Consider the following 72,089-nt stretch of genomic DNA (forward strand, 5'->3'; position numbering starts at 1 on the left):
AAACAGGAGCTCCCCACGGTGATGTGCTTGGTCGAATGAAACCACGCTCTAAAAGTTCTTGTAATTGGCTTTGCAGTTCTTTCATCTCGCTGGGTGCGAGTCTGTAAAGAGCACGAGCTATTGGTGTAGCTCCTGGTACAAGATCTATTTGAAATTCAACGGATCGATGTGGGGGTAATCCCGGTAATTCTTTCGGAAATACATCGGGAAATTCTTTTGCGACGGGAACATCATTGATGCTCTTTTCTTCAGTTTGTACTTTCTCAACGTGTGCTAGAACAGCATAGCAACCTTTTCTTATTAGTTTTTGTGCCTTCAAATTACTAATAAGATGTAGCTTCGTGTTGCCCTTTTCTCCGTACACCATTAAGGGTTTTCCTTTTTCTCGTATAATGCGAATTGCATTTTTGTAACAAACGATCTCTGCTTTCACTTCTTTCAACCAGTACATACCGATTATCACATCAAAACGCCCTAACTCTACTGGTATCAAGTCAATCTTAAGTGTTTCGCTAACCAGTTTAATTTCTCGATTCCGACATATATTATCTGCTGAAATTAATTTACCATTTGCTAATTCGAGTAAAAATTTACTATCCAAAGGCGTCAATGGACAACTTAATTTAGCACAAAAATCTCTACTCATATAGCTTCTATCCGCACCCGAATCAAATAAAACGTAAGCAGATTTATTGTCAATAAGAAACGTACCCGTAATAAGCTCCGGGTCTTCCTGTGCCTCTGCCGCATTAATATTGAAAACTCTTCCGCTGCCTTGTCCATTTGTGTTCTCCTGGTTCGGGCAATTTCAAATAATGTGGCCCAGTTTTCCACATTTATAACAAACTACATTGGCATAACTTGCTCCGACACTACTTGCTCCGCCATTACTCGTTCCGACACCATTTGTTCCTTTCGTTCTGTTAACCCCTGGTCCGTAGACCTCACACTTCGCCGCGCTATGACCATTTCTTTTATACTTGTTGCAAAATTTGGTGCAGAACCCCGAGTGATACTTTTCACACCTTTGGCATAGCTGCTTCTGATTGTTGTTGTTGTTGTTGCAGTTATTATTGTTGTTGGGATGATTGTTGTAGTTGCTGTTGTTGTTGTTGTTGTTGGGCCGTTTGTTATAGTTGCGATTGATGTTGCGATTGTTGGGATAGTTGTTGCGATTATTGTTGTAATTGTTGTTGTTGTTGTATTGGTGATTCTTATCACCATTTTCCTCCCACTTTCTTTTGACTTGCTTCACATTGGCCTCTTCAGCAGTCTGTTCTTTAATTCTTTCTTCAATCTGGTTCACTAGTTTGTGAGCCATTCTACATGCCTATTGTATGGAGGTGGGCTTGTGTGAACTTATATCTTCTTGGATTCTTTTCGGTAATCCTTTCACAAACGCGTCGATCTTCTCTTCCTCATCTTCGAATGCTCCCGGACACAATAGGCATAATTCTGTGAATCGTCTTTCGTACATGGTAATATCAAATCCTTGGGTTCGTAACCCTCTAAGTTCTGTCTTGAGCTTATTGACCTCGGTTCTGGGACGGTACTTCTCGTTCATCAAGTGCTTGAATGCTGACCACGGTAGTGCGTAAGCATCATCTTGTCCCACTTGCTCTAGATAGGTATTCCACCATGTTAACGCAGAACCTGTGAAGGTATGTGTAGCGTAATTCACTTTGTCCTCTTCAGTACACTTACTTATGGCAAACACCGATTCGACCTTCTCGGTCCACCGTTTCAATCCGATCGGTCCTTCGGTTCCATCAAATTCCAAAGGTTTGCAGACAGTGAATTCTTTATAGGTGCATCCTACACGATTTCCTGTACTGCTAGATCCAAGGTTATTGTTGGTATGTAGCGCAGCCTGTACTGCGGCTATGTTTGAAGCAAGAAAGGCACGAAATTCCTCTTCGCTCATATTCAAGGTGTGTCGAGTAGTCGGTGCCATTTCCTTCAAGATAGTCAAATGAAATGAGTTAATCATATAGAATATCAAGAGTAGTCAATAGTATTTCGTAGCGTAATATGAACTTATTTATAAAAGCTCTTTCTTCATATTAGCGTTTTATACTCTTTAATTCGGGTAGTACCTACCCGTTAAGTTCATACTTAGTAGCTAACATACCATATCAACTACTACAATTCTATATGAAAAACTAATCACAAAAAAAAATATATCATATTCAAACCTTTATACAATAACTTGCAAACTTACAATACCGCTTTTTTTTTTTACATATAGCATGAAATATAGCACATAAAACTTTGATACAAAGTAGTTGCGAAGATAATTCTATTTAATAAATAATGCGTTCAGCAAAGGCAATAAAGACACATAATTCATACGTCCAGAAACAAGTCATGCATTCTGGTTTTACTAATACCACTTCCCATCCTTGGGTTTGTGGAACATAACCGTTGTGACCGATAGTAAGACAATGTGTTGTAACGTCGTCAAAAGGATGAAGGTTACGTAATGACCAACAGTCTCTTAATAACCTAAAAACCTCATTTCTTACCCCAATTACCGACTCCGTCACTTGTGGGAACGTTTTGTTTAATAGTTGTAGCCCGATGTTCTTATTCTCACTTTGGTGAGAAGCGAACATTACTAACCCGTAAGCATAACATGCTTCTTTATGTTGCATGTTAGCCGCTTTTTCTAAATCACGAAGTCCTATATTCGGATATATTGAGTCAAAATAATTTCTTAACCCGTTGTGTAAAATAGCATTTGGGTTCCCCGCAATATATGCGTCAAAGTAAACACATCGTAACTTATGGATTTCCCAATGTGATATCCCCCATCTTTCGAACGAAAGCCTTTTATAAATCAAGACATTCTTGGAACGTTCTTCGAATGTCTTACAAACTGATCTCGCCTTAAATAGTTGTGCCGAGGAATTCTGACCGACTCTAGACAAGATTTCATCAATCATGTCTCCGGGTAGGTCTTTTAAAATATTGGGTTGTCTATCCATTTTGTGTTTTTATACTGTAAAATAGACAGGAGTTAGATTCATAAAAAAATACTTATTAATACAAGCAATTTTTACATATATCATAAAGCGTAAGCACACTATATTACATATATTACACCACACGAATACAACTATCTTATTCGGACTTGCTCGTTTCTTCTTCTTTGGTTTTGGTTCGTTTTGCCAAGTTTCTAGGGATATATGATGTTTCCCTAATACGAGCCGTCGTTTTCCACATTGGTTTAGAAAAACCCGATGGTTTAGAGGTTCCCGGGTTATTGTCACAACTTAAGAAATACGGGTGTTGACGATACATATAAAGTTCATCGGGTTTGGAATCAAATTTCTCTATTTTTATGCCCTTTCCCTTATTATTCTCTTTTGCCTTATTAAATTGTGTTGGGGTAATTTCTATAATATCATCGGAATCCTTGTCGGGATCCGATTCATCGGAGAATTGGTAATCCTCCCAATACTTTGCTTCCTTGGCGGAAACACCATTGACCATAATTAACTTTGGTCGGTTGGTTGAGGATTTTCTTCTACTTAACCGTTTTATTATTTCCCCCACTGGTTCTATTTCTTCTTTCGGTTCCGATTCTTCTTCCGGTTCCGATTCTTCTTTCGGTTCCGACTCTTGTTTCGGTTCCTCTTCGGGAACTTGTGAATCAGTCCACGAATCATTCCAATTTACATTTGACTCTTCATTATTATTAGGTGAGTCAATGGGACTTGTTCTAGAGGTAGACATCTATCACATAATATCAAACGCGTTAAGAGATTAATATATCACATAATATTCACATGTTAAAAATATATAGTTTCCAACAAAATTTGTTAAGCAATCATTTTTCAAGTAAACACGGTCGAAGTCCAGACTCACTAATGCATCCTAACAAACTCGATAAGACACACTAATGCAAAATTCTGGTTCTCTAAGACCATCGCTCGGATACCAACTGAAATGTCCTGTTCTTATTGATTAAAAACGTTCCATATTAATTGATTTCGTTGCGAGGTTTTGACCTCTATATGAGACGTTTTTCAAAGACTGCATTCATTTTAAAACAAACCATAACCTTTATTTCATCAATAAAGGTTTAAAAAGCTTTACGTAGATTATCAAATAATGATAATCTAAAATATCCTGTTTACACACGACCATTACATAATGGTTTACAATACAAATATGTTACAGCAAAATAAGTTTCTTGAATGCAGTTTTTACACAATATCATACATGCATGGACTCCAAATCTCGTCCTTATTTAAGTATGCGACAGCGGAAGCTCTTAATAATCACCTGAGAATAAACATGCTTAAAACCTCAACAAAAATGTTGGTGAGTTATAGGTTTAACCTATATAACCACAAGATTTCATATTTCAATACACATCCCATACATAGAGATAAAAATCATTCATATGGTGAACACCTGGTAACCGACATTAACAAGATGCATATATAAGAATATCCCCATCATTCCGGGACACCCTTCGGATATGATATAAATTTCGAAGTACTAAAGCATCCGGTACTTTGGATGGGGTTTGTTAGGCCCAATAGATCTATCTTTAGGATTCGCGTCAATTAGGGTGTCTGTTCCCTAATTCTTAGATTACCAGACTTAATAAAAAGGGGCATATTCGATTTCGATAATTCAACCATAGAATGTAGTTTCACGTACTTGTGTCTATTTTGTAAATTATTTATAAAACCTGCATGTATTCTCATCCCAAAAATATTAGATTTTAAAAGTGGGACTATAACTCACTTTCACAGATTTTTACTTCGTCGGGAAGTAAGACTTGGCCACTAGTCGATTCACGAGCCTATAACAAATATGTACATATATATCAAAGTATATTCAAAATATATTTACAACACTTTTAATACATTTTGATGTTTTAAGTTTATTAAGTCAGTTGTCCTCGTTAGTAACCTACAACTAGTTGTCCAACGTTAGATGTACAAAAAAAAATTGATATATATTATCTTGAATCAATCCACGACTCAGTGTATACACGTCTCAGGCTAGATCACAACTCAAAGTATATATATTTTTGGAATCAACCTCAACCCTGTATAGCTAACTCCCACATTACTGCATATAGAGTGTCTATGGTTGTTCCAAATAATATATACACATGGGTCGATATGATATGTCAAAACATTTGCATACGTGTCGATGGTATCCCAAGATTACATAATATATTAGAATACATGTATAATACAATATAAGTTAGCTAGGATATGATTAATATAGATTTGTTACCAATTTTCACGTAGCTACAATAAGAAAAATTATCCAATCTTGTTTTACCCATAACTTCTTCGTTTTAAATCCGTTTTGAGTGAATCAAATTGCTATGGTTTCGTATTGAACTCTATTTTATGAATCTAAACAGAAAATTATAGGTTTATAGTCGAAAATATAAGTTACAAGTCGTTTTTGTAAGAGGTAGTCATTTCAGTCGAAAGAACGACGTCTTGATGACCATTTTGAAAAACATACTTCCACTTTGAGTTTAACCATGATTTTTGGATATAGTTTCATGTTCATAAGAAAAATCATTTTCCAGAAGAACAACTTTTAAATCAAAGTTTATCATAGTTTTTAATTAACTAACCCAAAACAGCCCGCGGTGTTACTACGACGGCGTAAATCCGGTTTTACGGTGTTTTTCGTGTTTCCAGGTTTTAAATCATTAAGTTAGCATATCATATAGATATAGAACATGTGTTTAGTTGATTTTAAAAGTCAAGTTAGAAGGATTAACTTTTGTTTGCGAACAAGTTTAGAATTAACTAAACTATGTTCTAGTGATTACAAGTTTAAACCTTCGAATAAGATAGCTTTATATGTATGAATCGAATTATGTTATGAACATCATTACTACCTCAAGTTTTCTGGATGAAGCTACTGAAAATGAGAAAAATAGATCTAGCTTCAAAGGATCCTTGGATGGCTTGAAAGTTCTTGAAGCAGAATCATGACACGAAAACAGTTCAAGTAAGATTTTCACTCGAAATAAGATTGTTATAGTTATAGAAATTGAATCAAAGTTTGAATATGAGTATTACCTTGTATTAGAAAGATATCTTACTGTAAATAAGAAAGATTTCTTGAGGTTGGATGATCACTCTACAAGATTGGAAGTAAGCTAGCAAACTTGGAAGTATTCTTGATTTTATGAAACTAGAACTTGTAGAATTTATGAAGAACACTTAGAACTTGAAGATAGAACTTGAGAGAGATCAATTAGATGAATAAAATTGAAGAATGAAAGTGTTTGTAGGTGTTTTTGGTCGTTGGTGTATGGATTAGATATAAAGGATATGTAATTTTGTTTTCATGTAAATAAGTCATGAATGATTACTCATATTTTTGTAATTTTATGAGATATTTCATGCTAGTTGCCAAATGATGGTTCCTACATGTGTTAGGTGACTCACATGGGCTGCTAATAGCTGATCATTGGAGTGTATATACCAATAGTACATACATCTAAAAGCTGTGTATTGTACGAGTACGAATACGGGTGCATACGAGTAGAATTGTTGATGAAACTGAACGAGGATGTAATTGTAAGCATTTTTGTTAATTAGAAGTATTTTGATAAGTGTCTTGAAGTCTTTCAAAAGTGTATGAATACATATTAAAACACTACATGTATATACATTTTAACTGAGTCGTTAAATCATCGTTAGTCGTTACATGTAAGTGTTGTTTTGAAACCTTTAGGTTAACGATCTTGTTAAATGTTGTTAACCCAATGTTTATAATATCAAATGAGATTTTAAATTATTATATTATCATGATATTATGATGTTCGAATATCTCTTAATATGATATATATACATTAAATGTCGTTACAACGATAATCGTTACATATATGTCTCGTTTCAAAATCATTAAGTTAGTAGTCTTGTTTTTACATATGTAGTTCATTATTAATATACTTATTAATATGTTTACTTATCATAATATCATGTTAACTATATATATAACCATATATATGTCATCATATAGTTTTTACAAGTTTTAACGTTCGTGAATCATCGGTCAACTTGGGTGGTCAATTGTCTATATGAAACCTATTTCAATTAATCAAGTCTTAACAAGTTTGATTGCTTAATATGTTGGAAACACTTAATCATGTAAATAACAATTTCATTTAATATATATATATATATAAACATGGAAAAGTTCGGGTCACTACACAAGAGACCTATACGTGGTCTCTTCCCCACTGATACAGAGAAGGAGTGTCAAAGGTGGATTGATAGTGACGCGTTATTTCTTGGAACTTTAGTTGAACAGGAGATCCAGCAAGAAGAAACCCCAATAATTCCAGAAACTGTAGAGGAGACACAGACACAGACACAGACACCAACACATCAAAATACCGAGGTACAAGAATTACATCGTGTGGTAGCGTTGTTGACCGAGCGGGTATCCAAAACTGAAAAAGAATTTAAAGAGCGGTTGGAGAAAGTTGAAAATGAATTAAGTGAATGTAAAAGGAAATAGTCGGAATACGAAGAAAACCCTTTTCCAGAGCAAGAGTATCCGGTATATTAAAATTTATTAATTATTTTTATTTTTTGCATTTGAATATTTGTTCTCAATGAATTTATATAATTTTTGTTTTTTTATTTGTTATTTGCTTAGGACGATACGTATTATGAGAAATCATTATCTGACAATGAGATTGTCAACCCTTCTCCGATGCAAATACGACGTGGAATAAGAGAAAGACGACCCACGCGTGCATTAAGGTCCCCGTTTACTTCACCTGGATATAGAAAACCAATTGAGAAGGTAAATTGCTGCATTATAATATTTTAATTGTGTTTTTTTTATAAAAAAAATGCATAAATATTTGTTGTTCTTGATTCACTGATGTGGACGCAAGGTTATTCTTGCGTCCTTGCGCTTGGTGGACGCAAAGTTTGTCTTGCGTCCTTGCGCTTTGTGGACGCAAAGTTAGTATTGCGTCCTTGCGTTTGTTGTTTTTATTAACCATATTTCCTGTTTTGCACATCTGTCCAGACATGTCATTGAGAAGGTGGAAAACATGAATGCGATCATCCTAGATACAGAAGAGCAATGTGTGGATGAGCAAATGGTTGATTAAAAAGCTGTTGATGGACAACCTGAGGCTATGGTAGTTGATAATGTTACCCCTGGTGAAACAGAAGGACCAAAGAATGTAAGTGGTAAGGATGTGAAGGTGACTTTTAAGAGAAAAAGGAAGGAAAAGGACTGGGCTAGTGAAGAAGAAATCTTTGCCATGATCGACAGACTTATCAATGATCAAGGTTGTCTTAAACCACCACCCACTAGAGCATGGAGAGATCAGAGAAAGCATGCACCCCCTGCAAAAGATCCCACGACAATTATACAGAGCAAGCAAGAGACCCGTTGCATGTTCATCTTTCAAAGTGATCAGTTCATTTACCTTGGTCCGGAGTTTTGGATTCGCTTGCTGGGGTTAGGAGAGGCAGGATATTTGGAGAACTTGGTGAGTGATCTTCTTAATGTTTTGTTTATGACATGAATTATTGTGTTAATATCTTAACATGTCTTCTTAATTTGTAGCACATTGATGGCTGGGCTACATTTCTTTTAAGATATCGTCAGAGATTTCTCCCCAGAGCAAGCCAGATGTTTAACACTCCTGAGTTTCCACATGAGGTGGTTAAAGCAAGTTCTCGATGGACAATTATGCCATCTGGATTTCTGGCTCAGCTTGCAAACTTTAAAGAATTTTGGGGATTAAGTCAGAAGGAGAAGGAGGAGAGGTTGAAGCAAAAGGAAGAGAAGTTGAAGCAGGCCAAGGCCAAAGATCCTAATTTCAAAGAGAATGAAGGAATCACTACCTTTAGGGTACCAAATTACACTTATATAATTGCTCTTGGGGATGGTAGTGATGAAAAGTATCCAGCTTGGTCTTCATGTGATCAGGTAAGCATTTTAATTATCAATCTGGTGTTGATTAAAATTAGTGATCAGTTGATGTTTTTTGTAAACTGGAACAGGCGCAAGGTCTATCTTGCGACCTTGCGTCTCGTTATTTACTTGGACGCAAGGTTTGTCTTGCGACCTTGCGTCTTTTATTTTGCTAAGGCGCAAGGTAAGTCTTGCGACCTTGCGTCTTCGTGTTATTTGGACGCAAGGTGAATTTTGCGTCCTTGCATATGGATTTTTTTCTGACTAAACGTTCTTTCTGTTTCAGATCTTGATCTCAGTACACTTTAGAGTCCCAGAACATTTCTTGCTGCTATCATTAAAGTTAGAAGAAATGAAAGTTTATGTGTACGACAGTTTACCCGGTCTTGCAAGTGAACAGCTACAACATGTTGTCAGAATGTTGTGTGAAAACTTGCCCGTCTACTTGCACGCGATTGACTACTATAACAAGACGCCAGAATCACAGCTTGAAGATTACTACCCAAACAATGAGAGTATGGAGTTGATGATTGAATCTGGGCGTAATGTGCCAGTGCAGGCAGGTGAAACCGGTGACTGTGGTGTTTGGGTGTGCATCCATATGGAGAGACTGGTGTTTGCACAGGAGGGGCTTGATGACATTGGAGATCCAAAAAAGGCTGCACAGGAATATAGGAACAGAATGGCAAGGACGTTCTTCCGTGCACGTTTTGATACACTACCACCACCACCAGAGGAAAAAGATGCGACAAGGGATGCTAAAAAGGCTGCACAGGTTGTTTGATTGTAACCTTGTTGATATGTATATGTGTTGTTTGAACTTGTTGTTTGTAATTATATGATTACAAGTACTTACTAGTAGGTCTATATAAATGTGACTCTGATGGGAAAGAATAGACTGTAAGAGTAGCAGTATGCAGAAAGATGGACTATCTTGTGATTTGACCAGGGTTTGGTAGAAAGATGGACTATATTGCGACCTTGCGTCTGTGTTAATGAGGTCGCAAGGTCTAACTTGCGACCTTGCGTATGTGCAAAAGGTCGCAAGGTCTATCTTGCGACCTTGCGTATGTGTCCATGATTAGACTCAAGGTTTAATGATAGCATACATAAACCAAAATATAGATTATTATTACACATAACATAGATAAACTTCTAGCATTTATTACAACGAGAAGATATGACATAAAAAACATACAATATGAAAATAAACCGAAACTTGGTGATTGGTTTACTAATTATCGCTCCCTAGATTGCATGTTGCATAAAACTGAGACTGATAAGCATGAAACGCTTCTTTATCAGTGAGTTTCTCCTTACCCTTCTTCGACTTTGAAGTTGAGGCCGATGTTTTTACTACCCTTTTCGTGGTTGGTTCACCAGTTCGATCAACTGAAGATTTGCACGTATCCCTACCATGACCTGGTTCTTTGCAACGAGTACATGTTCTTACTGTTTTTTCAGTGTCTTCACCCGTTGACGGATGACGTTTTGTTGATTTTGGGCGTTCGGGAGCTCTTTTCGGCTTAATGGGAGGGTTTACAATTGGTAGGACGTTGGGCCCCGGATCCGACCATTCAGACCGATGGGGCAAAGGAAGGATGTGTTCCATATACGTACTTATATAAGTTTCTGTCGTGAACCAATGAGATACAAATTGAGTAACATCAGCTACTCCAAACAGTCGTGCTGCTGTAATAACATGTCCGCAAGGTATGCCTGATCCCTGCCACTGCCCACACGAACAAACTTTATCTGCCAGATTAACGAGGCCATTTTTTCGTCCATCGCGCACTTCTACTAGATTGTTTGTCGATGGAATTGCTTGCCATCTTCCTGACTTTTTCGTCCTCTTGGCTAGTTTATGTTCAGCATATGGAGTAACAATTGAAGTAAGACTAACCGATTTGTTGCGATGTTTGAAATACCAATCTTGTACCGAAGCGCGAAAAAATTCCAATAACATGCAAACAGGTAGTTTTCGAGCATGTACGGATAGTGCATTAACAGACTCTCACTATTGCTAGTAAGGTATGAATACCTAACATGTTCCGCTCTACTTCTAGACCATTTGTGGAACCCGACATCACTTAAAATTTTGTAAGACGCTTTCAATCTTCTTCGAAATACATCAAGATGATCCTCAAAATCCGACGCACGATAAGCTTTGACCATTTTCCAATAATGCCATTCAAAATATTTGAATTTGTTCGATTTACTTTTAATGCTTGCAAACAAATGACGAGCGCAGAAACAGTGAAACGCTTCGGGGAACACGGTTGAAACACCATGTGTTATTGGAAAACCTCGATCCGAAATAAAAGTAAGCTCTGACATACGATCACCCATTCCCCAAGTCATCAAATGGTCTCGTAGGTTGCCCAAAAACCAATCCAAAGACTCGTTTGTCTCGCCGCCAGCGATTCCATAAGCCAATGGCAAAATTCCATTATTGCCATCCATCGCAACAGCAACTAAATTTGTACCCAAATATCCTGCCTTCAAATGCGCTCCATCGACGATGATTATCGGGCGACAATGTTGAACAAATGATTGAATGTGCAGGAATGAACAATGTTAAAACAAATATGTTTTTAATTTTTTAATCGATACGCAAGGAACGCAAAATTTAAAATATACATATTAAATGGTAATAGTGATACTTACAACTACGCCAAGGGAATAATAACACATCAGAAATCTATTTTCTTTGTCTGTGATCAAATTCGTTACGCTTCCGGGGTTGTGAATCTTAATGTTATGTAGGTAAATTGGAAGCATTTGGTACGACTCTTCACTACTCCCACGAAGCATCTGTAATATATGACATTTGGCCCTCCATGCTTGATTGTAAGATATGCTGACACCAAATCGGCTGCGTATATCCGCACGTATATCGTTTGCTTTATATTCCCGGTTTGCAGATTTGAATGAATCCACAAGCATACTACCCAACACCTTTTTGGTTGCATGTTTATTGTTTCCCATAATTAGTGTGCGTGAGCATGTGTGTAGTTTCTTTACCATAAAGTTTTCAGTGAATCGTATTCTGTAAGCACTACATTTTCACTCACAGTTTGGCAACACACCGAGATTTGTCTGACTTTACAGGCTTTATTTGGAAGTTTTTTTCAAGACATTTTGTAAATAGGGTGTTTATAAACTCTTCTTTGTTCAAGAAAGTTTGACGGACTTTAATTAAATCTGACACCCTATACGTGGTTGGTATTTCAGTCGTCTGTTCGCGCTCTTCCTCATGCTGACTCAAAAGAGTTGGCATATTCCAGAACGGATCTTGCTTTTCTTCTTCATATTGGAATTCTGCGTCTCCGTCTTTTCCTCCATCTGAATCACTATCTTCGACAAGAGGTACCTCAAACGGGTGGTCTAATTCTTTAATTTTACATACGTTTTCAAGACCATAGTTATGCAAATCAAACTCTTCTGTGTTAGGAAGTGGCAATTCAGGTTTTTCCGCTTCTAAATTGTTGCTTGCAAGGTTTTCTTCGGTATCATTTTGTAGTAATAATTGTTGTGGTTGGTGTTTTGGTGGTTTTGGGCGATTTTGGTTTTTTTGGTGTGGGTGTTTCTTGGTTTTGTTGTAGTAGTGGCTGGTTTGTCGAGAATTTTGTTTCTGGAATCCGTTGTGGCTGATGCATTATTACTCTATCGACAATATAAATATCAATAGGAGCATTTACAATTGCATATTGTAAAAACTCTAGAAAGTCTTCATCATCATCAGTAATATCAAAAACTTGATTATTAAAAACGTATCTCATTGAAACAGCTGCATTCGGTGGGAATTGAATCTTTTTAAGAACATTTTTTAATAATATTCTCCGATTCATTGGTTTTACGGGCGCAATTGGGAGTCTTAACCGAATTCTAAAACAATCTCGTGGCATATATATGGGTATGTTGTTAATGTACTCAAAAGAACCCCCACAACATATATTAACAACAAATTTATCATCATTAACACAATTCATAATGACAAAAATTAGTGAAAAAGTGGTTAAAATAGTACCTTAACGTGGGTATAAGCTCTGCATTGAAAAATTTTGAAATATTTATGAGACTGTGATTTCAAAGTCTCAGGGTCAATCTATATATAGGGACAAAATATTATCCGTAAAAATCTATGATATCTGACGAAATCTTATCCACAAAATCGTATTTCTGATCAGATAAGGTCGCAAATTCGCAAGACGCAAGGACGCAAGCTTGCGCCTTGCGAGGGCAACTCGCAAGTCACCTTGCGTCTTGCGAGGGCAACCTGACAATTGTTTTTTTTTTTGGGGCTCCAGCGCAAGAAACTACATGGGAATGGGCATTTTGGCTATAATCCCCAAAAAATATAGCACAAAGTATAAACATTTTAAAGCATTGAGGGTCCCACATGCATATAACACTCGCCAAATCCATGGTGAATGCGTATAACTAAAGCGGGTAACTAAGTGCTGCCTATGGTTAGTTATGGGTGGTGACGGATAACTAGCGGGTAACTACCTATAACTTATCCATAAGGAGTGCTCTAACAGCAATAACATTACTCAATCACACAAGACGTACGAAGATGTAAGCGTCTACCCTGGAATAAATGAAAGTAGTTCTTCATCCAAAGGAATGGGCAATTATTAGCGTAAACCGAAATGGTTAGTGTCACACAAACATTTTTGGCATGTTTTAAACTTTTTACTAAATTAATTAATGCATTAAACATGATTACAAAAATTAACATTTTACAACAATAATGAAATGTACATTTTACCATAATCACTTTTAGCAATTTCACATGAAGAGATTCTTCCAAGCATTCCTGATTGTAAGATTGGCAGCAATGTTAACAAAAAAAATCTCTTGAAATGCTCACCCTATTAACTCAGACCACTTTAAATTTAAAGTTGTACAAACCTCATTCTTCTAAAGATGGTGAGTTTTCATACTGGAAAACATTAACACATAAATAAAACTAATCAAGAACATAAATCCGTGAAGCAATGTCTTGAACCAACCAATCAAATCCCTCCAGTAATCCATCACCAGTGAACGCACTGCACCCTACGATCCTCCAGTGTCGGGTTTTATCCATGGCATCCAAATTCAGCACCTGAAAAGACTCAAATATTTATGTGTGTTTCATAGTTGACACTTCAAATGGGTCAAGAAACTAAGCTGAATGGAACACGGGACAAATGGGTCGAACAGTTTAAATGTCGCCCAAAGACTATTTTCAATACATAGAACCTTGTGAAGAAGTAACCACCCCACACCCCCCCCCCCCCCCCCCCCCCCCCCCCCCAAAAAAAAAAAAAAAAAAAAAAAAGAATCTGACCCTTTTTGGACCATACTAGAAACTGACTTATTTCAACCTGAAGCCACTTTGACGCATTTGTTAACGCAGACAACCCACCCATATTGCCATCTTTAGTTTTGTCCATTGATAGTTTATTTGTTTTTTTTTTTTTTTCAATATTTATGCATCCATAATAGCAAAGAAGGGCCTTAAAACTTTGTGATGAGTAAGAACATACTTACTTTAGCAATTTCATCATGTGAAAGTGCACCCTGTATATCCTGTTTATTAGCAAATACAAGTAATGATGCTCCTGATAGCCTCTGAATCAACATCACAACAAAAAATATATAAATAAATAAAATAAAATAAAATAAGTACGAGTTTATAAGATACATTAACCAGATTCTACAAAAATATGCTATTTAGTTTTTCAAGTGACAGTTTCAAGGACTGTTATGATAAAATATATTTATCAATGCGGTAATTCTAGTTCAAAGAAACATAACTTCAAGTAAGTAGTGAACACAAATTGATTAAAACTAATATTGTTGTTGAACACTTAAGCTGAATTGCATATTTTAGAAAAAAGATTGTGTTTTTATTATCAGATTAACAACATAGTTAACCACTGACATATGACATAATTAGCATTGTGCAGGTAATTAAAATTAGACCAAATAGGTAAAAAATATAGATGTGATAATGATAGTATGAGTGTGCCCAATGGTTCTTTGTACGTAATAAAAGGTACAAATATACATAGAACAACCACTTAATACATTTTTTGAAGCATAGTAAGCTTTTCGACTAAAATGATGAACAAAGTGAATGACAATTTTATACGAACGGTATTAGGATATAACAAAATGATATTAGGTTCTATTGTATGGAGAAAGTAAGAATTATCTATTATCTTCATTATTGTAAATTTACTATGCTAAACAAATAGTGGTGATTGAATATCATCACATTAAATGACCATAGTATGTAATGCGATTAAATCAAATTGTATCGGGCCCACTTAAGATAAGGGGATGTGTAAGGCATTAGTGGTGATTGAATATCATCACATTAAATGACCGTAGTATGTTATGCGATTAAATCAAATTGTATCGGGCCCACTTAAGATCAGGGGATGTGTAAGGCATTAGCGATTTATAACAACAACGACCATAGTGAAACTTACCTCTTCCTTTAATAGATTATCTAGCTCAAATTTACAGTCATCGAGCCTTCTAAGATCCGAACTATCAACAACCCATACCAATCCATCAGTTTGTTCAAAGTAATTTCTCCAGTAAGATCGTATAGTCTTTTGACCCCCCACATCCCATATGTTAAGTGTGTACCTGACAGTAACTGTCACTTAAGACTAAAAAAGAACGTTGCAAATTTATACACACACTTTCTGAAAAGAAAATGAAAAAATCATTCAAGAGAACTAACTGTATGCACAACAAAATTTTGAACTTGTTACTCATATCCAAGCAATATAGAAAATTTCACATTTAGATTATTATCCCATCAAACCAATTTACAAATGAGCAATCAATATGTATGTAAACCGTTGTATTTTTGACTATATATTCAACAAGTAACATGTTTATATTAGGGACACTTCAAGATTGTAAAAGGCAACAACAAATGGAAGTTGGCATACCCGAAACTTTTACTTTCACATTTTAACAAGTATGTTAGTTGTTTGTAAACAAAATATCAAATACAAATGTTCCATTTGAGAATGAGCATCCAACTAACATCCTAACAGAAGATAGAAAAAAAGAAAGATAACAATAAGAGAATAACGTATCGGGTGTCAATGACTGCTTATTTTAACAATTACGTGCTTGTAAATTTCAAATAAGCAGATACGCACTTTTTACAATGGCATCTTGATTAGCTTATCAGCTAGTGTTAAAATAAGCAATAAGAAGATGAACACTAACATAAGCAATCTGTAATACCCTATAATCAAAATAACCACTATAATATCTATCTCAATATGTTGTGGCACTATTTGCTCCCTAATACACCAATATTATTGATTACATTGCAAATCAAAGCTTTTTAAACCTGATCAAACTGTAAAATAATCGATGATATTGTGCCTATGTATCATGTTTGCATTCAAAAACTACAGCTCCTGATGTTGCTGAAAGACATCAGGACCAATGGAAAACCGGGCGAAATAGCAAACATCTAGCAACATTTGATATCTCAAAAAGGGTATTTGTGTGGAATAGAAAGAGAGAAAATACTTATTATAGATCATGGTTTTGATGTTGAAGCCAAGAGTAGGGCTGATAACACTGGTATCTTCACCATTGAGTTTTAGTACAATTGTTGTCTTCCCTGAATTATCAAGTCCCCTGTTCATATTCAATCATTAATACAATAACAAATTCATCAATACAATCAATCACATATGTATATATAAATGTATCTATATATAAAATACCTACACCATAAGTATGCGCATTTCTTTTTCTTTCCGCTTGATCTTCCGAATGATGCTCAAGAGCCCCATTCTAAACCCTAAAAAATTTCTGAATTCAACACTTTCAAATTCAAATCAATAGACTCGATTGTAGCAGGTTTCAAAATTATGATGAACTAAATGATAATTTTTGAGAATATAGAGTGATCTGGACGATTTTTTTGTGAATTACCAGTACTATTTTGCTTATATGAAAATATAAATTTGTAACACCTACAATGAAAACGGTAATGGTATTTCTAGTTTTCTAATAGTCGATAACATAGATAGATATTAAGCATGATTATGAATAAATTTATCAAAAGTTTAAAAATGAAACATACTTTTTAGGGTTTTATCTTTCATAATTAAACCGCTTCAAAGCTAAAATAATGAAATTAGTTATACATGAACAAATACACTATTCAATAATTTTCATGAGTTTTTAGCCTCTATATGATTATTACTCCTCTCTAAGTGTCAACATTATTATTTTGAGACTCTTATTTTAAGCTTCATTTTGTTTTCAACCAATTAAAAAATATTACAGTAGAAGAAAAAAAAATTATTAGTAAAAAATGAAGTTAGTGATTTTTTAAGAGTATAAAAAGTATTTGAACATTTGTAATAGCTCAATGGAACGGAAAGAGCTCAACTTCAAGTTAATGAGATTTCCCCGCTTGTTATTTGAGCAATAGCTCAATTTTGTCAGATTAAGTGCCACATTGAGTTGTCCATTCCAATGTAATTGAGATCTTCAAAAGACATCTCTTACTTTCAATGGAACTGAAAGCAATCTTATACCTTTGACTTTTATTTAATCTTTTAACGGCTGGGAAAAAAAATATATATTAAAAACACTCCCTAACAAGGCACAAAATGAAAACACTTTGAAAGAGAATGTTAATGGTAAATTGAAAAGGGCGGGACCTAGAGGTTGATTAATTGGTGTTGTCTCGTGTTTTTTCGTAATATTTTTCGTTTTTTGATTTCACTTGGTTCGTTTAGTTTGATTCATATTATTATTGTGTAGTATTCAGTTTAGTTTTGGTTAGTTGTTTGAGGGTTAACAGGTCGTTAGGGGAGCCTCGTTTATAGATAGTTCTCTTTTTGTTGGTAGCTTTCTAGGTGCGAGACTTCCCGTTTCTCCCGTTTCTTTGTATTATCTGTCGAGGGCGTTTTCATTTAGAAAACAACCTCGTTTCTATATGAGTTTTCGTTTTTTTGCCAAAAAAAAAAAAAAAAGAGAGGAAAAACATAACAAAAGTTGGAGACATAAGTTTCAGTTAGAAACTATATGACCCATGTTTTTGAGCCAACGGAAAAAAATAGAATGTAATGTAATCGAGATGACTATATCTATTACAAAAATGCTCGTTAAAAACAACAGAAAGAATACAATGTAATGTAATACCGTTTGACATCTTTGATAACGAGATATATAGCACCAGGCCTTAGTCTAAAGGACCATTCAGGTAACAAGTTCCAACAATAGTAATTTCAGTATAACCATAAGATGGACTACACTAACATTTAACAATGAACAAAACAAACATGTTACATAAAAATTACAGTCACGCTCCTAAAACTAAATATTCCATAAAGATTGCCCTCAAAACAAGTTAAGGGAAAAGAATTTACATTAAAATTTTAACATCAAAATTGGGGTTGCTCTGGAAATTTTTTTTTTTTTTTTTGGGGGTGGGGGTGGTGGGTGGTGTGTTGTGGGGGGGTTGGGGGGGGGGGGGGGGGGGGGGGGGGGGGGGGGTGTTGTAGGATTGGTACAGCATTAAGTTAATGTATCTGCCTACTTTGGCACTTTGAGCAAATATATACTCTTCACAAATCCTTTTCCAGCTTTACCAACATCTTTCAAAATATCTGTCACATCTTTCTTTACGTCATTATCGTCTTCTCGCTTCCTCTTCTACACAAACGAACAACATTTTGCATTAAAAAAAAAAAATCGATACATCAAATCCATTCAAATATCCATCCTGCTTTTTGGGTACAGTTGAAATAAAAGGACTTAAAGAAAATATGTGACAAAGATTGTTAAAAGATAGAATACCTTCAAGTTCTCCTTTTCCCATGTAATGCCAATTGCATCACCACCAAACGAATCGTACCATAACTTGAACGTATTGGGAAAAGCACTCTGCAAGTGATGAAGATTGTAAAAGTTGAGAACTAGAGGATGCAATTTTGAACCATATAACCTTACTGGTCAACTTAGGTTATACTTTAACTAAATAGCTAAGGGTCAAACGGGTATAAAGTCGCCCAGAATACCAGATACAACCTATCAATTCACTATCCTAAAGAATTAGATCATTTCTGTAACAAACTTTTACAGAATGTTAAAGAAATTCAAACAGAGAGTTTTAGACAGTCTGACCCATACCAAAACGGTTACCCATTTTGACCCACCTCTGCCCATTTTGCGACCTCTAGCATTTAAAACAACGAATTAACAGCGATGTTTAGTGATAAAGATAAAGCCTGAAATCTGTTTACTTACCTCCAAATCTTTGACATAGCACTTTAATGGATCAAAGTTCATATATAAGTGATCCCAAAGATCCTTTGAGCTAGGATTCACACCTTTATGCAACAAAAAAGGCTGAAAAGTCTTGCTTGGATTTCCCCGAGCCACAAACTTCCCTGCACAATACATGCGTCTGATAAGAACTTGCATTGCAGATTTCATGAAATTCAAATTCTCAATAACACCTTTAAAGGAAGAGGTTTATATACCTCGATTAAGTTCAGATGGAAACAAAAGACGCTCAGGATGAGATAGCTTGTCTCGATGAAGAAGAATAACAGCATCATAATTGTTCAACGGAGTCCGAAAAATACACTGTCAATCACAATAAGTTCAGCAATGCACACAAAAACCCTAGAAACCGTATAATCATTTATCTCACCTCCCACCCATACGAATCTAGCTGGCCTTGCATAATGAGTTTAGTCAATAAACTTAAACTGCTTTTAGCATACACCGCCAGCCTTTTAAGCTCCTATCACAAGAAAAGTAAAAATTGTAGTTAATTGGGTCAAATGGGGCGTACTTAAAGCAGTAAATTGTTTGTAACACAAATCATTACACACCGATATAGTTGGACACGAGCTGGTCCAGGCTTCAGATCCCTTATCGTATGTTGTGGCTAAGTACATTGCGGATGTTATAATTCCTGTTCCTTCCTCATAAGCTTTTCTGCTTGCAGAAAATTTTTCCTGGTAATATGATTAGTTATTAACCATGCTGTAATTAGTCAATTAATAGAGAAAATTTTGAATATTTGATAGATTACTTACATTAATCTCCTTTTCATCTTTTGACGTCATATCATCATTTATATCAACAATTAAAGGAGTAAACATCCAGTCATGCCCAGATACTAGTCTTAGAAACCTGTTTTTACCAAAAAGTAAGAGAATAATTTACAAAGGCATCTATGTTTTTACATTATATACATACTATGTGGTACATGATACATATATCTGTTTTGTTCAGCATATTCTGGTGCATTTTTTATGTTAGTTACTTCTGCTCAAGTGTTCTATATTGTTGAATTTCTCATTTATTGTCTTACCAATGGACTAATATAGATTTAAAGAAGTCTAATTAAATAAAGAGATAAAACCTTATAAAGCCGGAAATTCGCGAACAAGGAGCAGAAAACGGCAAGGGCTTCAAAAAAATATATGCAACGACAAGCTCAACGGCTTCCTCACAAAAAGAAGCTGAAAAGAGGTGTGCAGCAACCCATCTTTTAGCTAGTCTTCATGGTTTAAAACATGTGTAAAGTTAGTTATCTTTCTTTTATTTGGGGTTAAAAAAAATCAAGATTTGAGTTCAGTGATAAAGACTCACTGCACAACAGGTCCATATAATGGGTAGCGACCTGAAAGACCATAAATCATGCTGCAATGTTGGCTTCTTAGGAAAAGATATCTGTCCACTGAGGAAACCCTTTTTACTTGGTAACTTTCAGCTGCAATTGAAAGAAAAAAAACTATATCATACTTACTAGAACATATTGTTACCATCTGTATTCCACTTTATTTAATTTAAAAGTGAGCCCAAACAAGAATCCTGAAAAAGTTTAGAACTTGTTAAACAGGTTAAAAGTCACCCAAAGTGTACTCTAAAGAATACATATCATTGAAGATTAATTTTTTTTAAAAGGGTCGCATATCCTCAAAGTAAAAATGGGTCACGGTCATAGGTCAATACAAAAACAATTCAACCCGTGTTAAACCCTTCTATAAATTACCAATCTTTGATTTTTTATCCGAACTATCCAAACCTGGTGACGCCATTTTCACACCTCTAGTTACTATCAAGGTGTTCATTGATTTTTTAATTAATATAATGAGCTTTTTGCTTACCTTGTCCGTTTAACAAGTCGAGGCCTCTCTCATGCATAATTTTCAAACGGAACACGTATCCAGAGAAGAAAACATCTACACCTTCTTCTGATGGACTATATTTTATTCCATGTTCTTTCTGAAGGCTGTTAATTAATTATTAATTATTAATTACTATTATTACAACGAGACAAACATTTCCAGTATCATAATACTAAAAAGCACAACGTATCAACTCACCATTCTCCAATCTTGAGCAAGAAAGAAGCTTTTGTTTTCTCTATTGCTTCATCGTCCATTGGCCAGTTCCCAGAACCTTCCAACTACATTGCACAGAACAATAATAAATTTTCTTTTTTTCTGACTTTCTTTATAAATTTTTATAATTTTATTTTAGTTTATTTAAGTTCATAAAAAGTGACAAGTATTAAGCATATGTAAGGTTAGGATAACATGCATACCTGAATCATAACTTCCATTGGTTGTATACAGGTTGATCTGGTTCTATTTTCAACTTTCGCGGTCTTAGCCGGTGGAAGAGGTATTGGTGGAAAAACAGATGTGTGTCGGAAAGCTGTAAAAAATCAAAATAAAAATTGCACATAATAAATAGGGGTGGTCTGTATATATGATTATATATAAGATAGAATTTAGAATCAGTTATCAAAATCGCTAAACCTGAATCCAGAGGTTTCACACTAGAGATTCCTAAAGGAACACCACTCAGATTAAGTAAATATTTGGACAGGGTATTGAAACTGTCAAGCAAACTTGCATCAGAAGCCAGATCTGCAACACACAATGAATCTCAGATAGTTGGAATCCTTAAAACTTGTAATGACGTGTCTGTTTTGGAGACAAGAAACGTTAAATTTGACATGTGGAATAATAGTCCAATTGGCGGCATTGCAGTTACCTGCACCATCATGAACCAATGAAAAATCAAGTTGGTCAACAACATGAACAATCTTTTCTTCATCCAAGGCTAGATGCCGTTTAAGAACGTACTCAGTTACCCATTTTATAATAAGGTATCTCTTTGCCGGTTTGCAATTCCAAACTACATAAATATTAATGAAGTGAGATAAATAATCTTAGGAAGTGACATCACATAGCAACTGCAAACACATTACTTACAAACACATTCCCTGGTGCCACTTTTAAATTGGTACAACTCCGCCTTATCTCCCCAAAACTTCCGGAACTTCATAGCCTATGTAGATGAAAGCTTGTAAAATTAGCATCTGTTAGGGGCTATTTACATTTTTTCTGTATTAAGTCCTGTTTTCATTCGCCTCTGTTTGGGAAGGGCTGTCTGATTCTATGTCTCTTAGAAACAGACCAATACACAGATGAAGTGACAAAGAAACAACAATTTTACAGTTTTTACTTACTGAATTAAGAGTTGTACAGAAACAGATCATTAAATGGAAAGTAAGCAAGCCCTTAGTGTCTCATCAGACACAATCATAAGAGAAACATATATGTACCTCTTCTTTATTGCCAAAAAAGGGACCCCGTGTATACTCATCAAAAGCTTCTGGCAAGCTGACCGAAATTCCGACCACTAGTTGCTCTTTGTCAAGCACTGACAAACCCTAAAATTTCAAAAGTCTGTCAGTAATTTACATGCATGAAGATGAATACATCAAGCTCACATTTATGAAATTACATACATCATTGATGTTGCATGACGGTGTTGCATTATTCCAGTTCACACGTACGACTTTCGCTCTGTCACCTAAGCCTTCTTTAAGCAAAGAATGCACCTTTTTTTCATAAAGTCTCCAACATTCATCGTCCATACAGAACCCTTGTGCACAAACTTCAGCCTTACCCTTCAAGTTCAATCTAAATAACATATATAATAAAGATCAACAACTTCAAAAAAGAGAGAGAGATAAATTAAAAAAAAGGTACCAAAATTAATAAACGAAATTGCATAAGCCTGTGTAAGTGATCTTGTATTACCTCATACAATAGTCAAACTTTGCTGGAAAGTCAACTTTGGTCATAAATAACTCCACAAACCCTCCATCTCTACATTTATCAATACACTTAAGTGCCAAAGCAGCCTCCTCTTGTAGCTGTATCAAATTAAACTAACATTTGTGTGTATGTCTTGTAATTGGACCTAATAAAATGGAGCTTAACATGATCAGCCAAAAATACCTCTAACAAGCCACCCTTTGTCATACGATATGCTAAATTGAAGTGACCTGATAAATCACATAAAACTGCTGGAAAATACTCTACATATTTCTTTCTTTCCTGCAACACAAAAAGTCAAACTTTAGTGTTACAAACCTGTTTATGAAACCAAAAACTAACGTGTAATATGAAAAATATTAACATGTGACCAAAGTCAAAACGATACCTCCTTAGACATATCACTTTCTCCCTGAGGCTTGAAGAATATCCCACTGCCCCACAACTTTGAAGAGGCTGCAAAACTCCATATTCAGTAGTTTAGCAATGTATGTTACAATCATTGAAAAAGGTCAGCTAAATAAACAGATTATAGATTATAGATTATATATTTTATTACAAAAGAGTAAAACAATTTTCTAAAAGGATATGCACATACCCATGAAGTCCAAAGTGGTTCGAAAAATCTTCAATGATGTCATTCCCTTGTTTATGTGAGCTTTACCAGATTCTGAGGCAAGGTATGCCATTATAATTGAAATAAGATACCCGTTTAACGAATCATAAGTGTGTAGAGAAGTTCTTTGTCGGGCCCACACCTATATCATTAAAATACAACTAAGATTCTCCAAAGTAATTATCGGTATAGTGCATGAACATATAAAATTTCAACGGGAGACAAAAAAAATATGCAATTATGTATTCATCATCATACTTTCAGTAAAACTAATGCCTCTCTTAAAGCCTCCCATCCGATAAAAGTCTTGCTGACAAATTCTGCACCTTGTTCCATAAACATGTCCTCTAATAAACTGTTGTTGTATACAGGAGTAGCTTGAGAGACACCTTTAACAGCACAGAAGCTCATTAATTAATTAAAAAAGATAGCAGAAGCAAAGAAAACAAAGATCCATAAAGCTAGTTGATGGGTAGTAAATTTGTCAATTTTGACCTATATACTTAAAATGGGTCAAATTAGATTTAAAAATGTTGTTTTCTAACAAATATAATGAGTAGAATAAAAATAAATGGCGTAGAAGACTGAGTTGAACAGATAGAAACTTACATAGTGTATCTTTTTGAAAGAATAAACATCATAATCAAAGTTATTCAGGTAGTTGGATTATTCTTGAAATACTATAGTTCTTCTAATCAATTTTTATATGTGGTGTATTTGTAAAAATATAAATTATAATAATAATATAACGTCTCGGGTCATCCAGACCCGTTTCAAGCCTAAACATAAAAAGTCACATGTTTTGGCCCGCTACCGCAATCTTCCCATATTTCCACCTACAGTAATATTAATATTTAGAGGGCTAATCAAGAGGGAAGTGAAATTTAGGAGGGAAGTAAAAAAAAATTCTTTTAAAAAAAAAAAAAAGTTAGTTATGAATGTCAAGATCATGTGAAAATATGAACATTTAAAAAAGACGTGATGAATGTTATTATTTTAACCAGAGCACGCTCAAACATTCATCACGATGAATGTTATATCTGACGTCATCAGGAATAACATTCATCGTAATGAATGTTATACTTCGAACGTTTTCTAGTCAAAATAATAACATTAATCACAAAGTGTCTTTTTTGAATGTTCATATTTCATCCGATCTTAATGTTTGTGAAATTTTTAAAAAATAATAAAAAAAAAAAAAAAAAATTACTTCCCCCTGCCCTCCTAAAATCTACTTCCCTCTTGATTAAAACACTTAATGTTTATATAATGTATAATCTATAAATGTAATAGGAAGTTCTACCTTGGTTCGAAACGTGAAGATTGTTGCGCTCTATATTCAACTTTTGAACATTGAAAAGGGATTCTGCTGTCGGAATCAATCTTATGATAAACCCTGGGAGTGCAGCAAACTTCGCGACTACGGTATGAAGTAAAACTTCTTATCAATATACTATACACATACAGCTACAAGCAATTAAAATACTAAACTTTTTAAAAGAAAAAATAATTATAAACTAGATTACTAACCAGGATAGACTACAAGAATAGGTTTCCTGGCCTCATTCTGAAAGCAAGACCATTCTACTTTGTCTGCTACAGAAGAAGATTCCAAATATTTCTTGATAACGCAAAGATATAGGCATCTTTTGCCATGGTACCGATGATTCAAATAGTCTTTCTCAAAAAAACACTCCTGCAAAACTCAAACATCGTAAGGCTATGTACAACGTAAAAGGAAAAACCAACTTCTAGAATGTACGAAATGAACACACAAACAGATTGAGACAAACAAATTTAAATAAAGATGAAAATACAAAACATGGATCACAACCTCCAAAAGCATCTTCGACACACGCTTAAGTTACTTTCAGGATACTACCTACCTAAAGCTTGATACAGACAAGTTTCGAAATTCTGGAATCTTTCCGTATGTATTTTTTTGTCAACATCACTAGAAAATGGCCCACCTATTGACTTGGTTTTCAATTGTCTTTTCGTATATTAAGTCTGTCTAGAGGTTGCGAATTAGGTTAGTTATGATATACTTATACACAGTTACTTCCAGGATATACACATGATTAGAAAGAACCAAAACAACTAAAGCTGTGACGTATTAATTCATGCTATGTAGCTGTAGCATAAAATAAAATTTTACATCATCAATTTCTTAAAATCAACAACAAATTCTAATTCTAATATTAATAATAAAAGTTACCTTGGGCAACCGAATGTAAACATCAACATTCACATCAGGTTTCACTACACATTGAAACGAATAACTTCCCCCAACTTGTATCAATCTTGGCCGTTTGAACTTAAACTCAACTTTGTCCGCACCAATATCTCTAATAAATTTCGGTGCTAAACTCGCAGTAACCTACACACCTCACATTAATTATTAATTATTATAGATAATAAATAAGTTCAATTTGATTGAATAAATAATGGAAATAGAAAATTAGGGTTTGACGTTCAGGGTTTAAGGACCTGTATATCTTCAGGTATTTTATTGATGCAGTCTGTTATAGATGAAACGACGTCGTTGACGAAATTGGTGGTTGAAGATGAGTAATCGAGCTGGACTTCCTTCAAAAGCTCGGCTAATTTTAAGTTAATGGTGTCAGTGAACTCATCTGTGGTAGACATGGCGATTAGCAGTAGCAGAAACGGCCGAGAGAAAATGAGATTTTTGCAGTTGTATAACAAGGGGTTTAACAGAGGGTTTATGTATGAGGCCTTTTTTTTATTTTGGGCCTCTCTTTGATATATTGAAATAAATTGGACTTTTAATTGGGCCTTCGTAAGATATACAGACTACAGTAATATGAATTTTAATTAGGCTTTTTGAATTTAACAAGGAAACTATGCTTTATGGATTGACTGTTTATGCAAGTGTGTTTTTTCTTATAAACTTATACTATTAGTTACTATCTAAGAATCTTTTTTTCACTACTTAAAATCTCGGGACCGGCCCTGTTGTCCTTTAATACGAGTTGATCGCATCGGAAACCAACTACATAGTACTTATTTTGCATCTCCAGAATATTTTTCCAGTGCACACTTATAAGTTGTAAGACCTTCAAAACTATTATTGAAAACTGTTTAATGTTTTATATATATATATATATAGTTTTGTGTCATATGATATTGTGTTATTAATGATCGACGTGACCTTACAAATCCAATTGACTAGTACTGCTTAAGGAACCACATAGTCAAATCCCGATAACTAAGAACATGTTCCTAAAACCCAAAGCTATGGATCGGTCTTTTTGTTATGATCATACGAAACTATGAGATAAGGTAACAATTGAAGGCATATGAAGAAAGATGGTCATCTGGTTCACGTTGAACGATCATGTCTTTATGTACTCTCGATCACAAACTTCCTTGTTTCCTGTCAGGTGATACAAATTGGTGATTAATCAAAATCCACAATATACATTCATCACCTATAAATATCAGTATATCACCGAGTGCATGAACATTAAATACTGTGTTATAATATATATTTTGTTATTGTTATTGTTATTTGTTATTGTTATGTTATGTTCCATGACACTAACTAACCTATGTAGAAAACAAATTTTAATAAATGGGAAGGATAATTTGTACCTTTTTTAAGATCATGTGAGGATAACATATATAGCAATGTTATCTGAAGGACAATTGTATCTCTTCTAAAGTTTTTCCTTTTGTTTCAGGAACCCATAATTTAACAAACATTAGAGTAAAACTGGCCACTGCAGCATAAAAGATGAAGGTTCCTGTACAACGAAAGATTTCGTTAAACTCCATCAAAAAAGTCACACATGGCCAGAGTAGTCGGGATGAGTTGATTGAGGGGACATTTTTTTGTCTCTTTTCTACTACCATTTGAGGAGGCGAAAATCTTTAAAAAAAGTTAGTAATACCCTTAATATTAAGATTTTGTTTTGTACTCCGTATTATTTATAATAATTTCTGAAGGGGGCATCTGCCCCTAGTAGTACCTCCACTGCTCCAGTCCAAGAGTAACGGTGCCGTCATTGTGACAATTGATGCTGCCAACCAATTAAAAAGTGTTGCAACACTGCCAGCAAGGCTCTTAATATTTACAGGAAGTATCTGAGATTAAAAGAAATTTATGAATATCTTGTTACAGTATAAAGTTACTCATAACAGCATGGTATTCTATCCCCGAGATATTAATTTAATGGCGAAATTTACCATACCTCAGACATTATAACCCAAGGAATAGGCCCAAGTCCTAGCGAAAAACCAGTCACCATAATCTGCAGGCCGATCGTATTATCAGTAACGACTCAAAATACATTTACAAAAAGAAAGCAGGGTATTCAAGTAAAATTTACCACAAGTGCAATAAGTGATAGTATTCCTAAGAAGCCGTAAAGGGACGAATCTTTAGAAACAAAGTGCTGATGAAAGATCAACATAAAGAAGCATGATTAGGTCATCATAAAAATAGAATTAACTGAAACCTAAATTCTGAAAAATATGCGAAAAAATTAGAAGTTAAAGGAAAACTTGCCTTGAGAAAGAAACTCAATGAAGCAAGAAGGCTACTTATAACCATTAGAAATGATGATAGCTGGATCATAAGAACAAGGGTTAACACATGTGCTCGAGATTGATTATAAAAAATCTTGACTAAAATTTAAGCAACTCGTTACCAATAGAAGAGCTCGTCGACCGCTTTTGTCTACCAATGATGTTGTAACAGCAGTAGCAACAACCTACATAAAAGGCAGGTGCGTATCATTGATCAATATCGTGTCGTTATATAAGTTTCACGTAGTTTAGTTAGTAAATACCTGGATCGCACCGAGTCCAAGGGTTGCAGCTTTGCTGGATGAAATTCCTGTTAATGATACATCATTTGAAACTTAAGAACGAAGAAACTACGAAAAAATGTGTATATTTAAAAGTATGATACTAGGGTTGAAATGTATGAATTACTAGTGATGCACTAACCAGCTGATAAAAAGATGTGACTAGAGTAGAATAGAACACCATTTATACCACTGAGTTGCTGAAAAAGAAGTAAACCTATTCCAACCTGCATAACATAGTCCAACAAAAGGAGGACATAAAATAAGTTCAAATTTTTTGTTCAAGTTTAAGTAAAGTTAAACAGATTTAAATGTAAAAATTGCTTGGTATACCATTAATGGGTACCAATATCTTCGTCTCTTTAGCTCAGAAAAGCGAATTGTAGCCCGTTTTCCAGAAGTTGCCACAGATCTCTGTTCAAATTCAGATACAAATATTAAGTAAATCTTGTTCAAATTTTAATAAACTACTAAGTAAATCTTGTTCACCTTGATCTCATTAAACTCTAGAGAAATATCTGTATCAAATCCTCTTAAAACTTGTAAAGAGGTTTCACAATCTTCCATAAACCCCATCTTGGCCTAAACAAAATTTTGAGTATATACCACATTAGAAACAGAAGAATATTTACCTTATAGATGTTAGGGCTGATACTTAGCCCAACAACTACAAGGTTCCAGGTTTGGCTTATCATTCACCGAGTTCAAACCGAGGAGGATGAGCCACTGTGTGCCGCTATCCCGCGGCACCATTCACATTTGGCAACAACCGTAGCTCTAATACCACTTGTTAGGACCGATACGTAGCCCAACAATATGTCCAACATATAAGCCCATCTAAAACCAATTGGTGATAGAGGAGTAGCCCATGAGCTTAAATGCAGACATACTTTTCTTTTACACCCAACAAAAGATAGTTAATGAGAATAACTCTTACCAACCAGCGAGGAGATTCGGGAATGAAAAACAGGCCGGGTATCAAAAAGACGCATGGCAGAGTTCCTATTAAAAATTACGAAAAGGCGTATTAGTCTTAAATTTATCAGTCATTCCACATTATAAGCTGTTAATACAAAGTTGAATGTATCGACTACATATAAATCTTATATGAGTATTGCTATTTTCTAAACTGACAATAACGCTTACAACTGACAATCTTGACCAAAAGCTCCAAACTTGGGCCTTACTCGCCCGTTTTGACCCTAAACTGTTGTAACCCAAACCTTTTTTTTTTTTTTTACTCGACTATCAAAACTGGCCCACTCGCCGAATTTTCGACCTCAAATAATGCAACAATATGTAGGATTAATGTGCATGATACAATATATAACTATATGGCTAAATTCATTTGAGCCTTCGGGGTCACACATATATACACGTAGACGTTAAATGAAATATATATATGATGTATATATATTACCCAAGTAGCGAAATAAACTAAAATCGTTTATTATAATTTAGTTGGTTAGTTAATTAATAAGATGATTAATTAATATTCATTAATTATAATTAAATGATATTGGTTCCTTGGTGCGTAAGTACACAATTGATTTTGGCAACTAGATTGTTCGTTTTTTTTGGTTCCACCGACATAAAAGTCAATTGGCAAATTTGGATGGGATTTGTTTTGCTGTGCAAGTTTTACACATTTATTATTTATTAGTATATATGATGATGGGTTTTTGTTTTCGGCTGAAAAACATACACATATACGAAACAAATAAAAAGAATATTATATCCCACCTCTTGTTTTTAGCCGCACCATAAACCAAAAGCATATTACGTTTTCTTTTATTTTCGTTCGATAAGAAAGACGTAAACATACTATACACGAGTATTATTCATTATACAATTAATATAATTCGATTATATTAATAAGCTACTTGGGTTTGGACTAGCATCCATTGACGTTGTTCGAAAGTGTAGTGGACTATCCAAAGAGACGGTCATACCCTTTGATCGTGGGTTTCTCTCCATTCATCAGTTTCTTCAAGAAAGGTATACCGTTTACTCCTCTTTTATTTTATATTCATGACAATTATTATGGTGTAACTGGATCCATTGGATAAATTAATCGTGTGCATGTTTTTAAATAAGTGATTATTTAATTTTTGTAATTTTGTTCATAAAATAATAAAAGATTATTATTTTAATTATCCGCTGCGTTAATCTGAATTGTTAAAAGTACACACGATTTTCCATCAGTGGTATCATGAGCCGCTTTTACACCGTCTTAATTGTCGCGTGATTTTCTTAGATCTAGCTTTGTGGTGAATTGGTAAAAGTCAAAACCCTTATGGTTTTTGAAAGTCAACTTTGTTGATTACCTCACGACGCACAAATAAGATCTGAAGAAATTCATTATTTAAATTTTGAATTTAGAAAGTTATGGCTTGGATAATTGTTGGTTATTTAATATTTATTTTATTCCATGGTTATACACATGCATTGTAACCATGGACAAGCCATATATAGGTTTAATAATGTTGTTATTAAATTGTGATTGCATACATAGCCCATAATGCCCCGACCAATGTGTGATTGTTGTGATTGTTGGTTACGACAATTTTATGCCATGTTGTTTTTGATTTAATTGGAGGCCATAGAAGCCAAAGTTGTATTTTGTTTATTTTCAATTTCATAGTATTGTATTTAGGTTTATTTCAATTTGTAAATGTACTAGACTAGTCGTATTTTCAATTTTGAATAAATGTAATAAGATGAAGATTGAAGATAAAGATGCAACTTGGAGCTTGACTTAGAAGATGGCGAACAGGTCAAGTTAACAACGATAGCGTTCGGCAAGTTTTCACTTGGATCTTGATTCAAGTGGGAGCTATGGTTTGTCCTTAGTTTGACCTCTTGATCCCATGACGGCTCATGGGATCAAGCATAGGATATTTTGGGCTAGGCTATGTATGTGTGTGATGCATAGTTGTGTTTTATTTATTGCATTTTATATTTAATTGCTGATTATAATATATGCAAATTGTTTTTGATGAAAACATCAAATAAAATCGGTAACGGGTTTCAAAGATTAAAATTGATGATTTTAAATGTTAAACTCTAACGAGTTTAAAGTTAAATGTTTTTGAAACTCAAATAATATATATGATCGACATCTTTTAAAATTGTTTTAAAACGATACACATTTGTGTATTTGTTAATTTTTAGATAAAATAACAAATTAGACACACAAACACTATCGACATATATAATTGGTTAAAATGTTTTTAACAATTAGTGTAATGAATCTTGTGTGCATGCATTATTCGTTAACACAAACTTTTTCAATATACCCGTCAAATTTAAGTCATGCCATCCAATGAGCTTGCAAACACTCCTCGTTATTTTTTGATTACGGTGAGACCTAATTGAATTATAGCCACGAGGTGGATTTTTAGTTACGAGTGAGACTAGGCTAAATTTCCACTGTTTCCAAATTGGACGACTTAATCGTATTCACGGTGAGACCTGAGTTCGAGGCAAGGATGGGACAAACATGCCAGTAGATAATAGTGGTTTGTTGGACTACACATATCTCTAGGTCCCATAAAGATCTAAGAGTTGTACTTGTGATGCAATTGGTACCCGCTACCTACCAATAGACTCCATAACTGCTAGCTGATCAACAGATGTGGCTATGGAATCTCTATGTGGATCTTAGGCTTTCGTAAATTAATTGTTTTTAAAATATATAAAAACTTGGGTAGTTAATTTATTAAAGTTTTATATCAAAAATACTAAATTGAATCTTGTTCTTTTGTAGATGTCAAACAATCAAAACGTAAACCAAAACAATCTCCGTTCTTTGTTGGAGAAGGAGAAACTCAATGGTTCAAACTTCCTAGACTGGCACCGCAACTTGAGAATCGTTCTCAAATATGAAGGGAAGTTGAACAAAATTGAAGAACCCTTACCCGAAGCTCCTCCTGAGACAGCTACTGCTGCTCAAAAGAATGCTTATCAGAAGTTGTTTGATGAGCAAGAGAAGATAGCTTTAATCATGCTTGCTAGTATGACTTCTGACCTCCAAAAGGAAATGGAAGATCGTACATTGATGATGTAGCGTGAGGGTACGAAATAGTATTAAATTTTTTAATACAAAATACTACAAAATATGACACAAGTTTTATTAATTTACGGATGGGATATACCTAAACCTTGCTACAACACTATAGGCAGTGTACCTAATCGTAGAGTAGTGTAGTTTTTAGTAAGTCCGGTTCGTTCCACAGGGAGCTGGTGAAGTTAACGCTATATTATTAAGTTTATTTGTAAAAATATATATATAAATAAGTAGTAGTATTATTATAAAATGGGGGTTTTACCGTTTAATGACCGGTTTGTCGATTTTAAGCGTAAAAATAAATGACAAAAATTAAAGTGCGTAAAATAAATTGCGATAAATAAAATGACAGAAAATAAAATTGCGAGTAATAAAATGACAGTAAATAAAGATACGATGAGAAATATAATAAAAGAATTATGCTTATTTAAACTTCCGTAATCATGATGTTTGACGTGTTGATTTTAATTTATTACCATGGGTTAATTGTCCTTTGTCCTGGTTTATTTGATACGTCTATCTGGTTTTTGTCCATAATAGTCCATCGGTCATAAATATAAAGTGCGAGTATCCTCGTCAAATTACCCTTATACCCGAAGTCAAATATTCCAACTGATTAAGGATTTAAACTGTGACGCAGTTATCACTTCTGTCAACAATTACACCAGTTATCACTGTATGTAATCCACCCCTGTTTTAATTAGTTTATGAATATTAATTCATCCACTTGATCAGAATGAATAATCAATTACCCAACCCAATTGATTAATTAAATGATTATAACAGATTCCATATGAACATCACTAAATAGGACAACCATAATCATTATTAATTATTAGGTTAATTAATTTGAAGATAGGTTCGACAGACTCCAATGAGTTGTCACTCAATTAGACAATACCCCCCATCTATTAATAGCCCATAGTTCAATTTCCACAAGTGTCGTTCTTTTGTTCAAACCCCAATTATGGTACAAAGCCCAATTACCCCGTCTTAATATTTTAGCCCAACATCACGATTACTTCGGCTCAAATAAGCATAATAATAACTTAGCTACGAGACATTAATGTAAAAAGGTTGAACATAACTTACAATGATTAAAAATAGCGTAGCGTTACACGGACAGAATTTCGACTTACACACTCAAATGATCTCTATCATAAATCTTATTATTATCATAATTTAAACTTAAAATTAAGATTATTGTTATATCTTATTACATTAACATTATGATAGAGATATAGAATATAGATATTGATAATTGATATTGATAATTGATAGAAGAAAAAAAAAGATCGGAAAGAATTTCTTCTCCTCCATCATCGAACGTAATATAGCCTTTTATAGGCAAATTAGAAATTGAATTTTCATTTACGACCCCTGAACTATGCTCAATTAACAACTTTTTATTATTTAATATTATTCTTATTATGAATTATTTAAATATTATATTTTATTCTTGTGCATAGTTGACTCGTAATTTTTACACCGTTGCGTCGAGCGTTGAGAGTTGGTTCATGTCCCGGTTCCGGATTTTCGAACGTCCTTTCGTATAATTTAATATCTTGTACTTTGCGTTTTGTAACTTGTACTCTTGTCATTTTTAGACGTTCTTCATCAATAAATTGAACCTTTTGAATTGTATCTTGTACTTTTGAGCTTTTTGGACCTTTGCGTCTTCAAATCTTCGTTTTCGCCTTTTGTCTTCGCACTTATTTAATATAACCGATTATTACTTGAAAATGGAACAATTGCAACTAAAATCTTGTCTTTCTTGGGGAATAATGCTATGAAATATATGTTCCTTTTTAGCCTTATCAATATCCCCACACTTGAGCGTTGCTTGTCCTCAAGCAATACAGTCTTGAAATAATATAATACATCACACGAATCACTTTTTTATTCTTCACACTTTGTACATCAGTGATTTTGATAGAGCGGTATAAACAATGATATTAACAATAGAACCATGGTTAAAGGTGGGTGTGTCATCCACAGTTGCCTTGGGTTTAGGTCAACGACACTTGCAATCAAATAGCCGATTTACTTTCGGTTTCCAAAGCAAAGTGCACATTTGAAAGGCGGTTTACAGTCCCACATGACTATAAAAATTTAGATCCTTTAGGAAATAGGATCTTTATGAAAACATTTGATCTTTTGAAAATTCAATCTAGCTTTTACCCTAGATAAGTTTTCTGATTTGATCCACCATTGGTGTTGCAAAATATATTTGTGGATCAATATTTTGGCTAAAAACATTTAGGTTCGTGTAATCCACTGCTATCCCGGTATCGGAAAGCACACATCCAGTTTACTTGTTCCGTATATTACCTTTCGGCAAACTACCGTCCGGTTGTAAAGGAAAGCGATGAACAAGAAACTGTTAAGGCAATGTCTAATGACATGCTTTTGGTTATGGTCTTTTAACGTGTCGGATGCTAGAACTATCCTTGGTAGGAGCGATAGTAAAGATCATCCTATAATTTTTCGGTCTGGCACAAGGTCCTGTCTCCGACCATGCTATGCAACCACCGTTCTTACGGTTGACACCCGATTTGGTTCAGGTGACCTAATGAATTCCAGGTGAATTTCTTAGGATTTTACGTTCAATGCTAATGAACGCATTGAAAATGGTTTTTCAGAAAACAAATCGGTTTGTATTTTTGATCAAAATATTTTCTCGTTCAAGCTCGAGTTTAGATATCATCGAATTCCATGAGTTTGAATTCTCAATCTTTAAGGTCAATCTCTAGGATTGAGTATTATCAGTCTTAAAAGCTGATTTTTAATCTTTAAGGAGATTATCCTTTCTGGGGATCTGATTCATTAGTCTTATCAAGCTAATTTGCATGGTGCCCCCCCATTGTACGAGATAAATCCTTCTCATGGTTAGGATAAATCTGACCACTTGGCGACCCTGTTTGATGCTGAGGTCCGTGGATTTCCAGCCGATTTTAGTGATGACTTTTCTAGATTTTTCGTCAACCTACAGCTGGTCTGGACGACAACTTCATGACCTAAATCAAGAAGCACGTGTCTTTTTCGGAAGACTTTACTTCCTTCTAATGATGGAATTGATTCATCGTGTAGATCCATCTTTCTTTCAAATGTATTACAGTAAACCGGGTAAAACTGTTGATTATCGTTCAAAACAAAAGTATTTTCAATTGTTTGTACAAAAATATGTGATAGATAGTTTTTAATTGAATAACTTGGTACATTCTCCCCACACTTAGTTTCTTTCTTTGCCTTTTTATTCTCCTTTATTCCATTTTAAATGAATTCAAGCGTTTTAAGTTGTTTCTCAATTTATGTCCTTTTCGAGGTAACGATAATTTCGGTATTAACACCTAGTTTTCATCGTTCATAAATATGTATAAACATGATTTTGAGTTCATTTAGTTGAAAATTTTTCAAATTTTTACAAAATTTGGCAAATAAACCAAGTGTAAACCCGAGAGAATTTATAACCCTTCCCCACACTTGAGATCATGCAATGCCCTCATTTGCATGAAATCAGACTATAATTTAAATTCATGAGGGTGATTAGCGTAGAAAAGTGATTAAAAATACCGAGTTTGCAAGCATATTATTTTACATCACATTTGATATTTTGCTTCTTGTCGTCAAAATCAGTAGCTATTGCTGAACTTAATGTTAGTCTTTGAAAGTGCGTTGTTCTACCCTGTTTTGTACATAATATAAAATACAAACATATATATACATATTTCTGAATTTGGGTATATTACCCCACGTTCAAAAATTTATAAAGTCTAATATCTTTTTGGCATACTTTAGATCAATAAAATTAAAAATAATGATAACAAAATTTGCCGTCCCACCCTCGGGTAAAGCAATTTCGGCTTAATGACCTAGTCTTCAACTCACGACGAATTTTAGAAATCAATTTTTTTTAAACTTAATGAAATAAAGTAATTTTTTTTTTAAAATCACACAAAAACTTAAATTTGAAAAGCATATTAATTTCATATAAAACCTATAAAACAAAAAAAAATCAGAATGGAGGGAGAAAACTAGTTCTTTAGTGTCTGCTAGCGGAAAAGACCAATCGGATTCCATTCTCGGAACTACACGAGAACAGAACAACTAACTCTAGACATCATTTTCTTTTTAGAACACTTGAATCTCCCCACACTTAGGTAGCTGTGGTGTCAAAATTGTGATTAACTTTATTGTCAATTTCTCTTGGTCCATAATCAACTTGCGTATCTGTGACTTTTTCTTTAAGCCAGTGCCCGGCTTCTTCCGTAATATCCCAAAATTCAACTAGTTTCGCCTTTTCTTTAGGCGACAAATTGGATACTAACCGGTTACATAACTTAAAGTTCCCCTTACTTCTAGCATCGATAGCCCGTTTAAAAAGTTTCTTCATTGAACTGTTAATAACGGGGTCATTTAATTTCGTATCAACAACGGGGTTCTTTATTATCAAGTCATCATTAGGTGTTACTTCATTTTCCCCACACTTAGGCGTTTTATTATTGTTAAGCACTGCCGTTGGAGTTGGTAAAACAACATGGTTATTACCAATCGTTTTTGTTGGTTCAACGGTTTTGGTTGGTGGAGATTTAGACTTTCGAATCATAAAGGTGATCGATTTGTCACCACTCTTAAGTGTCATTCTACCGTTTCCTACATCAAAGAACGCTCTGGTGGACGCTAAGAATGGTCGACCTAAAATTAGAGGAATGTTTGGGTCTTCTTCTATGTCTATGACAATGAATTCGATTAGAAACGTTAAATTGCCTACTTGAATGGGTAGGTTGTCAGCAATTCCAACTGGGTGCTTAATGGTTTGATCAAAGAGTCGAACACTCATATCCGTTGGAGTTAACTCACCTACACCTAATCTCTTATATAAGGAAAGAGGCATAACACTCACACTTGCACCTAAATCTGCTAGTGCATCATACATGACACAATCACTAAGTAGACAAGGAACAATAAATTCACCCGGATCACCTATCCTAGGAGGAGGTTTTGGTGGAACTGTCTTCACCGGGTTTACTTTTACGGCTTTTGTTTCTTGCACTTTCTTATTCTTTTTCTTCTTCTTCTTTCCAGAGGTATCACAATCTTTATTACCTATCACTTGCTCATACTCAACTCCTTTTCTTGGAAACGGGATGGGTGGTTTGTATGGTGCCACCACTGGCTTTACATACTCGGGTGGTGGTGGTGGTGTAACTTTTTCATTGTTACTCACATCTAAAACCTTCCCATCTTCTGGAGCTGGTTTTTCAGAATTCGTTGAAACCATATTAACATTCTCTTTCCGAGGATTTACTTCAGTATTACTCGGTAGCTTTCCTTGTTCCCTCTCACTCATCATGCTAGCAAGAGTACCTACGTGTTTTTCTAGATTCAAAATGGAAGCTTGTTGAGTTCTTAATGACTGATCAAACCTCTCATTCGTTTGGGTTTGAGATGTAATAAAGTGTGTTTGAGATTCAACTAGCTTTGCCATCATTTCTTCTAGATTTGGCTTTTTCTCTTCGAGTTGTTGTGGTGGTTTATACAAGCTAGGTCTTTGTTGATTGAAAGTGTTGTTTTGAGTTGGTTGGTTATTCGGACCTTGTTGGTTGTACAAGTTATTTTCGGGTCCTTTTGGATTGTAAAGAATGTATTGATTTCGATTGAAGTTCGGCCTTGGCGGTTGATAATTATTTTGATAATCATTTCCCGGCCTTTGGTTCATATAAGAAACATTCTCTCGTTGTTCCAATGTTGGTTCAATGTGACAATCTTTCAATAAGTGTGGTCCACCGCATAGCTCACAACTGATTCGTATTGCGTGAATATCTTTATTCATCTTTTCCATTCGTCTTTCGAAAGCATCTATTTTTGCGGAAACGGAATCAAAGTCATGGCTAGAATCGGCTCTAGCCGCTTTAGATGATCGAAAGATATCTTTTTCTTGGTGCCACTCATGCGAGTGGGAGGCTGTGTTATCAATAATTTTGTAAGCTTCAGTTGCGGTTTTCTTCATAATGGATCCACCAGCGGTTATGTCGATGTCTTTTCGTGTGGCGATGTCTACGCCTTTATAGAAGATTTGTACTATTTGAAAAGTATCTAATCCGTGTTGAGGACATCCTCTCAACATCCTTCCGAATCTTGTCCACGCCTCATATAATGTTTCATTTGACTTTTGTGTGAACGTAACAATTTCTCCTTGAAGTCTCACGGCTTTGGATGCCGGAAAGAATTGTTTAAGAAATTTTTCAACTAAAACATCCCATGTGTCAATCGCCCCTTCAGGTAACGATTCTAACCAATCTTTGGCTTCTCCCTTTAAAGTCCAGGGAAACAACATGAGATAGATCTGCTCATCTTCCACTTCTCGGATTTTGAATAGTGTACAAATTCTTTTAAACGTACGAAGGTGTTCGTTAGGATCTTCATTCGGTGCACCACTGAATTGGCATTGGTTAGTTACCATGTGTAGAATTTGTCCTTTGATTTCATAATCTGACGCATTAACTTCTGGCTTAATAATGGCGTGACCTTGGCCCGTGCGTGTAGCTCTCATTCGATCTTCCATACTTAGAGGTTCTAGATTTTCCATGATAGGAAGTGTTGTATACGAATCACTAGAGGATTCTGATTTAACGGTTTGTGGTTCAGGAGGAATAATTAGTGGTTCAGGATCTTGGAATTGTCCTTGAATATGCTCCGGGTTCTTAATTGTGAAGTCGGGTTCAAAAGATGGATTATCGGAAATTTGAGTTGGAGTTCTTGTTCGACTAGATGACGATTCTAAAGAAAAATCAACAGCGGCGATATTGGCTAGATGTCTTGATCGAGTTATAGGTGGTGAACGTATGAAAGGTGGTGAACGTTTTACTCGGTGCATTCACTGAATATCCTATTAGTTTTTAAAAAGGAAAGAAAAATTATAATAAGTTATCCAACCAATAGACTTTTCTGATTTTGCCCACGTTTCGAATAGCCAAAAGATGCAGCAGAGGGGCAGGATTCGTTTGGTCTCAATATAATTGAGGACTGTTTGGCTCCAATAACCCGGTCCACGTACAAATCCAACTATTACTACGAACCAGAAAATTTTGATGTCTATCAATTTAACAACTTAAAATAAATTTTCGTAATTTTAAGAAATTTAGAGAAGAAGTAGAAAAAATTCTAAGTCCTAAAACTAGAATGGCGAGAAATAAGAGAGAAATAGATTGCGCGCCGAAAAATGTCGAAAAATAAAAAATGGTTGAAAAATAAAAGGTGACGGAAAAATAAAAGAAACTTATCAAAACTTAAAAATACTTAACTAATTTAACCTTATTACTACAACTAACTTAAAATTATAATCGCAAATTGAAATTACTAATTGGAATGATAATTGATACATAGTAAAAGGTCTAAAAATATTAAAGCTTACAGGAAAAGACTAAATCCCAAATGGAAATAACTTAAAAAGAAACTAAAACTTAAAAAGGCGTCGCAAAATTCTAAAGCACCTAAATCTTAGTCTAAAGAAAAAAGCACTTAAGGAATTCTACGGCAAAGCCTAAAAATCTAGGAGTAAAAATAACTATAGCAAAAACTAAGTTTAAAATTAAATATGAGCTAAAAATACAAAAGTTACGCTACAACGATTAAAAAGGTACAAAATATAAAAATATACAAAAAGTTGTAAAAAGTACAATTTTTATAAAAATATTATTTTATATTATTTATTTAATAAAACTATTAATTTTACAATTTAATAAAAACTTATTTAAACTAAATACATAAATAAAAATAAAACTTAAAACTAATAATAATAATAATAATAATTAGGTTTTAATAATAATAATAATTAAAAATAACCCGTGATTAGGGTTTTTGTCCGTGTGTCAGAAGGCCTCCGCGAGTCGCGGCAAATAAAGAGGAAAACTCCGCGAGTCGCGGGGTTCAGGAATTCAGTTGACAGCTTTTGTTTTTACGCGTTTTTCTTTTTTTTTTTTTTTTTTTTTTATTTTTCTGTTTTTTAATTAAATAAAAGATATTAAAATTAAAACTTATATTTTTATAAACTAAAATAAAAATAAAGAAACTTTTAAAACTTAACTATTTAACAAAGTCTTAAAAATACATATATTTTTTTTTTTTTTCTTTTTTATATTTTTTTTTTTTTTCGTTTTTTTTTTTTTTTTTTTTTTTTTTTTAAAAAAAAAACGATTTTTTTTTTTTTTTTTTTTTTTACAAATTTTTTTTTTTTTTTTTTTTTTTTTTTTTTTTTTTTTTTTAAAAAAACGCTTTTTTTTTTCTTTTAAAAAAAACGATTTTTTTTTTTTTTTTTTTTTTTTTTTTTTTTTTTAAAAACGATTTTTTTTACAAATTAATAATTTTTTTTTATAATTATAATTTTTTTTAAAACTTTTTTTTTTTTTTTAATTCATTTACTATTCATGAATAGTAAATGAAAATTAATTAATTAATTTACTATTCACATGAAAGCGACATGATAGCAATTATTAATTATAAGTTACATAATATACCCCTGAAGTATTTAATAAATACGACTTTTTTTTTTTAAAATTTACGTAAAGATTCTTAAATATTATTATATTATTATATTCTATTTCAATATTATTATATTATTATATTTTATTTCAATATTATTATAATTAAAAATATAGCGTTTTAGCGCTCCCCGGCAGCGGCGCCAAAAACTTGATGATGTAGCGTGAGGGTACGAAATAGTATTAAATTTTTTAATACAAAATACTACAAAATATGACACAAGTTTTATTAATTTACGGATGGGATATACCTAAACCTTGCTACAACACTATAGGCAGTGTACCTAATCGTAGAGTAGTGTAGTTTTTAGTAAGTCCGGTTCGTTCCACAGGGAGCTGGTGAAGTTAACGCTATATTATTAAGTTTATTTGTAAAAATATATATATAAATAAGTAGTAGTATTATTATAAAATGGGGGTTTTACCGTTTAATGACCGGTTTGTCGATTTTAAGCGTAAAAATAAATGACAAAAATTAAAGTGCGTAAAATAAATTGCGATAAATAAAATGACAGAAAATAAAATTGCGAGTAATAAAATGACAGTAAATAAAGATACGATGAGAAATATAATAAAAGAATTATGCTTATTTAAACTTCCGTAATCATGATGTTTGACGTGTTGATTTTAATTTATTACCATGGGTTAATTGTCCTTTGTCCTGGTTTATTTGATACGTCTATCTGGTTTTTGTCCATAATAGTCCATCGGTCATAAATATAAAGTGCGAGTATCCTCGTCAAATTACCCTTATACCCGAAGTCAAATATTCCAACTGATTAAGGATTTAAACTGTGACGCAGTTATCACTTCTGTCAACAATTACACCAGTTATCACTGTATGTAATCCACCCCTGTTTTAATTAGTTTATGAATATTAATTCATCCACTTGATCAGAATGAATAATCAATTACCCAACCCAATTGATTAATTAAATGATTATAACAGATTCCATATGAACATCACTAAATAGGACAACCATAATCATTATTAATTATTAGGTTAATTAATTTGAAGATAGGTTCGACAGACTCCAATGAGTTGTCACTCAATTAGACAATACCCCCCATCTATTAATAGCCCATAGTTCAATTTCCACAAGTGTCGTTCTTTTGTTCAAACCCCAATTATGGTACAAAGCCCAATTACCCCGTCTTAATATTTTAGCCCAACATCACGATTACTTCGGCTCAAATAAGCATAATAATAACTTAGCTACGAGACATTAATGTAAAAAGGTTGAACATAACTTACAATGATTAAAAATAGCGTAGCGTTACACGGACAGAATTTCGACTTACACACTCAAATGATCTCTATCATAAATCTTATTATTATCATAATTTAAACTTAAAATTAAGATTATTGTTATATCTTATTACATTAACATTATGATAGAGATATAGAATATAGATATTGATAATTGATATTGATAATTGATAGAAGAAAAAAAAAGATCGGAAAGAATTTCTTCTCCTCCATCATCGAACGTAATATAGCCTTTTATAGGCAAATTAGAAATTGAATTTTCATTTACGACCCCTGAACTATGCTCAATTAACAACTTTTTATTATTTAATATTATTCTTATTATGAATTATTTAAATATTATATTTTATTCTTGTGCATAGTTGACTCGTAATTTTTACACCGTTGCGTCGAGCGTTGAGAGTTGGTTCATGTCCCGGTTCCGGATTTTCGAACGTCCTTTCGTATAATTTAATATCTTGTACTTTGCGTTTTGTAACTTGTACTCTTGTCATTTTTAGACGTTCTTCATCAATAAATTGAACCTTTTGAATTGTATCTTGTACTTTTGAGCTTTTTGGACCTTTGCGTCTTCAAATCTTCGTTTTCGCCTTTTGTCTTCGCACTTATTTAATATAACCGATTATTACTTGAAAATGGAACAATTGCAACTAAAATCTTGTCTTTCTTGGGGAATAATGCTATGAAATATATGTTCCTTTTTAGCCTTATCATACAGCATATGATATGATGACTGAGCTGAAAAACATGTTTCAGAAACAAGCTAGTCAAGAGTTGTATGAAACTTATAAGCTTCTTCAAACATGCAAAATGGAGGAGGGTCAGTCAGTGAGCTCTCATGTCTTGAAAATGAAAAGCTACATTGACCGATTGGAAAAACTTGGAACTACCTTGCCGCCTAACTTGGCCGTGAACACGGTTTTGGCTTCACTACCAAAATCGTATCACCAATTTGTAATGAATTACAATATGCAAGGTTGGGAGAAATCTCTGGCAGAGGTGCACTCGATGCTCAAAACTACTGAACAGAATATTCCATCTAAGGTTTCCAATCCGGGTGTCCTGATGATTAGGGATGGTAAGGTGAAAAAGAATAAGCCGAAAACTTGGGGAAAAGGAAAAGGAAAGTCAATTGCTAAGAAGAAGATTCCACCACCTCCCAAGAAAGAAAACCCAGCGAAAGACGCCGAATGTTTCCACTGTGGAAAAGTTGGCCACTGGAGGAGGAACTGTCCCTCCTACCTATCTGAGTTGAGAAAAGGCAAGGCTGGCGAAGCCAGCAAATCAGGTATATTTCATATACAGTTATATACTTTTTCTAGTGATTCCTGGATTTTTGATACTGGTTGTGGTACTCACATCTGTAACAATATGCAGGGAATGAGAAGAAGTAAGAGACTGAAGAAAGGCACACTGGATTTAAGAGTGGGCAATGGGGATCGAGCAGCTGTTGAAGCTATTGGAACTTATGAGCTTACTCTACCCAGTGGTCTTATTGTTTTGTTGGAACAATGTCATTATGCTCCTAGTATTACGAGCAACGTAGTTTCAGTTTCTCTTTTGAAAGATGTTGGTTTTGAACTTACATTTACGCACTTTGGTATTTTAGTTTCTAAGGATAATATTTTTTATTTTAATGCTTATCCACGTGATGGTATTTTTGAAATTGATATGCATGGTGTGATTTCAAATAATAATTCTGTATATACCTGTACTGCCAAACGAATCAAGCAAGACTTGAATAATACCTATCTATGGCATTGTCGTCTTGGTCATATAAACAAACAACGCATTTCAAAACTCCAATCTGATGGGCTTTTGGAATCAACTGGCTCTGAGTCATTTGATGTGTGTAAGTCATGTTTATGTGGAAAGATGACAAAGGCTCCTTTCTCCGGTTTAGGTGAAAGAGCTAAAGATCTTTTAGGACTAATACATACTGATGTATGTGGCCCTTTTAGAACTATGTCTAGACATGGTGAATCATACTTCGTTACATTTACTGATGATTATAGTAGATATGGTTATGTTTACTTGCTGAAACATAAACATGAAGTTTTTGAAACGTTCAAAATCTTCCAAAATGAAGTAGAAAATCAACTTGGAAAGACCATTAAAGCCTTTCGCTCTGATCGAGGAGGGGAATACATGAGTCAAGAGTTTTTGGACCACCTAAAGAATTGTGGAATCATCTCACAGTTCACTCCACCTTACACACCACAACACAATGGTGTGTCTGAACGGAGGAATCGAACTTTACTTGATATGGTTCGATCTATGATGAGTCTAACTACTCTACCAATGTCTTTTTGGGGTTATGCATTAGAGTCTGCTGCACGCATACTCAATATGGTTCCAACCAAGAAGGTAGAAAAGACACCATATGAGCTATGGCATGGGAAGAGTCCCAAGTTGTCTTATTTGAAAGTCTGGGGTTGTGAAGCGTATGTGAAACGTGACACTTCAAACAAGTTAGAACCCAGAGGTATCAAATGTCACTTTGTGGGATACCCAAAGGAAACAATGGGTTACTACTTTTACTACCAAGCTGAAAACAAAGTGTTTACTGCTCGGTTTGCTGAATTCTTTGAAAGAGATCTTCTCTTACAAGAAGTCAGTGGGAGTAAAGTAGATTTTGAAGAAATTCAAGAATCACAAAGTGACATACCTTCTGAAGGCACTAGCCAACCGCACGTTGAAGCTGAACACACTGTTGGTGAGCCAGAACGTGTTGCACCTGTAATTCGTAGATCTAGTAGAACTCCTCATCGACCAGAGAGGCTAAATCTTCTGATTAATTCAGATGAACCTCATCTAGGGGATTATGATGAACCCTCTAGCTACGGTGAGGCCATATCAGATCCAGAATCTGAAAAATGGCAAGATGCTATAAAGGCAGAGATGCAGTCCATGAAAGATAATCAAGTATGGGACTTGATTGATCTTCCACCCAATTGCAAGACAGTGGGGTGTAAATGGGTCTTCAAGAAGAAGGCTGACATGGACGGTAATGTAAACACTTTTAAGGCTCGGTTGGTAGCAAAAGGTTATACTCAAACTCAAGGAATTGATTATGAGGAAACTTTTTCACCAGTCGCGAGCATTAAATCAATTAGGATACTTATTGCCATAGCTGCTTTTCATGATTATGAAATATGGCAAATGGATGTCAAAACCGCTTTCCTAAATGGCGACCTAAGCGAGGACGTATATATGGTTCAGCCAGAAGGGTTTGTGAATCCTAAGCATCCTAATAAAGTATGCAAGCTTCTAAAATCCATTTATGGATTGAAGCAAGCATCCAGGAGCTGGAATCTCAAGTTTGATGAGAAAATTAAAGAGTTTGGTTTTTCTCAAAATGGAGATGAGCCCTGTGTTTACATTAGAGCTAGTAGGAGTAAAGTAGTCTTCTTGATCTTGTATGTTGATGACATACTACTTATTGGAAATGACATTCCAACTTTGCAAGATGTCAAGTCTTGGCTTAGTAAATGTTTTTCTATGAAGGATCTTGGAGAAGCTAAATATATTCTTGGAATCGGGATCTATAGAAATAGATCAAAAAGGCTTATTGGTTTGAGTCAAAGTACATACATTGATAAAATCTTGCGTAGATTTAGCATGCAGAACTCTAAACGCAGAGCATTGCCCGTGCAAAAGGGTGTAATCTTGAGCAAATCTCAAAGTCCTATCACACCTGATGAGATAAGACGTATGAAAGGTATCCCGTATGCTTCGGCTATTGGATCCATCATGTATGCCATGTTATGTACTAGACCTGATGTCTCGTTAGCTTTAAGTTTGACGAGTCGTTATCAACAGAATCCAGGTGAAGAACATTGGATGGCTGTTAAGAACATTCTTAAGTATTTGCGGAGAACTAAAGATATGTTCTTGGTTTACGGTGGTTTGAAAGAAGAGCTGAGTATTAAGTGCTATACAGATGCTAGTTTTCAAACTGATCGAGATGATTCTCGATCCCAGTCAGGATGTGTCTTTGTCATGAATGGCGGAGCAGTTGATTGGAAGAGCTCGAAGCAGAGCACAGTTGCACAGTCTACAACGGAAGCAGAATACATTGCTGCCTCAGAAGCTGCACAGCAAGCTGTTTGGATTCGGAAGTTTATTGCTGAACTCGGAGTAGTTCCCAGCATTGAATCCCCTATGGAAATGTACTGTGATAATTCAAGTGCTATTATACTTGCGAAAGAATCACGTGTACGTAAGGGTAGCAGACACATTCTTCGAAAGTTTGACTACATTCAAGAAGTCGTTGAGAGGAATGATATTAGTATTCTTAAGGTTCATACAGATGATAATGTGGCTGACCCGTTCACGAAGCCCATGACACATAACAAGCATGATGAACATGCTAGTAGTATTGGACTTCGTTATGCTGCTGATCTTTTTAATTTGTAATTTAGTATTTGGATATTTTTGGAACATTAAGCAGTTTTATCTTAATGAATTGATATATTGATGGTATGATCATTTTCATTTATATTACTGTGTTCTGTATTAGCATGTTTAATCCATGAATAGTTGTTGATTATTCAAAATCTCCATAATCGGTCATGTTATGGGAATAACATGAATTAAGATTAATATGAATGTTTGGTTATATTTATTGATGATAAATAGTTAACTTGTAGAGACCAAATTCATATGTATTCATTGATGATGAATATTGGAATGACCCATCCGAGATATCACTACATGGATCGTTGTCAGTAGTGAATCTTTTAGTGATTATGTCTTTATGTCCTTAGACTTGAGATGCACACCCGTTTCGATGTGTTGAATATTGTACTTTGATATGGTTAAACGCTGTCCTGAATAAGGCTGTAATAAAGGCCATCATTGGGTATAATGTAAAGCTCTTGAGAGACACGTGTATGCAAAATAGGATTTGTTCCTCCTAAATGTTTGGAGTTAGATACTTTTGAGCTCCTCGATGAATGAATAAGATATTTGTGTGGCCGCACCCAGATGTAATTAAGATGATACTTAATTAGTTTGGTGATCTAATTCAGTTCTAAGATCGAGAAATAAAATTGTTAAACAAATGAGAATGACCGATGATCCATATCTCAAGTTTAACTAAAGTATCTGAAACAAAGGGACGAATGACATTTAACACTTACTATAAGCAGTTTCGAGAAACTACCCTCACGTGAATTTAGGGACAATGGCCTGTTGCTAGACGGTATCCATTGTTTGTATAGTTACTTGGTGTTGTACCATGCACAAGTGGGAGTCTGTAGGATTAATGTGCATGATACAATATATAACTATATGGCTAAATTCATTTGAGCCTTCGGGGTCACACATATATACACGTAGACGTTAAATGAAATATATATATGACGTATATATATTACCCAAGTAGCGAAATAAACTAAAATCGTTTATTATAATTTAGTTGGTTAGTTAATTAATAAGATGAATAATTAATATTCATTAATTATAATTAAATGATATTGGTTCCTTGGTGCGTAAGTACACAATTGATTTTGACAACTAGATTGTTCGTTTTTTTTTGTTCCACCGACATAAAAGTCAATTGGCAAATTTGGATGGGATTTGTTTTGCTGTGCAAGTTTTACACATTTATTATTTATTAGTATATATGATGATGGGTTTTTGTTTTCGGCTGAAAAACATACACATATACGAAACAAATAAAAAGAATATTATATCCCACCTCTTGTTTTTAGCCGCACCATAAACCAAAAGCATATTACGTTTTCTTTTATTTTCGTTCGATAAGAAAGACGTAAACATACTATACACGAGTATTATTCATTATACAATTAATATAATTCGATTATATTAATAAGCTACTTGGGTTTGGACTAGCATCCATTGACGTTGTTCGAAAGTGTAGTGGACTATCCAAAGAGATGGTCATACCCTTTGATCGTGGGTTTCTCTCCATTCATCAGTTTCTTCAAGAAAGGTATACCGTTTACTCCTCTTTTATTTTATATTCATGACAATTATTATGGTGTAACTGGATCCATTGGATAAATTAATCGTGTGCATGTTTTTAAATAAGTGATTATTTAATTTTTGTAATTTTGTTCATAAAATAATAAAAGATTATTATTTTAATTATCCGCTGCGTTAATCTGAATTGTTAAAAGTACACACGATTTTCCATCACAATACAAGTACGATGTAACCCAATTCAATATGAACTCGTAACAAGTAAAGCTTACCAACAACCGCCAGTGCTCTCCATGGAAGAAAAAGTCCCAAAAAGTATGCCAACAGTATTCCAATAGTAACAGAAAGCTAGAAATAAAAGAGACCTATCGTAAGCTATATACACTCAATCTTTAGGAAAAACAATTGGAAATTAATAATTGCAGACGTTAGTATGATATATCTAAGTTGAAGTACGAAATAGCCATAAACCAACCTGGTTCACAGATCCAAGACTTCCTCTCATGTTTTGAGGTGCGATTTCAGCAATATATACAGGAACCTACATTTGATATCCGATAGTAAAACTAGTTAACCATATTGCAATTGTGAATTTGTGATAAAAGGATATCAAATTCTTTAGGTGGCTAAAATTCACCGTGTAAGATATTACTCCAACACCAAAACCTTCCAATAACCTTCCCATATACAAGAATGAATAATCCTATCAAAAAGACAATAATTAAATACCATATAATTAACATAGTAATAATTTACTACAAAATACAAGAATAATAACATATAAAAGCTTGTAACTTATAAGGTTGGATTGAACTTAACAAATGTGACTTACTTTTGCAAATGAAATAGCAAGCCATCCAAGTATGTTAGGAATAGCAGCAATCATCAATGACTGCACTTACAATACACATTCACACCATTCAATATATATTCATTTATAAGGTTTTTCCTGTTTAGGCTACCGGGAAAATAAAGTATATATATATATATTTTTTTTTGGTTCTTGAGTCACCAAAAAAAAAAGAAAATAAAGTATTTTTACTCGGATACAGTCTAACCAGGTTATCCCGTAACCATTTTCGACCCTGTTCCCTGGCCATATACTTATAATGCTAGTGAGGGTTGAACCCTAAAATCAAATGAGAAGTAAGCAAACCGATTCACTAAATTTGTGACTTTGATTCACAAAATAATATGTGTATATGCTCAATTACGTAAAGTTGTGGACAAAAGCTACAATATGATGGATATGTTTGCTTCTAAAAAGTTTCTCATTTGATCCTAAACTACCAAATTAAGTACTAATAAGGTTAATTGTACAATTATATACTTTACCCCTTTTCGTCCAATGTTTTCTGCAATCTGACCACTCGAAATCGCACCAACCATAGCACCAACATTTGCTAATGAACCAAACACCGAAAACTCTGAAATCTTTAGGTTAAGATCAGCTATAATATCCGCCTGCGTAGGGTTTGAATATCCACACTACACAAAAGAAACAATCACATTTATAATAAACATATATATTCTACAGACATGAGTGGATCTAGTGTAGAGCAACTGAGGTCAGCCGCCCCCAACGACTGCATTTTGTTAATATATTTTTATATGTTAAAGTTCAGCATCTTGTTTTTTTTTCTTCCAATTTTTAAACGTTTAGTCCCCTCGAAATAAATTCTTGATCCGCCACTGCGTATACATATATTTAAATGTTGGTAAAGAGAGATTTATTACTGTGAATCCAAATTGAACAGGGCCCAACGCAACGATGAATACAACGAGAAAAATGGAAACGGATTCACGTAGGATCTGCGCAGATGAACCTAACATGCTGGATTGGCGGGAACTCATACCGGCCATGCGGTACCAACTTCCAGTGTGTAAAAGAGGTTTTTTGAGGCTGCCACCACCGCCACTATCGTCGATTTCCGGATCTCGTGAAGCCATTGGAAATGTATGATATGTTTAATGAAATGATCAAATGATAAGTTGCAGGTATGTAAAGAAGGATGTGTTTTGGTAGAAATACTGTAATAAGATTAGGATCACAAAGAAAATTGTTTCTAAAACATGGATGACTTGCTCTTTCTTTTCTAAATATAGAATTTATATATCTATTTATTTTTTTTCTTTTTTCTTAATTACCGTTTCTTGTCTTTTGACACATAAACAAATTAACCAATTTTTGTCTTTGTCTGATTGTCTCTGATATATGATGTCAATCTAAAAATCAATTTTATTGGCTTTTTAAAAATAAAATATATATTTAATTAGAGCAATATTCATTTGCATCCTTACTTTTGCCAGGAATAAATCTCAGCCCTTGAATCAATATAATCAATGGCTAGGATTAAAAATGCGGGACAATCTCATGTGATTGGCTAGGATTAAAACGCGGGACAATCACATGTGATTGTATGTGATTGTCATGACAATCATAACATGACAACATGTCATTATAAGATCCAATTACAAGTGACTGTAAAATCTCAAGCAAAATTAACTATTTAAATGAACATTTCACTTTTTTTTAGTCATAAATATAAAGAGGAGGCATAATCCAACTCGAGAGAAAAGGTTACTTAAGATGCGATATTCCTTTAATTCCATATTATTAACAAGTTGTACTTTATGCTATCCCAGATGGCAGGCAAAATACCGAACCAAAATTGACCAAAGTCAAGAATTGAATACCGAATTGAACTAACATAACGATACCGATATCGGTACTGTTATTTTCGGTATAGAACCGAATGGAACTAAATAGGAGCTTTATTTTTGTTTTTGTGATTCAAACAGTATATATTGAATTATCTAGTTCTTGATTAATGTTAAGATTCTTAATATAGTTTCAAAAGGATATGTTTTCTATGAGATTGAAAGTAACTGGGTGAAGACCCTGGCCTCCGCGCGTTGTAGCGGTTTTTCATTTGTTTGCATTTTGCAACAAACGTTTCGTTCAATACTTTAAACTATGTTTAAGTTGTTTATAATTACAATTTGCAAATTGACAAATAGTATATAAGTCTTTTGTTAAAACTAAGAAAATGATGGGTACGTACCTTTTATCTCATTAAAAAAAGTGTTTAATGATATTTCATATTTATGTTTAAAGTTAGTTGGACAATTAACTTTAAAAAAAAAATTAGTAAAGAGACAGTTAACTTGGAATATTTTATTTTTTTTATTTCGATTAACATAATGATTATCAATTATTTTTCTTTGTGTTTATCTATCTTTGCATGATGGTGAGTAGCTAATATACTCATGTAAACTTAGATGATTAAACTCTGGTGGTTGATTGTTTATTTTTAGTTTTATATAATTGTTAAACTATTTTGATTATGTCTGATTGAAGAACCATCGTTATTAAAGCTTATTGTTTAGTTTTTATTGCATAGATTGTTGAATGTTTAACGACAATTGAATAAGTTAATGATCTTTAGATTTTTGTGGCCACATTAGCTTAGTAATCTTTGAATTATATACGGGGCGCCAAACTGTAATTAGATGTTTAGCGATTTAAACTTTTAATTTGCTGAAATAATTGTCAGGTTTTAAAGAGACACCAACACAATCTAAAATTGGATTACAAATTAAGTAGTTTGAGTTGATTGATTGTGTGCTTAGTTAGAAGATCCATTATGTTAGCGTTATTCGGTTTGAATCAGTTACATAAGTTAGTGAGTAAGTTAACGACAATTTATTTGCAAAATATAGTTTGTGCTTCAAACCTTGAGTGATCTAGACAATTATGTAAATACATGCGGGACACCAGTGTAGGAGCATATATAATTGGTAATTGGTTTTCATTTTGTTACAGGCAGAAGCCTGAGCTAGAAGTAATTTGACTATTTTTCCCCTTAGGTTTATTTGTGCATTAATATATGGTTTTATTTTAATAATATGTTTATTATTAATTGTGTATGTGGTTAAGACCAGATTGTGACAATGGTCACAGAACCGGTTCGTTTGTTTAATTTTGACTCCGTTAGGGCTGTCTAACGAAGTGCGAAAGATATCAGATAACTGATAAATACCCGTGTGTTGTGGAGTATGAGTTTAAACCCTTTAAGTGTATGTATATGCTTCTTGAGTTCATTTCTATAACTCCCCTAAAGCTTTCTCCGTACCTAATCTCTTGCTCATTCCAAACCCTAACTTGATTCAAGCTTGGAAATTGAGTGTGTAATCTTAGAGATTGATTCCTTGCATCATTGTAAGCATATATCCAGTTTTGTTTGCTTGAATTCGTGTTTTAATTCTTAGAAATTAGAGTTCTTGAGCTTTTATGAAAAAGTGAGTTTTGATGCTTTAATCTTGATGGATTGTGTTTATTAGTGTAATTGATGTTAGATTTATGTTCTATAGTTGTTATATGATGTTTTTGAGGTGGTTTTGTGACCAGAACAAGCAAAAATCAAGATTTGGGGTTGAAAACCCAAAAACAACGAATTGGTGCCGTTCTTCAGCTCCCACACGTTTGACAGTTCAACTGCACGAGTGACCACGCGTTTGAGCGCAACCATACATTTGAGTTCAACTACGCGGTTGACCACGTAGTTGAGAGCTCAACCGTACGGTTGAGGGCTCATCATTGTCAGCTTTTGGTAAAATTGATAAGGTCGTAACTTTGAAATCGTAACTCCGTTTTTGACAAATAAACTATCATTTGAATCATCTTGAGGTCTAATTTCCAATGGTAATGTTTTAAAGCACTAAATCAAACTTTAGATTTGGTTCAAATTACAATATAATTGTGTATGCTTCGTTTTACGCACGTGTGGGGTTACTATTGAATGGGGAATTGTATAATCTTGTCATATATAGATAGGGACATATATGAGTTGAGTTTGTGCTCATGTTGTGCTTTATTGGATATGTGGATCACTGAATTATTATATCATTCTCAGATGAAAAAGATAAAGAGAAGGCTCAGAAAGATTAGACCTCTGAGAATCTTCAGTTGCTGATAATCGGTGAGTGAGTCTATCTTCGGATAGAGTTTAAGTAGCAATTCATGCTACTGTGGTTTATTCCGATTACCCTATGTAGTGTAGTGATTGCCATGTTAGTTTGATTATTGCATGCTCTGTGAATTGTATGTTGTATATGTGCACTGTGTTTGACACCAGCCATTCCTAGGTCGGTTGGGGACTTTCAACCATTCCTAGGGTGGTTGAAGTCCGTATGAGGTCAACCATTCAAAGGGCGGTTGAGTTCATACACTGCAGTCTGTTTGCAGAGACTAGATGGGAAGGACTATCGGTAGACTCTATCCTGATCAGTTGGGTCGTGTTGTGATGCCCCGTAAAAAAACCATCGTGTACGAATCATCAACAACAGGATCATTACAAGGTTAAGTACTATATGCGATTTCAAAAAGAGTTTGCATTCATAAATAAAGTGATGTCTAAACCAACATCAAATGTTTTACAATCCAAAAGCATGCTTCACTAAGTAGAAGCAAATAATAAGTGTATGTGACCACAATGGTCGTTATAAGTCATAGTTCAAAAGTACTAAAGTTTGAATGCAAGGTAAAGTAGTTCATGCGATGACAACTCTAAGCAGCGGGTGTCTACAGCACGACTAGTACACAGCGGAAGCTAATCTCAAGCACCTGAGAAAAACATGCTTTAAAACGTCAACACAAAGGTTGGTGAGCTATAGTTTAAGTATAACAGTAAGTAAGGTAGGCCACGAGATTTAAGTGCTACAAAGAGCGTTTCAAAACAGTATGATAAAGTATATGTTAACCGTGGGCACTTGGTAACTAACTTAACGTTTATACCCCCTGAAAATACACTTGGCAAGTGCGTATGTCTACGAAATATTAAACACCCGTTAAATGCTAGCGCTACTAGCCCGAGTGGGGATGTCAAACCCTATGGATCCATATCTAAGATTCGCGTTCACTGGTTCAAAAACCAATGACTAAACGTTACCGAGCTAAAGGGAATGTTTCTGCCGTTATATAACCCACACATATATAAGTTTAAGTACTCGTGCCTAGTATGTAAAACATAAAATCTGCATATATTCTCAGTTCCCAAAATAAGTTAAAGTAAAAAGGGAATGCTATAACTCACAATGATAAAGTAGTCGGTAAAGTATGACTCGGAAAGTAAGCAAGTAATGAAGGTCGTCCAAACGGGTCCTCAACCTAAGTCAAAATATCACTAGGTCAGTAAATCATCCGAAAAGGTTTAAAAGTATGTAAATAAGGTCTTAAGGGTCATCATCATTCATCATCAAACAAAAGGCGTAAAGTAAGTTTCGTTTATGAAAGTAGTTTAAAACAAAGGCTGACTTCAGTCAGTCACCACGGCCTCTACCCTTACTGAATTAAGGTGAGACCAGTGGCCATGGCTCCGTATATGAGTCCTTTAAGTGTGGTAAAATTTACAGAAGCAAACTCATCTTCGTTTGACCATGGCGACGGTCTAAGTGCGAGTAGGTCAGAAATTTCTTCACAACGTTAAAAGGACATAGTGATGATCGGAGGGCCATAAATCCTAAACCGTTACTCGGATTAAGACGAGTATTATATGAAAAATTATCTACTCGAAAAGGTATATTTGAAAATCAAGGTCTCAGTAGCCCAGGTCTACTAGTCTGTTACAGAAACAGTAGGACAGAGGGCTGTAAACAGAAAACAGGAAGTTAAAAGTGAGTTCCAATGGTCTTGGTGCTTGATGTTCATCATGGTTCTCATCCTTGATGCATATAGCTTCAAGTGCACAACTCATTGATGCGTTTACATCATCTTCACCAAGGTTTGACCATCATAACCCAAGTGCAAGTCTAAGACATGAAGCACAACTCACTTAAGTGTTGCAAGTGTTTTGATGAACCAAAGTTACATCAAAGTCTTAGATCTAACACATACATGAACTTTAAAGGTAATATTGAACTATAAACTTGAAAGTAAGCTAACTAATCAAGATCTTAAGGTGTAGAACATGGTTCTTAGTTAGATCTTGAAGATCCAAGACTCAAAAGTCTAGATCAAGCATAAGTATACAAAGTTATATTTAAAGAAAACTTATTTGTGTGTTCTTGAACCTTCAAAGTTAACTTTTAGTTCAAGATTAATGAGATCAAGACTAACTTGTAGTACTTGACCATTTAAACTAATTACATGAAATTAAAGTGCAAGAATGAAGAAGTAAACTAAGTAAACATGTAATTTGTTCATGGTTGTTCATACTTTAAAGATTCAAACCAAAGTTTGATCTTTAAGAAAGTAAACTTTAAAGTTTACTTCATGAATCACAAGTATGATTTTAATCAACACATGGACTTGCAATCTATTAAGAAAGTATATGTAGAACATAACTAGTAAGTTATGTTCTTGAGTGTTCTTGTAATTACAAGATAAAAGAAGAATCAAACTAGAAAGTTTATTCTTGTAACATGTAAGTAAGTAACAACAATTAACAAAGACAAGTAGTTAAACAATAATCAAGAACAAGTAATAAATAACAAATGATGATGATGGATGATTTATGGTTTCGGTTTTTACAAAGAAGGGAAGAGAGAAAAAGTCTTCAAGTTACTTACAAAAGCTAGAGAGAAAAGAGAGAAGAATGAAATGCAAGTTTGAGAGTGTTTGAAATTGTGCGAGAATGAGAATGAGAAGTAATACAAAAGTGAACAAAAAAACTCTCCTAACCCCTAATGAGGCCGACGGTTTGCAAGCTCACAAGGGGGAGGGTTTAGTTCTTTGGTTAATAGTGTGTTAAAGCTTCAAAAGTTGGATAAAGAATGGTTATGCATGCGGATTATGAGTGAACTAGATTCCAATTGATCAAAACTAGCTAGTTACCATCTAAAATGATACAAGTAGTGTTGGGCTAATTAGTCCACTTAAAATGTAGGGTGGGCTTCTAAAGTCCAATAACACTAGTAAAGGCCCAAGTTCAAATAAAAGCCCAAGTATGTATGTAATTAACAAGTTAATCCAATTAAAAGCCCAAGTAACTAACTAATAACCTTAGTTAATTAAAATGATTAATAAACTTAATCATGAATGCAAATAATATCTAAAAATATTATTCGTGAAAGTTCTGGGTGTCACAAAGACGTTTCGGGCAATAAAAGTCAAGTTCGGGCAATCATGGCAACATGTAAATGTAATAACATACATTCGTTTTATCACACGTATTAATAATAACAATTATTAATAAATAAACGTTGGAAAATCCAGGGTCGTTACACGTGTGCCCATACAAGCCGTCGATCCTCATATTTTATTTACTTGTATGCTTGTTGGTTGTAGGCATGATCGTTGATTAATGTATGATTGATGCTTAAGCTTATTCTGCAAGATAGATTCCATTCGCTTAGCCGAGTGCTAATCCCCCACATTTTCACCCTTGCATGTTTAAGTTCTGTAGTTTGGCAGGGTGCTGGAGTTTGAAAATGTTTGACCAGTGAACTCTGATGTAGATTTTGTGACATGTGTTTTGCATTAACGTAACACCGTTTGTGAATGTTAAACTTAATTAAATGACTTTTTGTACTGATGTAAATAATGTTGTGATTTTACTAAGTAAGATTTTCGTTATGTTATAAAAAAATGACCGGTGTCACACATTTAATACTTACAGCGTGTGGTTATAATCGGGATATAGGTGTAGCATAGGTTTTATGAGTGTAAAACTAGGCTAAGTAAGATAGTTATTTAACTAGTGGTGAATTAACTTGTATCTATGATAGTGACTGATTCTAGGTTATTACATGTTAAGAAGTTGTAAGAGTCAACAAATAATTACAGTGTCACTACATTTGTAATTATTATAACGGGTAGCAATCATAGTCAAGGAAATTGATTCCAAATGAATACCCTTATTTCCACTGATTTCTTCTTCTTTTTACTTGTGATGCCCCGCACAAAATTAACGTGATCATCAACAACAGGTCCATTACACGGTTACAATACTATATGTTGTTTTAAAACAAGTTTGCATTCATAAAAAGGATAACATCTTTACCAACGTCGAATTTTTTACAAAAAATAACGTGCTTCTACGAATAGAAAGCATTAACATAAGTAAGTGACACAAAGTTCATTACAAAATCCATTGTTCAAATGTAATATAAGTTGTGAATGCAAAGTAAAAGTTTCATGTTTGAGACATCTCTAAACAATGCAGCGGGAGTCTAACACAGCAAGTCTATAACAGCGAGACTAATACAGCGGAAGCGACAAACGTCTAAGCACCTGAGAAATAACATGCTTTAAAATGTCAACACGAATGTTGGTGAGCTATAGTTTGATTGTAACAATGATGTAATGTAGGCCACGAGATTTCGTATTCAAAACAGTTATGAAAAGTATATGCTTAACCGTGGGCACTTGGTAACTAACTTAACGTAAATGTCACCCCCTAAAAGTACACTTGGCGAGTGCGTAAGTTTACGAAGTATTAAACACACATTAAATGCTAGCGCGGCTAGCCCGAGTGGGGATGTCAAACCCTATGGATCCATATCTAAGATTCGCGTTCACCGGTTCATAAACCAATGACTAAACGTTACCGAACTAAGGGGAAAATTTATGCCGTTATATCACCCACACATATATAAAGTTTAAGTACTCATTCCTAGTAAGTAAAACATAAAAAGCGCATGTATTCTCAGTCCCAAAAATAGTAAGGTAAAAAGGGAGCTATAACTCACAGTGATAAATGCGGTAAAAGTCGATGTGCAAAGTATGCAAGTAGTAAGTCGGTCCGAAAGGTCGTCAACCTAAGTCAAAGGTCACTAAGTCAGTATATTGTCCCCAAAGGTTTAAAAGTAAATAAATTAAGTCTTAGGTATCATCATCATCATCATACGTAAAAAGTAAAGTAAGTTTTCAATCAAGAATAGAGATCGAAACAAAGGCTGACTTCGTTCAGCTGCTACGACCTCTATACAAACTGAAATGACGCGCGGTCAGTGGCCAAGGCTCCGTATGTGAGTCCTTTTACCTCTTTCCAATTTTTAGATCCTAACTCGATGTCGTTTGACCGTGGTGATGGTTCAAGCGCGAGTAGGTCAGAAATTTCAGCACGTCGTTACAGAGGCGTAGTGATTTTCGGAAGGCTATAAATCCTAAACCATATATTGGATTTAGGCGAGTCTTAAATGAAAAGTCATCTACTCGAACCGAAATATCTGGAAATCAACTCTTCCAGAAGCCCAGGAGTATGATCAGACCCTGAAAAACAGAAAACAAGTGCTCCAGTGGGTTTCTTGGTATTTGATGCTCATCACGGTTCTCATCCTTGATGCGTATAAGCCTCAAGTGTACAACTCTTGATTTTTTAGTTTCAGTTTAACCAAGGTTTAACCATCAACACACAATGTCAAGACTAAGAAATAAAATACAACTCATTTAAGAGTTTAAGCAAGATGATGAACCCAAGTTACATCAAGTTCTTAGTTTCGACACAAGTACGAGTTCTATTAAGCTATAAACCTTGAATCAAACTAAATAAGCAAGACCTTAAGTTATAGAACTTAGATCTTAGCTAAGTATTAAAGACCTTAGACTAAAAAGTCTAGATCTTATGTTCTTAGTGAAACCCTACGTCATAACACTTAGACTTTCAACTTTTACACAACCATAAGTTATGAAACTTAGATTTTGTAAAGTAGAATGAGCATAAGCTAATGAGCTTTTGTTTAAACAAAGTAGAAGACCATAAGTTACACAACTTAGATCAAATACAAAAATGAAACCTTAAGCTAGAGAGCTTGGATTCCTAACAATACTTATGAGATCTCAAGCTAGTAAGATTGTATATTTTGTTTGATGAAAATACAAGTCACAAATCTAAAGTACAACGAATGAAAGAAGATCATAAGTTAATAAACTTTGATCTTAACTAACTTTTTGTTGAAACCTGATAGTGCTCCAAATGAACATATATTTAGGCGCAATATCCTTCCAATATGTAAAGCTTTTAGTTGCAATTGTTCTATTTTTATGTAATAATCATTTAAATAAATAAGTGCGAAGACAAAAGACAGAATCGACGATTTGAAGATGAAAATGACCAAAAAGCTAAAAAGTACAAAGTACAATCCAAGTAGTTCAATTTATTGATGAGAAACGCCTAAAAATGACAAGAGTACAAGCCGCGAAACGTAAAGTACAAGATATCTAAGCGTACGAAAAGGCGTTCCAAAATTCGGAACTGAGACATAAACCGAGCATCAACGTACAACTCAACGGAGCTAAAATTACAAGTCAACTATGCACAAGAATATAATATAATATATATATAATTATATGAAATTATATATTATTATATTATATATTATATATTATAATATTCAGCAGCCCACGTTTAACTCAATTTGGTGAGCTGGAATCCAAAGCTTCGCACTCGCAGAGCTGTAAGGCACAAAAGTACCGCACTCGCGGAGCTGTACAGTTCAAAGTGGGCCTATAAAAGCTCACGCATTCTGCTCGAATTATGCATCCCTTTTTCACTCAATCTCTCTATCTATATACGATATATATATTTATATTTATAATATTAAAGTTTAATTTAATATTAATAATAATTTGGGTTATTGTAAGAAATGTTTTACGGGTTTTAAAGTCGGAACTCTGTCCGTGTAACGCTACGCGATAAATAATCACTGTAAGCTATGCTCTTCCTTTTTAAATTAATGTATCGTAACTAAGTTATTATTATGCTTATTTGAGCCGAAGTAATCGTGATGTTAGACTAAATATTAAAGACGGGGTTATTGGATTTAGTACCATAATTAATGTTTGAACAAAAGACCGACACTTGTGGGCATTTGACTATGGACTATTAATAGATGGGAGGTATTGTCTAATTGAGTGACAACTCATTGGAGTCTGTCGAACCTATCTTCAAATTAATTAACTTAATAATTAATAATGATTATGGTTGTCCTATTTAGTGACATTCATACGAAATCTATTATAATCATTTAATTAATTATTCGGGTTGGGTAATTGATTATTCAAACTGATCAAGTGGGTAAATTAATATTCATATCTAATCAAAACAGAGGTGGATTACATACAGTGATAACTGGTGTAATTGTTGACAGAAGTGATAACTGCGTCACAGTTTAAATCTTTAATTAGTTGGAATATTTGACTTCGGGTATAAGGGTAATTTGACGAGGACACTCGCACTTTATATTTATGACCGATGGACTATTATGGACAAAAACCAGATAGGTTTCAAATAATCCAATACAAAAGGACAATTAACCCAGAGTAATAAATTAAAATCAAAACGTCAAACATCATGGTTGTAGAAGTTTAAATAAGCATAATTGTTCTATTTTATATCTCATCGTATTTTTATTTACTGTCATTTTATTTATTGTCATTTTAATATTGTTATTTATTTTACACACTTTAATTATTGTCATTTATCTTTACGCTTAAAATATAAAATCGACAAACCGGTCATTAAACTGTAAACCCCCCTTTTATATATTATTATTACTATATATAATTATATACATTTTATATAAATATAGTTGTTAAAAATATAGTACGTATTCACTAGCTCCCCGTGGAACGAACCGAACTTACTAAAAACTACACTACTCTACGATTATGTATACTGCCTATAAGTGTTGTAGCAAGGTTTAGGTATATCCATCTATATAAATAAATAAAGCTTGTATCATATTTCGCCGTATTTCATATTAAAAATAAGTATATTTCGTACCCCTTCACTCGCACATCAAGTTTTTGGCGCCGCTGCTGGGGAAGCGAAACGTTATATTCTAAAAAAAAAAATATTAGTTTTTAAGCTATTTTTGTAAAAATATATAAGTTTTAAAAAAATATAAAAACATAAAAAAAGAAAAATATATATCTATATTTTTAAGTGTTAAATTAAAAAGTTTTTATTTTTTTTAGTTACAAAAACTAATAAGTAATTTTTTGTTAAAATATAAGTTATACTTAAATTATATTTTATAAAAATTAAAATCATAAAAAGAAAATAAAAAATCAAAATATAAAAAAAATCTGAAACTGCCCGAACCAGTTTGAACCTGCAATCATCTGAGACTGCATACCTCCACAGTCACGGAGCACTTCTGGGCCTGGATACCGCAGTCGTGGAGCTGTCTGACAGGTCAAACCTCAGACTGCATTTATTACGAAATTAGGGTTATTTAATTATTATTATTATTATTATTAATTAGGGTTTAATTAAATTAATAATTAGTTTTAGTTTTAGTTAATTTTGTATTTTAAGTTTTAATTAGTTCTCTTAATTTATAAATCAGTACCTTTTTATTAAATAATATAAAAATATTCTTTTTATAAAAATTGTATTTTTATAACTTTAAGTTTTATTTTTATATTTTGTATCTTTTTATTCGTTTAGTTCGTAATTTGTATATTTATCGTTCGTAACTGGTTTTAAGTTATAGTATTTTGCCGTAGTTATTTTATATTTCTAAATTTTTAGGCTTTGCCGTAAAATCCTTTAAGTGCTTTTTCTTTAGATTAAGATTTAGGTGCCTTAGAATTTTTCGACGCCGTTTTAAGATTTTAGTGCCTAATTAAGTTATTGCCGTTTTGGATATAGAATTCCTTTAAGCTTTAATACCTTTAGGCGCAACTTTTTAGTCTTAAGTTTTTAGACTTTTAAGTTTCGACGCTTTACTTTCTTTTTATTATTTTTTGACTTTTTATTTTTCGACGTTTTTCGACGCGCTTTATCTTTTTCATTTCTACGCTCTAGTTTTTAGGACATAGAATTTTCAAAGTTTTCTTTAAATTTTGACGAAAAATTATTTTAAGCGGTTAAATTGATAGACATCCAAAATTTTCTGCTTCGTAGTAATAGTTGGATTTGTTAGTGGCTGAGTTGTGGATTTTCCGATTTAAAGGATCCTGGCTCCTTGCTGCAGCTTTTGGCTATTCGAAACGTGGGCAAAAGCAGAAAAGTCTATTAATTTGATAACTTATATAATTTCTAATAGGATATTCAGTGAATGCACCGAGCAAAACGTTCACAACCTTTCATACTTTCACCACCTGTAACTCGATCAAGACATCTAGCCAATATTGTCGACGTTGATTTTTCTTTAGAATCATCATCTAGTCGAATAAGTACTCCAATTCAAATTTTCGATAATCCATTTTTTGAACCCGACTTCACAATTGAGAACCCGGAGGATATTCAAGGACAATTCCAAGATCCTGAACCACTAATCATTCCTCCTGAACCACAAACTGTTAAATCAAAATCCTCTAGTGATTCGTATTCAACAAATTCAATTATGGAAGTAACGGAACCTCTAAGTATGGAAGATCGAATGAGAGCCACACGCACGGGCCAAGGACATGCCATTATTAAGCCAGACATTAATGCGCCAGATTATGAAATCAAAGGACAAATCCTACACATGGTAACTAATCAATGCCAATATAGTGGTACGCCAAAAGAAGATCCAAACGAACATCTTCGAACCTTTAATAGGATCTGTGCTCTATTCAAAATCAGAGAAGTTGAGGATGAACAGATCTATCTCATGTTGTTTCCCTGGACTTTAAAGGGAGAAGCCAAAGATTGGTTAGAATTGTTACCCGAAGGAGCGATTGATACATGGGATGTTTTAGTTGAAAATTTTCTTAAAAGATTCTTTCCGGCATCTAAAGCCGTGAGACTTCAAGGAGAAATTGTTACGTTCACGCAAAAGCCAAATGAAACTCTATATGAGGTGTGGACAAGATTCGGAAAGTTGTTGAGAGGATGTCCTCAGCATGGTTTAGATACTTATCAAATATTACAAATATTCTACCAAGGTTGCGATGTTACTACACGAAAAGGCATCGACACAGCAGCTGGTGGTTCCATTATGAAGAAAAACGCAACCGAAGCTCACAAAATCATTGATAACACAACATCCCACTCGCATGAGTGGCATCAAGAAACAGATATCTTTAGTTCATCTAAAGCGGCTAGAGCCGATTCTAGCCATGACTTTGATTCTGTTTCCGCAAAAATAGATGCTTTCGAAAGACGAATGGAAAAGATGACTAAAGATATTCACGCAATACGAATCAGTTGTGAGCAATGCAGTGGACCACACTTAACGAAAGATTGTCACATTGAACTAACGATGGAACAACGAGAGAATGTTTCCTACATGAACCAAAGGCCGGGAAATAATTATCAAAATAATTATCAACCGCCAAGGCCAAACTTTAATCGAAATCAAAACATTCTTTACAATCCAAATGGACCCAACAATAACTCGTACAACCAACAAGGTTCGAATAACCAACCAACTCAAAACAACACTTTCAATCAACAAAGACCTGGCTTGTATAAACCACCACAACAAACCGAAGAGAAAAAGTCAAATCTGGAAGAAATGGTACAAAAGCTAATGGAATCTCAAACACAATTTATTACATCTCAAACCCAAACAAATGAGAGGTTTGATCAGTCATTAAGAACTCAACAAGCTTCCATTTTGAATCTAGAAAAACACGTAGGTACTCTTGCTAGCATGATGAGTGAGAGGGAACAAGGAAAGCTACCGAGTGATACTGAAGTAAATACTCGGAATGAGAATGTTAATATGGTATCAACTTATTCTGAAAAACCAGCATCAGAAGATGGGAAGGTTTTAGATGTGAGTAACAATGAAGAAGTTACAACACCACCACCACCCGAGTATGTAAAGAAAGTGGTGACGCCATACAGACCACCCATCCCGTTTCCAAGAAAAGGAGTTGAGTATGAGCAAGTGATAGGTAATAAAGTTTGTGATACCTTTGGAAAAAAGAAGAAGAATAAGAAGATACAAGAAACAAAAACCGTAAAAATAAACCCGGTGAAGACAGTTCCACCAAAACTTTCACCAAAGTTGGGTGATCCGGGTGAATTTATTGTTCCTTGTCTACTTAGTGATTGTGTCATGTATGATGCACTAGCAGATTTAGGTGCGAGTGTGAGTGTTATGCCTCTTTCATTATATAAGAGATTAGGAGTAGGTGAGTTAAGTCCAACGAAAATGAGTGTTCGACTCTTTGATCAAACCATTAGGCACTCAGTTGGAATTGATGACAACCTACCCGTTCAAGTGGGTAATTTAACCATTTTAGTCAAATTTATTGTCATTGACATAGAAGAGGACCCAAACATTCCTCTAATTTTAGGTCAACCATTCTTAGCGTCTACCGGGGCGTTATTTGATGTAAGAGAGGGTAGAATGACACTTAGTAATAATGAAAAATCGATCACCTTTGTGAGTCGAAAGTCTAAATCTCCACCAACCAAAACCGTTGAACCAACAAAAACGATTGGTAAGAACCATATTGTTTTACCAACTCCAACGGTAGTGCTTAACAATAATAAAATGCCTAAGTGTGGGGAAGATGAAGTGACACCTAATGATGACTTGATAACAAAGAACCCCGTTGTTGATACGAAATTAAATGATCCCGTTATTAACAGTTCAATGAAGAAACTTATTAAGCGAATTCGCGATGCTAGAACCAAGGGGAACTTTACGTTATGTAACTGGTTAGTATCCAATCTATCGCCTAAAGAAAAGGCAAAACTGGTTGAATTTGTTAATATTACACAGGAATCCGACCAATGGCTTAAAGCAAAAGTCACATATATGCAAGTTGATTATGGTAAAAAAGAAATTGACAATGAAGTTAATCACAAATTCGACACCACAACTACCTAAGTGTGGGGAGATTCAAATGTTCTAAAAAGAAAACGTTGTCTAGAGTTAGTTGTTCTGTTCTCGTGTAGTTCCGAGAATGGAATCCGATTGGTCTTTTCCACTAGCAGACACTAAAGAACTAGTTTTCTCCCTCCATTCTGAATTTTTGTTTTATAGGTTTTGTATGAAATTAATATGCTTTTTAAATTTAAGTTTTGTGTGAATTTAAAAACAAAATTTACTTTATTTCATTAAGTTTAAAAATTGATTTCTAAAATTTGTCGTGAGTTAAAGACTAGATCATAGAATCGAAATTGCTTTACCCAAAGACGGGGCGAAAAATTTTGTTATCATTATTTTTAATATTACTGATCTAAAGTATGCAAAAAAAAAAAAAAAAATTAAAAAACTCGAAAATCTTTGTTTTTAAAACACTCGCTTTAAAACGACAAATTTTAATTATTCATTTAAATTGTTTTAATAAATAAAGGTTTTATAAATATATATATATATATATATATATATATATATATATATATATATATATATATATATATATATATATGTTTGTAGTTTATCTTATGTACAAAACAGGGTAAAACAGCGCACTTTCAAAGACTGACATTAAGTTCAGCAAAAGCTACTAATTTTAACGACAAGACGTAAAATATCAAATGTGATATCAAACAATATGTTTGCAAACTCGGTATTTTTAATCATTTTTCTACACTAATCACCCTCATGAATTTAAATTTTTACTGATTTCTTGCAAATGGGGGCAATGCAAGATCTCAAGTGTGGGGAAGGGTTATAAATTCTCTCGGGTTTACACTTAGTTTAATTGCCAAATTTTGTGAAAAGTTAAAAAATTTCAACTAAATGAATTCAAAATCATGTTTATACATATTTATGAATGATAAAACTAGGTTATAATACCGAAATTATTGTTACCTCGGAGAGAAAATAAATGGAGAAACAACCCAAAACGCTTGAATTCATTTAAAATGGAATGAAGGAGAATAAATCAAAACATATATCACATATTTGTACAAGATTATTGCAGGTACTTTTGCTTTGGACTAAACTAATCAGTTTTACCCGATTTACTGTAATATATTTGAAAGAAAGATGGATCTACACGATGAATCAATTCCATCATTAAAAGGAAGTAAAGTCTTCCCAAAAAGACACGCGCTTCTTGATTTAGGTTAGGAAGTTGTCGTCCAGACCAACTGTAGGTTGACGAAAAATCTAGAAAAGTCATCTCTAAAATCAGCAGGAAATCCACGGACCTCAGCATCAAACAGGGTCGCCATGTGGTCAGACTTATCCTAACCATGAGAGGATCTGTCTCGTAAAATGGGGAGGGCGCCGTGCAAATTAGGTTGATAAGACTAATGAATCAGACCCTCAGAAAGGATAATCTCCTTAAAAATTAAAAATCAGCTTTTAAGACTGATATTACTCAATCCTTGAGATTGACCTTAAAAATTGAGAATTCATACTCATGGAATTCAATGATATCTAAACTCGAGCTTGAACGAGAAAATATTTTGATCAAATTAAAACCGATTTGTTTTCTGAAAACCTATTTTCAATGTGTTCATTACCATTGAACGTTAAATCCTGAGAATTTATCGGAATTCATTAGGTCACCTGAACCAAATCGGATGTCAACCATAAGAACGGTGGTTGCATAGCATGGTCGAAGACAGGACCTTGTGCCAGACCGAAAAAATATAGGGTGATCTTTACTATTGCTCCTACAAAGGATAGTAATTGCATCTGACACATTGTAGACCATAATTATCTGCATGTCATGGGACATTGCCTTAACAGTTGCTTGTTCATCGCTTTCCTTTACAACCGGATGGTAGTTTACTGAAAGGTAATATACGGAGCAAGTATACTGGACATGTTGCTTTCCTAATACAAGGTTAGCAAGTGGGTGACACAAAACCACAAGTTTTGAGCTAAAATTTTAAAAATCTGAAACCCACAAAACTCACAAAAATATTTTGCAAACACCGGTGAAGAGTTATTCCAGAAAACTTGTCTAGGGTAAAATCTAGCTTGAATTTTCAAAAGATCAAATGTTTTCATAAAGATCCAATTTTCTTAAAGGATCTAAATTTTTATAGTCATGTGGGACTGTAAATCACATTGTTACTATCATTGTTTATACCACCGTATCAAAATCACTGATGTATAAAGTGTGAGAATAAAAAAAAAAGTGTGATTCGAGTGAAGTGTGATTTAATTTCAAGTTATGTATTGCTTGAGGACAAGCAACGTTTAAGTGTGGGGATATTTGATAGTGCTCCAAATGAACATATATTTAGGAGCAATATCCTTCCAATATGTAAAGCTTTTAGTTGCAATTGTTCTATTTTTATGTAATAATCGTTTAAATAAATAAGTGCGAAAACAAAAGACAGAATCGACGATTTGAAGACGCAAATGACCAAAAAGCTAAAAAGTACAAAGTACAATCCAAGTGGTTCAATTTATTGATGAGAAACGCCTAAAAATGACAAGAGTACAAGCCGCAAAACGCAAAGTACAAGATATCTAAACGTACGAAAAGGCGTTCGAAAATTCGGAACTGAGAGAATTTATGAATTTTGGTGAAAGAGATCCAGATCTCTTGATTTGAGAGAATTGATAGACTTTGATTCTTTGGAGTATCCATTTTGGATAGATAACGGCTTAGAATTTTGTAAAAGTTTTTTTTCAGAAGAGGCGGATTTTGCTAAGACTTTGTCTAGAATTTTCTTTTGCGCTTCCAGCTTTCTTCTTCATAGCATCTTCTCGGGTTTCTTTTTGCCTTATTTAGAGACTTTTGCTCTTTGAGACTTTGCTCTTTCATAATCATTTTTTTGGCATACCCTTTCTTCATAACTTTTGTCTTTCGTTTCTGGTGCCCAGAGAGGAAGTGATAATCCACTAAAAATAGGTCTTTGACCTATCAAAAACAATCAGGGGTTCGGAATCTTTCGACTACTGCTTTTGAAGCAAATTTGATCGATCTATCTCTTCATCAATCTCTGGATCTTTGGATGAATGGAAAGGGGAGTGAAAGTGAATGGTGTATTTTGGGAGTAAATTTGGGGGTGAATATTTCTGATTCATCAACTCTTTACGTGAGTTGGTCGGTTTAAATTGCGTGGAGTGGAAACAAAAACAGAGGGTTTTTTGTGTTCTCTATTCAGAATGATTTCGGAAGGAGTATCGCACCTGCACCACGTATGGTGCTCACTAACCATTGGCCTTGAAACGTATGTCTGAACCAAGTTCTAATTTGAACCGTACACCGGCACGCTCATCAATTGAAACAACAAAGCACTGTAGATTTGATGGGTCATACAGATACTTTGGGTCCAATATTCCTCGCTTTTTAGAGTAGGGGTCGTGCTTGATCATGCGTAGCCTTTTACATATTTTCTTAAAAGACATCTTTTGACACAAAACATAAGTTTCAGCTTAATCGTTCCGTTCTAATTGATGTGCGTAGAGGTGTATACAAAATAATTATATTTTTACAAGGAAATACTATTAAATACAATACAATTTTACACAAGTTATTTATTTATTTATAGAGTGGATATACCTAAACCTTGCTACAACACTTATAGGCAGTGTACCTAATCGTACAGTAGTGTAGTTTTTAGTAAGTCCGGTTCGTCCACAGGGAACTAGCCAAGTTTAACGCTATATTTTTAAAACTATATTTGTATAAATATAAATATAAATATAAGTAGTATTATTATTATAAAAGGGGGTTTTTACCGTTTAATGACCGGTTTGTCGATTTTAAAACTTAAGTCGCAGTTAAAACCTAATGTAAAATATTAAAAATAAATATAACTTAATTTTAAGCGTAAAGTAAATAACGATAATGAAATTGCGATAAATAAAAGTGCGATAAATAAAATGACGATAAATAAAATTGCGATAATTAAAAAGTACGATAAATAAAATGACAATAAATTAAAGTGTGATAATTAAAAGTGCAATTAAATATGAAATAAAGGAATTATGTGTAGTGACCCGAACTTTTCCATGTTTATATATATTAATTGAGATTGATATTTACATGATTAAATGTTTCTAACATGTTAAGCAATCAAATTTGTTAAGACTTGATTAATTGCAATATGTTTCATATAGGCAATTGACCACCCAAGTTGACCGGTGATTCACGAACGTTAAAACTTGTAAAAACTATATGATGACATATATATGGATATATATATATAGTTAACATGATACTATGATAAGTAAACATATTATTAAGTATATTAACAATGAACTACATATGTAAAAACAAAACTACTAACTTAATGATTTTTAAACGAGACATATATGTAACGATTATCGTTGTAAAGACATTTAATGTATATATATCATATTAAGAGATATTCATACATGATAATATCATGATAATATAATAATTTAAAATCTCATTTGATATTATAAACATTGGGTTAACAACATTTAACAAGATCGTTAACCTAAAGGTTTCAAAACAACACTTACATGTAACGACTAACGATGACTTAACGACTCAGTTAAAATGTATATACATGTAGTGTTTTAATATGTATTTATACACTTTTGAAAGACTTCAATACACTTATCAAAATACTTCTACTTAACAAAAATGCTTACAATTACATCCTCGTTCAGTTTCATCAACAATTCTACTCGTATGCACCCGTATTCGTACTAGTACAATACACAGCTTTTAGATGTATGTACTATTGGTATATACACTCCAATGATCAGCTCTTAGCAGCCCATGTGAGTCACCTAACACATGTGGGAACCATCATTTGGCAACTAGCATGAAATATCTCATAAAATTACAAAAATATGAGTAATCATTCATGACTTATTTACATGAAAATAAAATTACATATCCTTTATATCTAATCCATACACCAACGACCAAAAACACCTATAAATACTTTTATTCTTCAATTTTCTTCATCTAATTGATCTCTCTCAAGTTCTATCTTCAAGTTCTAAGTGTTCTTCATATATTCTACAAGTTCTAGTTACATAAAATCAAGAATACTTTCAAGTTTGCTAGCTCACTTCCAATCTTGTAAGGTGATCATCTAACCTCAAGAAATCTTTGTTTCTTACAGTAGGTTATCATCCTAATACAAGGTAATAATCATATTCAAACTTTGGTTCAATTTCTATAACTATAACAATCTTATTTCAAGTGATGATCTTACTTGAACTTGTTTTCGTGTCATGATTCTGCTTCAAGAACTTCGAGCCATCCAAGGATCCGTTGAAGCTAGATCCATTTTTCTCTTTTCCAGTAGGTTTATCCAAGGAACTTAAGGTAGTAATGATGTTCATAACATCATTCGATTCATACATATAAAGCTATCTTATTCGAAGGTTTAAACTTGTAATCACTAGAACATAGTTTAGTTAATTCTAAACTTGTTCGCAAACAAAAGTTAATCCTTCTAACTTGACTTTTAAAATCAACTAAACACATGTTCTATATCTATATGATATGCTAACTTAATGATTTAAAACCTGAAGACACGAAAAACACCGTAAAACCGGATTTACGCCGTCGTAGTAACACCGCGGGCTGTTTTGGGTTAGTTAATTAAAAACTATGATAAACTTTGATTTAAAAGTTGTTATTCTGAGAAAATGATTTTTATTATGAACATGAAACTATATCCAAAAATTATGGTTAAACTCAAAGTGGAAGTATGTTTTCTAAAATGGTCATCTAGACGTCGTTCTTTCGACTGAAATGACTACCTTTACAAAAATGACTTGTAACTTATTTTTCCGAATATAAACCTATACTTTTTCTGTTTAGATTCATAAAATAGAGTTCAATATGAAACCATAGCAATTTGATTCACTCAAAACGGATTTAAAATGAAGAAGTTATGGGTAAAACAAGATTGGATAATTTTTCTCATTTTAGCTACGTGAAAATTGGTAACAAATCTATTCCAACCATAACTTAATCAACTTGTATTATATATTATGTAATCTTGAGATACCATAGACACGTATACAATGTTTCGACCTATCATGTCTACACATCTATATATATTTCGGAACAACCATCGACACTCTATATGTGAATGTTGGAGTTAGCTATACAGGGTTGAGGTTGATTCCAAAATATATATAGTTTGAGTTGTGATCAATACTGAGATACGTATACACTGGGTCGTGGATTGATTCAAGATAATATTTATCGATTTATTTCTGTACATCTAACTGTGGACAACTAGTTGTAGGTTACTAACGAGGACAGCTGACTTAATAAACTTAAAACATCAAAATATATTAAAAGTGTTGTAAATATATTTTGAACATACTTTGATATATATGTATATATTGTTATAGGTTCGTGAATCAACCAGTGGCCAAGTCTTACTTCCCGACAAAGTAAAAATCTGTGAAAGTGAGTTACAGTCCCACTTTTAAAATCTGATATTTTTGGGATGAGAATACATGCAGGTTTTATAAATGATTTACAAAATAGACACAAGTACGTGAAACTACATTCTATGGTTGAATTATCGAAATCGAATATGCCCCTTTTTATTAAGTCTGGTAATCTAAGAATTAGGGAACAGACACCCTAATTGACGCGAATCCTAAAGATAGATCTATTGGGCCTAACAAACCCCATCCAAAGTACCGGATGCTTTAGTACTTTGAAATTTATATCATATCCGAAGGGTGTCCCGGAATGATGGGGATATTCTTATATATGCATCTTGTTAATGTCGGTTACCAGGTGTTCACCATATGAATGATTTTTATCTCTATGTATGGGATGTGTATTGAAATATGAAATCTTGTGGTCTATTATTATGATTTGATAATATATAGGTTAAACCTATAACTCACCAACATTTTTGTTGACGTTTTAAGCATGTTTATTCTCAGGTGATTATTAAGAGCTTCCGCCGTCGCATACTTAAATAAGGACGAGAATTGGAGTCCATGCTTGTATGATA

The 72,089-nt window shown here is 33.8% G+C and overlaps 3 protein-coding genes across 3 annotated transcripts; all 3 read right to left on the minus strand.

The window, feature by feature from the left end:
- Positions 1-13,714: 13,714 nt before the first annotated feature.
- LOC139892182 (ADP-ribosylation factor-like protein 2) lies at positions 13,715-16,924 on the minus strand. The gene is made up of 5 exons (XM_071875222.1): positions 16,708-16,924; positions 16,504-16,614; positions 15,432-15,594; positions 14,485-14,565; positions 13,715-14,056 (listed from the first exon to the last, which is right to left on the minus strand). The coding sequence occupies exons 1-5, from the start codon at positions 16,770-16,772 to the stop codon at positions 13,919-13,921; spliced, it is 558 nt and encodes a 185-aa protein (XP_071731323.1). The 5' UTR covers positions 16,773-16,924; the 3' UTR covers positions 13,715-13,918.
- Positions 16,925-18,499: 1,575 nt separating this feature from the next.
- On the minus strand, positions 18,500-26,376 carry LOC139892183 (uncharacterized). The gene is made up of 26 exons (XM_071875223.1): positions 26,194-26,376; positions 25,922-26,083; positions 25,234-25,399; positions 25,007-25,123; positions 23,962-24,092; positions 23,686-23,845; positions 23,476-23,543; positions 23,271-23,369; positions 23,070-23,185; positions 22,775-22,949; positions 22,589-22,696; positions 22,236-22,311; positions 22,015-22,158; positions 21,777-21,887; positions 21,560-21,672; positions 21,339-21,421; positions 21,120-21,244; positions 20,602-20,722; positions 20,372-20,509; positions 20,043-20,139; positions 19,836-19,961; positions 19,652-19,744; positions 19,479-19,584; positions 19,243-19,385; positions 18,793-18,879; positions 18,500-18,648 (listed from the first exon to the last, which is right to left on the minus strand). The coding sequence occupies exons 1-26, from the start codon at positions 26,350-26,352 to the stop codon at positions 18,529-18,531; spliced, it is 3,144 nt and encodes a 1,047-aa protein (XP_071731324.1). The 5' UTR covers positions 26,353-26,376; the 3' UTR covers positions 18,500-18,528.
- A 984-nt stretch (positions 26,377-27,360) lies between these two features.
- Positions 27,361-50,316, minus strand: LOC139892184 (sugar transporter ERD6-like 6). The gene is made up of 17 exons (XM_071875224.1): positions 50,104-50,316; positions 49,702-49,854; positions 49,199-49,258; positions 49,004-49,069; positions 48,842-48,907; positions 48,639-48,714; positions 29,476-29,540; positions 29,028-29,120; positions 28,872-28,952; positions 28,681-28,765; positions 28,521-28,567; positions 28,380-28,442; positions 28,238-28,297; positions 28,059-28,124; positions 27,921-27,980; positions 27,699-27,813; positions 27,361-27,473 (listed from the first exon to the last, which is right to left on the minus strand). Exons 1-17 carry the CDS (start codon positions 50,314-50,316, stop codon positions 27,361-27,363), a joined length of 1,482 nt encoding a protein of 493 aa, XP_071731325.1.
- Positions 50,317-72,089: the final 21,773 nt, after the last annotated feature.

The sequence above is a fragment of the Rutidosis leptorrhynchoides genome, chromosome 2 (genome assembly GCF_046630445.1).
Source record: "Rutidosis leptorrhynchoides isolate AG116_Rl617_1_P2 chromosome 2, CSIRO_AGI_Rlap_v1, whole genome shotgun sequence".
In the NCBI taxonomy this organism is placed as follows: Eukaryota; Viridiplantae; Streptophyta; class Magnoliopsida; order Asterales; family Asteraceae; genus Rutidosis; species Rutidosis leptorrhynchoides.

Excerpts from the sequence above, each read along its gene's own strand:
- LOC139892183 (XM_071875223.1), bottom strand. The coding sequence starts at position 26,352 with ATGTCTACCACAGATGAGTTCACTGACACCATTAACTTAAAATTAGCC. Across the intron at positions 23,544-23,685 it reads AACCACTTTGGACTTCATGG|CCTCTTCAAAGTTGTGGGGC; the intron begins GTATGTGCATAT and ends GGAGTTTTGCAG. Across the intron at positions 18,880-19,242 it reads GCTATGTCAAAGATTTGGAG|AGTGCTTTTCCCAATACGTT; the intron begins GTAAGTAAACAG and ends CATCACTTGCAG.
- LOC139892182 (XM_071875222.1), bottom strand. The coding sequence starts at position 16,772 with ATGGGGCTCTTGAGCATCATTCGGAAGATCAAGCGGAAAGAAAAAGAA. Across the intron at positions 15,595-16,503 it reads AAAACCATGATCTATAATAA|GTACACACTTAACATATGGG; the intron begins GTATTTTCTCTC and ends AGTTACTGTCAG. Across the intron at positions 14,057-14,484 it reads CACATGATGAAATTGCTAAA|GTGCTGAATTTGGATGCCAT; the intron begins GTAAGTATGTTC and ends GAGTCTTTTCAG.
- LOC139892184 (XM_071875224.1), bottom strand. The coding sequence starts at position 50,316 with ATGGCTTCACGAGATCCGGAAATCGACGATAGTGGCGGTGGTGGCAGC. Across the intron at positions 28,953-29,027 it reads TAGAGTTTAATGAGATCAAG|AGATCTGTGGCAACTTCTGG; the intron begins GTGAACAAGATT and ends GAATTTGAACAG. Across the intron at positions 28,766-28,871 it reads GATATTGGTACCCATTAATG|GTTGGAATAGGTTTACTTCT; the intron begins GTATACCAAGCA and ends TATGTTATGCAG.